The sequence below is a fragment of the Pinus tabuliformis genome, chromosome 4_2 (genome assembly GCF_031772625.1).
Source record: "Pinus tabuliformis cultivar Carrire ecotype Pingquan chromosome 4_2, CPIR1, whole genome shotgun sequence".
Classification (NCBI taxonomy): domain Eukaryota; kingdom Viridiplantae; phylum Streptophyta; class Pinopsida; order Pinales; family Pinaceae; genus Pinus; species Pinus tabuliformis.
The window spans coordinates 3,158,675-3,230,763 of NC_142304.1; the positions used below are offsets into that span (position 1 = coordinate 3,158,675).

The window sequence follows — 72,089 nt, forward strand, 5'->3', positions numbered from 1 at the left end:
GGGGACCATTTATAAAAAATCCTCCCATAACTTAGCACTTAAGCTTTTTCTTTTTAAATCCTTGGGAATAAATTTGTAAATAATATAAGGTATCAAGCCAAATCCCTTTACGACTAGAAATTCTCGCTTTATCACATATCGCCAGATCATGTGTGTCAAAAGTTTGATTAACAACAGGTATTTTTGAATTGCAATAAGAAGGGATCACCGTAATAAACTTATGGTGTCATTAAAACTTTCCATTTAAAACTAAGTCTTAAAGTATTTCTTGTAGAACAAAGTACCTATCACAATCACATATCAGCATTCACAAATAGTACAAAAAACAAACCTTTGGAATATGTGAATTGTGATATTACGACATAACAAGCCGAACACTCATCACATTGTAGCACTTACACAAAAGGAAATCTTGTGAACTAAGAAAATTTGTGAAATGGGATATGACCCAGACCGACTAAAGTATGTGATAAATGTAATAAACTTTGGTTAAGTCCGGCGCATAGTAAAACATCCCTTGATGCAATAAGTATTTATTCAAGCAAAATCTGATTTAAACAATAAAAGGTACTTCTCTCACATCGCATCTTGCAAAATTATAAACTCCAAAATAACGCATAATCGAAAACGTGATATTGTAATTTTTGATATTGCGATAATCTTTATCGCAATCACAACCGAAATTTCGCACTTTAAACTCATCAACTTAAAGTTTTTTCATTACACGTTTGTGATGCGATGACTTAAATGGTTATTAAAGGCCATGATAAAAGATTTTAGTGCATATTTAATGAGTATTAATGGAATTTATGTTTAAAAAGGCTCGACATAATTTTATATCTTTCATTTGCATTTTCGAATAAAAGCTTCTTCCTTGTCACCTTTCAGAATTAACTGTATCATTGATTTTTCACTGTCATTTTTACTCTATGTTTATTTGATAATCTTCATTGCTCCATTTTAGGGAACCTCCAATGAAAACAACGTTGGAAAAGATGTCAAAGAAGGGAAAATCTACTGCATTTGAGAAATCAGATATGATACCACTTTTCTCTGATACCACCTGCAACAAAGATGGAGAAACGACAACATGGGAATCTATGTATAACCTACTGGAAGAAGAGAAACCAACGCCACTGGTAACGAAGGCAACAACTGATGCCCAAAAATCATCTGATGCTTCTTACTTTGAAGTAGAATGTTCATTTTTACATAAAATATCAGAAAGACCTAAGATTTTTCCATACACATATATGGTAAAATGGGTAATTGATGATGTAGATGTCTCAGAAAAAACTTTCAGGAACTGAGCACATGAGGTCAAGGGGTCTTTCACACCAGACAATCTGCGCCAGATGTACCAGCTAATAAAGCCTCAAAAATCTATAACAAAGATTTCCTTGAGCATTTCGCCAAAGAGAACGAGGACCCCTTGGACGTTACACAAACCTAGAGGTCAGGCGGAGGCAAATTCAAATAGGACAAATCTGGTATGTACCCGATTGCATCCCTCTCTACCCCACATAATTTTGCAACTGCGATGATGTGTAGATTATTTGGTAAAGTTGATAGTACCAACTTTTCTATAGAATGGCTTCCATTAATTGTTGCAGTAGTTAACGCAACAATTATGAACTGGAGTCGAATTTTATTAGACAATTTAGCAATGGATATTAGGGAATATAGACAAAAGAGAAGTGTTTCCTCAAGAATTTTCCTCTTTTTTATATGAGTGCTTATGTTATGGACGTCATTTGTTTTTTCTTAATTTCCAAACATCGGTTGGAAGTGGACTATACAGAACCCTCTCCCCATCCATGTATACCATAAAATATTGTGGGAACCCCAATTCCATCCCCATTTTTACAAAATCTTCCAAGGTATTATGTTCCCTATTCATAGAACAATTTTTTTGATAAAATAGCCCCCAGGTTTTCTGAAGAAGCCAAGGTATACATCTTGCTAGTTGCGATATGATTAGGTGAAAAAATGTTCACTTATATCAGAGCTTTTGGGAGCATTGTTTCTCCACATGTCCTCCCGTATTGTTCCAGACAAGCTATTGGCTAGAGAGATAGCCTACTAGATAACAGGGGAGGGTTGTTTAACCAAAGGCCTAAGGGAATAGAAGAAATCCATTTTCCCAGCCTTCCCATTACAATGTGGCGCTTTCGCATTACATAACTATGGGCATGCAGTAAAAGAAGCATATATTAGTATGTTTTTGAAATTGGCCATAGTTCCAGGGAGACAGTATGACCCGAATCAAGTTGTTAAATACTTTACCACTATGGTTAAAGTCAAATAGTTTCCTCATGAATAGGATTCCTTTGATGACCTCTTTCAAGGAGCTGAAACATTTGCACAGGTCCTACATTCAACATCATTATAGTTAATCCCATATGATATTAATGCTTTTCATGTGTATAGGAATAAAAAATTGTTGAAGGTCCCATTAGACCTATTAAAAATTGAACCAATAAGAGAACCAACTCCTAGCGTAATACTGGAGGGAATTTCAAAGGATGATGAAGAAACACATGAGAAGTCGACTCACGAGTCGGAACAGTTAGAATAAAAATCTGAGAATGAAAAAGGGAGCCCTAATAAAGATTCTGAGAAAGATACAGGAGAAAATAATAATGAAACGACCGAACAGGCCTCGGCCAAGAAGTAGACAGAGGTTGGTTCCACTTCAGCTCAATCAAGGAAGGTTCTAGTCATTGACCTTGACAAGGAATGGGAGAAATTCAATAAGAAGCTCCAAATTCCAAAGAATGTGGCTTGGCCCATTTTAGATTGTGGAACAAATCGGCCCATCAACGTTTCTATTGCAAGATTTATCAGGAAAGAGAGATTCTCTGCCTATCAATGGGAAGATTCTGAAGAAACATTTTTCATAGAAGATAACCTCTTCTATCCCTTGTACACCATTGCCTTTTCTTTTCCTAGGAAAATAAAAGTTAAATAGTATTTACTTTTGGCATTTCAATAAAAATTTATTTTATATTTTTATTTTTCTCTTGTATAAGTAGATATTGTCAAGAAGATAATTATGACATTTGAGACATAAGCCAAGTTCTATTTCTCTTAAATTTGCTTGGTTTCCACCAAAATCATTTATCCTTTGTGAAACCCCAACTTTATAAAGAGACCTTGGTTCTATTATCAGTCAAGAAATGTATCTTTAACAAAGCAAAGACTCTATGCAGATAAGCACTTTTAACTTTATAATTGTCATCCAGAAACTCTTAAGGAGTCAATGATTCTACCCATCCAGTAAATTGTTCTCTTTTTAGAGTAATTCTAAAATATACTAAAACTTAAAATATAAGAGGTCTCATTACGAGCCAACTTACCATGTTCATAGGGAAATAATAGACTAACATTACTAATATTGCATATCAAAACAGGGTAGTGGATTGAGATTATTTTAATAAAAAGACAAGGGGTCTCATCACGAGACGGCTTGTTCAGTTGAATTACAACCAGTGAATGGCATTGTCACTTTTTGGCCACCAAACCAAGACAATGACTTTTAAGTAGAAAAAAAGAAAATTTCTAGAAGAAAAATAAATTGTTTAAAAAAGAAAGAGAAGAGAATAAGTATATGAGTCTGAATTTATATCTAAAAATTGCACTCTTATCTAGATGAGATACTGAATCATTGATGGTTAAAAGGTAACCCTGTCGAGGCTATGGATGCCCGTTGTCAGCAGAGACTCTACCTGTGACAAATGAGTACATCTAAAAGCTAATTTGCAAGAGCCCCCCGCTTTATCTTTAAACCAAGTAAAGACTGATATAGGCAAAGGAATTTTCATTTTGAAGAGGATGTCAAATGGATGGTAATTAGGTGAGTTTTGTTTTCTTATTCAAAGAAATGTTGCTTATCTTAAATTTCATGTAATTCTTATTTTCTGAACTATCTTTATTTTGGAAGTTTTAGAAATTTCAAAAAACTATCAGACATAACTGGTTCTTACAGTGAATCACCAATTGTTGTATTGTTCAACAACCCCCCCCTCCATTTATTGATTTAATAGTTAATATTCTATTGATAAATGGGGACCCTTTATAAAAAATCCTCCCAAAACGTAGCACTTAAGAGCTTTCTTTTTTAACCCTTAGGAATAAATTTCTAAATAATATAAGGTATCAAGCCAAATCCCTTTACGACTAATAATTTTTGCTTTATCACATATTGCCAAATCATGTGTGTCAAAAGGTCAATTAACAACCAGGATTTGTGAATTGCGATAAGGAGGGATCATCGTGATAAACTTACGGTATCATTAAAACTTTCCATTTAAAACTAAGGCTTACAGTATTTCTTGTAGAACAAAGTACCTATCGCAATCACATATCTGCATTCACAAAGAGTACAACAAACAAATATTTGGAATATGTGAATTGTGATATTGCGACATAACAAGCCGAATGCTCATCACATTGCAACGCTTACACAGAGGGAAATCTTGTGAACTAAGAAAATTTGCGATATGACCCAGACCCGACAAAAGTATGTGATTAATGTTATAAACTTTGGTTAAGTCCAGTGCATAGTAAAACATCCCTTTATGCAATAAATATTCATTCAAGCAAAATGCACTTTAAACGATAAAAGTTACTTCACTCACATCACATCTCGCAAGATTCTAAACAACTCCGAAATAACGCATAATCGAAAATGTGATATTGCGATTTGCGATATTGCAATAATATTTATTGCAATCGCATAATCAGCATTTCACACTTTAAACTCATCAACTTAAAGTTTTTTCATTACACGTTTGCGATGCAATGATTTAAATGGTTATTAAAGGCCACAATAAAAGATATTAGTGCATATTTAATGAGTTTTAATGGCATTTATGTTTAAAATGGCTCGACATGATTTGATATCTTTCATTTGCACTGTTGGAAATAATACTGAGAGGGGGGGGTGAATCAGTATTAGCAACAATAACTTTTCATTTCCATATTCAGATTTATATATGCTTCTTCAGTGAAGGGAACTCGCGTGTACACGCAACTGTATTTAAGGAAACTAGCGTATATCCAACAAACTTATGCTTCAGTTAATTTAGTACTTCATTAACCGTATAAACAATAACCAGGTGCAGTAAAAACAGAATAGACCATCACACATAAGCAGCACACATGAACACCAATATTTAAGGTGGAAACCCAATGCAGGACAAAAACAACCTGCTTTTGTCTTCTTTTAATATAAGAAAAACTTGTTTCTTGTACTGGTGCAAATTCATACCAGTACGCAAGCACCCACCTGCAGAAGGCTACAACCTTCTCTCATTCTCCAGATGCTACAGGAAGGGAGATACAACCCCCTAACTCTTGTACTAGCCGATATGTTTACTAGTACGTAGGCATCGACCTATTGAAGGCTCCAACCTTCACTCGTTTTCGAGCTACTACTGGAAGGAAGCTCCACCCCCCTAGCTCTTGTACTAGCCGATATGTTTACCAGTACATAGGCGCCGACCTACAGAAGGCTACGACCTTCACTCATTTTCCAGCTACTACTGGAAGGGAGCTCCAACCCCAAGAATCTTGTATTGGCCGATATGTTTACCAGTACGTAGGCGCTGGCCTACAGAAGGCTACGACCTTCACTCTTCCTCCAAGGACCACGTTTCATAAATTTTCAGACTGGATACTCCTGGAACACAACACCATAATCTGAAGGCCACGTTTCATCCAATTTTCATACCAGACCCATCAACAACATTAAAGCTCAAAATCAATCACCACTGAACATTCAGAATACTGTCATCAAAACATAGTCACCAGAACACAGAGCAGAACCTAGAAATCTGCAGCAACAACCAGATCAAACTACAACTTCTAATGTCATACTTCATACTGTATACGAGACTCTGATGAGTCAAACCAGTGTGTACACACGCTTTTACCAAGGGGAACCCGCGTACAGATCTGCAAATATTTACTCATAACTTTGCAGCTATGCCAAACATCAGTCATACCCAGATCATAACATTTATGCAATAAAATATGCGTCAGTAATTCAGATCTATTCTATCCATGATCAAACCACATAATGATAATGCATTCCAAGCCTTAAGATCCTGATCCATCATCCATCATCAACCGCATAGATGCATCCTTAGTTCAGATCAAGAAAAGCATCATAAACCCATAACCTACATACTAGATCTCACACTTCATCAGATATTGAATACTTGCACACTTGACCTAATGATCTTCTCCTCCTTATATACTCTTAGGCCTTTCTCATTACCATGGACCAAAACCACTTAGGACCAACACCTTGGACCAAATACCTAGGGTCAATACCTCGGACCAGATACCTTGGACCAATACCATGGACCAAAATACCATGGACTAAATACCTTGGACCAAAACTTAGTTTTCCAACATGTACATGCTTTCCCTCTTGTGAAAGTGCGTGTGTACGTTATACGCTTCTTTTGTTCTGTTAACCTGCATGTATACGCTTCTTTGTCATGGTGAACCTGTGTATACCTTTCTTTCTTCATTCTTTGTAGTCTGATCATTAATTCTTTGCTATTGACCTACTGCATTGAGATCTTTCATCTGAGTAAGTTGCCATCAAGGACAACACCTGAATCATAATACCAACAATATTCCACTTTGGACTTGATGGCAACAACAACACCAAGTCACTCTACCCATTTGGTATCAAGGGCAAAGGGTGGGCCAAGATATTTTCTCCCTTTGACATCCATTATGTTGTTCATGCTCCCCCTGAGTACATGCTGAAATCTCTAATTGAGCTCCCCCTTTGTACATGCTAAGATGTACCAATCCATCCATGCTCCCCCTGAGCACATGCAGAGTCTGCAAAAAATATTTTTCAAAAGAATAACATGACTCTATAACTCAACTAAGTGAGTATGACCTTCCTATCACCAATAACTCATACATACATCAATCTCCCAAGCAAGTGGGGATACACCATTTTTGACACATCCACCCAACCAAGTGGGGATATACTAAATGTTTATACATGATTGAAATAAAAATTATTACATCATCCTTCCCTTGCAAAGTGGGGTTACAAATTAGGTCTTTGCATGACCTTTACATCATATACATGACTTTTATAACAAAGACTAGCAATCTAAACAAGACCGTGATAATCATCAGCAACTATCATACACCATATATGATTTGCACCATAAGCATCTGTCAACATCACCCAAACCTATAACCTGCAATACCATTCTCTTAGCCAACCAACAATAATATGCCACTTAAGTGATCATCCATGAATCTGATCTAAATACCAACAATGTGACCCCAAGTATCATAGCAAGATGTATCGTTAAACGACATAAGCATCATCACCAAATAATTTTAACCATAATGCCAACAATTCATTATTCGACGCATATGCTCCCCGTGAACCTGTTCCATCTGTTCACTGTCAGATCTGATCATGCATATATCAGCAAGAAGTATCAAGGCATCATCATCAATCAGATATACATCAAGTTAAAAGCACTTCCAAATAACATCTTATGAGCACCAACACATTTCCACACATCATTAGCAGATTGTAACCATCATCAAATAGAGCAAATAATTGACTGAACCATATCAGACCTCTTTTCCTGAGTTTGTTCCACTGCTTTTCCTCAAACCAACATATACGCGACTGTGCAGCTTCGAACTCACGTATATACACGACTTGTCTTCATGAAACTTGCGTATGAGATTTATAACACTAAAGTTTCACACTTTTAACTCCCTCTGAGTATGTTATGTTTGTATACTCTGCTACGCCACATCTTTTTTACTATACTTCCTTTTTCTTCCATGTTTTCGATGTTTTCTCCCTTTGGTATGGTGGTCGAAATTTTCTCATGCATTCCTTTGCTATATGTCCAAACTTGTTACAAGCATAACATCTTACATGTTTTATATTCCTTCTATAACAGTCAATGGCTTTGTGACAAAACATATTGCAAGCAAAAAAATATCCCTTAAAGTACCTGGAACGTGATGATCTTTCTATGTGATGGTCTTGAACCATTCTACTTCTGCATCTGGCTGCAACATGTCCAAAATTATGACATATAAAACATTCAACATTATTCATCGGAGGAAATAACCGTCTATCACTTCCACAGTTAGGAGTAAAAGATTTTCTTTGAAGACTTTCTTTCCTTGGTTGTTGATGGGGTTGACCTCTCATCTCCTTGTTGAGTATTTCAGATTTTGCATTAGAGTTCCTTGCCTCACCTTGTGAGCTAGATTCACCTTCAACATATTCATAAAAACCAAGACCAATTTTAATAGCAGGAGACCTTTGACTACTATGAATATAATCCTAAATCTTAGTACTGTCTTGAAATCGTAACAATTTATCCTTTTCTTCTGATTTACCTTTCAAGATATTTACCTCAAGCTGATGTTGTTCTTCCTTTTCCAGATATTTCTTCTTCAAGATTTCTTCAAAATTTCTTCCTTCTTCCACTTGTTTCCTTAGTTTGAGAATCTCATTTTCTTGTTCTTCATTCTGCTTATTTTTTAATGATATCACTTCATCCTGTAGCATTTGACGTACTTTGAAGGTACATTCCAGCTGAGCTTTTAATCTGGTAACTTCTTCTTTGAGGGCACTCTCCCTTTTGTTAAATAGATCTTGTTGATCTATGATTTTATCTTAATATGCTTCATTTGCTTTGGAATCTGAATCCTTGCTTCCATCTAACAACCAATTGTCTCTCTTGTTGTCACTGTTCCTTTGAGTTGTGTTCTTCTTCTGAGGTGCTTTCTTCTTTAGCTTCCTTCCCATTGTTTCTACGGATCTCCTTCAAGCGATCAAGCTTCTTCCAAAGGACCTGCTCTGATACCAATTGTTGGAAATAATACTAAGAGAGGGGGGGGTGAATCAGTATTAGCAAGTCGATAACTTTTCATTTCCATATTCAGATTTATATACGCTACTTTGGTGAAGGGAACTCGCATGTACACGCAACTGTATTTAAGGAAACCAACGTATATCCAACAAACTTATGTTTCAATTAATTCATCATATGTTGATCTTTAATCAGCATCAGTACTTCATTAACCATATAAATAGTAACCAGGTGCAGTAAAAATAGAAAAGACCATCACACATAAGCAACACACATGAACACCAATATTTAAGGTGGAAACCCAATGCGGGACAAAAACCACCTGCTGCTGTCTTCTTTTAATATAATAAAAACTTGTTTCTTATACTGGTGCAGACTCATACCAGTACGCAGGCACCCACCTGCAGAAGGCTACAACCTTCTCTCATTCTCCAGTTGCTACTAGAAGGGAGCTACAACCCCGTAGCTCTTGTACTAGCCGATATGTTTACTAGTACGTAGGCGACGACCTACTGAAGGCTCCAACCTTCGCTCATTTTCCAGCTACTACTGGAAGGAGCTCCAACCCCCTGGCTCTTGTACTGGTCGATATGTTTACCAGTACGTAGGCGCCGACCTATAGAAGGCTACGACCTTCACTCATTTTCTAGCTGCTACTGGAAGGGAGCTCCAACCCCATGGCTCTTGTACTGTTTGATATGTTTACCAGTACGTAGGTGTCGGCCTACAATAGGCTATGACCTTCACTCTTCCTCCAAGGACCACGTTTCATAAATTTTCAGACTGGATACTCCTGGAACACAACACCATAATCTGAAGGCCATGTTTCATCCAATTTTCATACTAGACCCATCAACAACATTGAAGCTCAAAATCAATCACCACTGAACATTTAGAATACTTTCATCAAAACACAATCACCAGAACACAAACCAGAACCTAGAACTCTGCAGCAACAACCAGATCCAACTGCAACTTCAAATGTCATACTTCATACTGTATACGAGACTCTGATGAGCCGAACCAGTGTGTATTCGTGCTTTTACCAAGGCGAACCCACGTACAGATCTGCAAATATTTACTCATAACTTTGCAACTATGCCAAACACCAGCCATACCCAGATCATAACATTTTTACAATAAAATATGCGTCAGTAATTCAGATCTAGTGTATCCATTATCAAACCAGATAATGATAATACATTCCAAGCCTTAAGATCCTGATCCATCATCCATCATCAACCGCATAGGTGCATCCTTAGATCAGATCAAGCATTGCATCACAAACCCATAACCTGCATACTGGATCTCACACTTCATCAGATATTGAATACTTGCACACTTGGCCTAATGATCTTCTCCTCCTTATATACTCTTAGGCCTTTCTCAACACCTTGGACCAAAACCACTTAGGACCAATACCTTGGACCAAATACCTAGGGTCAATACCTCGGACCAGATACCTTGGACCAATACCATGGATCAAAATACCAAGGACTAAATACCTTGGACCAAAACTTAGTTTTCCAACATGTACGCGCTTTCCCTCTTGTGAAAGTGTGTGTGTACGTTATACGCTTCTTTTGTTCTGTTAACCTACATGTATAACTTCTTTGTCATGGTGAACCTGCGTATACATTTCTTTGTTCATTCTTTGTAGTTTGATCATTAATTATTTGCTATTGACCTGCTGCACTATGATCTATCATCTGAGTAAGTTGCCATCAAGGACAACACCTGAATCATAATGCCAATATTTCGAATAAAAGTTTCTTCCTTGTCACCTTTCATAATTAACTATATAATTGAATTTTTATTGTCATTTTCACTCTATGTTTATCCAATAATCTCCATTGCTCCATTTCAGCGAACTTCTGAAGAAAACAATGTTGGAAAAGATGGTGAAGAAGGGAAATGCTACTACATCTGAGAAATCAAATATGACACCATTTTCCTCCAATACCGCTAGTAACAAATATGGAGAAACCACATCATGGGAAGCTATGTATAACATACTGGAAGAAGAGAAACCCAAGCCACTGGTAACAAAGGCAACAGTTGATGCTCAAGAATCATCTAACGCTTCTTACATTGAAGCAGCATGTTAATTTTTACATAGAATAGCAGCAACACCTAAGATTTTTCCATACACAGATAGGGTAAAATGGGTGATTGATGATGTAGATGTCTCAGACAGAACTTTCAGGAATCGATCACATGAGGTCATGGGGTCTTTCACACCAGATAATCTGCACCAGATGTACCAGCTACCAGAGCCTCAAAAGCTCTATAACCAAGATTTCCTTGAGCATTTCACCAAAGAGAACAAGGACCCGTTGGATGTTACGCAGACCTAGAGGTTAAGCGGAGGCAGATTCAAATGAGAAAAATCCAGTATGTTCCCGATTGCATCCCTCTCTGCCCCACATAATTTCACAGCTGCGATGACGTGTAGATTATTTGGTAAAGTTGATAGTACCAAATTTTCTATAGAATGGATTCCATTAATTGTTGCAGTAGTTAGCACAACAATTATGAACTGGAGTCAAATTTTATCAAACAATTTAGTAATGGTTATTAGGGAATATAGATGAAAGAGAAGTGTTTCCTCAAGAATTTTCCTCCTTTTTATATGAGTGCTTATCTAATGGACGTCATTTGTTTTTTTCTCAATTTCCAAACATGGGTTGGAAGTGGACCATACAGAACCCTCTCCCATCCATGTATACCATAAAATATTGTGGGATTGCCAATTCCATCCCCATTTTTACAAAAGCTACTAAGGTATTATGCTGCCCATTCATAAAACCATTTTTGATAGAACAACCCCTATTTTTTTTCAAGAAGCCAAGGTAGACATCTTATCAGTTGCAAGATGGTTCGGCGAAGAAACGTTCACTTATATTAGAGTTTTTGGGAGCATTGTTTCTCCACATGTCCTCCCATATTATGTTCCAGACAAGCTATTGGCCAGAGAGATAGCTTACTAGACATCAGGGGAGGGTGGTTTAACCAAAGGCCTGAGGGAACAGAAGAAAGCCATTTGGCCAACCTTCCCATTACAATGTGGCGCTTTCACACTACATGACTATGGTCACGTATTAAAAGAAGTAGAGATTATTATGTCTCTGAAATTGGCCATAGTTTCAAGGAGACAATATGACCCGAATCAAGTTGCTAAAAACTTTACCACTATGGTTAAAGTCAAACAGTTTACTCATGAAGAGGATGCCTTTGATGACCTCTTTCAAGAAGCTGAAACATTCGCACAGGTCCTACATTCAACATCATTAGTGTTAATCCCAGATGATATTAATTATTTTCATGTGTATAGGAATAAAAGATTGTTGAAGGTCTCATTGGGCCTATTAAAAATTGAACCAATAAGATAACTGACTCCTAACATAAGCCTGGAGGGAAGTTCAAAGGAAAATTCTGATGAAGAAATGCAAGAGAAGTTGACTCACGAGTCGGAATAGTCAAAACAACAATCTCAGAATGGAAAAGGTAGCCCTAATAAATATTTTGAGAAAGATACAGGAGGAAATATCGAGGAAACGGTCGAACAGGGCCCAACCAAGAAGCAAACATATGTCAGTTCCACTTCAGCTCAATCAAGGAAGGTTCAAGTCATTGACCTTGAAAAGGAATGGGAGAATTCAATAATAAGCTCCAAACATGCACAAATCTTGAAGAAATATCTAAATTGCAAACCCCCAAACAAACTTAGCATAAAGCAAATCCAGAGACAACAAAGCAAGGGGTTACAGAAACTCAAGATATTGAGATTATTCCTGCTTTTCCTACTTCCAAAATTGTCTTGAAAATTGAATAGATACCTCCATTAGATATATTCTACAGTCCTACTCATAAGGTTGTAGTCAAAAGGCAATGAAAGAAGAGGAAATTAGACACCACCGTTGTTGCAACTCTAGAGAACGAATCCAAGGATGTTGTGTGGAAGAACAGTCCTGTTGACCCATCATAAAATCTTATGAAGCTGTCACAGTTTGTAGGAGCTTATGCCACAACGACCATTGATAAAGCAACGAATGTCTGACTGCTACTAAAAGAAAAAGAACAGAAAATTCTTTTTCTCGAACAACAATTAAAACAAGAAAAAACTAGTTGGTTCGAAACGCGTCGACAAATGATCAATTATGTGATTTCGCCAAAATTTTTTCTAAACAAACATTATGGATCACAGAAGTCTAAATTCCTTGAAGAAAAAACTAATCAACAAGTAGAACAACGGGTAGCTTAGCTTCAAAGGGAATTTGAGAAAATGAGGTTACAACACTAAGCCAACTTATAAAAAAAAGAATCGCAGATTCGTCAAATGCAAGCCATTGTGGATAGATTTAAAGATAACCCTCAAGCTGACGAGTTCATTAAAGAAACAATCAAGCTAAATTCCCTATTAATACAACAAGAAGAAATGTTTTGCTAGAAAATATCACAGATTAATCCTTACTGTGAGACAAGTGATAAATTGACAAACCAAGTGATTGATATGAGGTTTGAATATGGAGAAATACATAAAAATATTCTGAATTTATTACCTGGCAGGAGTCTAATGAGGGAAGAAAAGTTTTCCTACCAAAAACAGAAGAATCCCACAGACATTATGTTTACATATTGGGATACATGATTAAAATAGGCAGAAAGGGCGACGATACCTCCCTGCGGTAAGATAACACCTAGTATTATACCTGCACGAACTGTTTCAATTGCTAATGAATGTAGTACAGGCAACCCAGATGCAGCAACAAGCAGCATAATAGAAGTCGTTAATGAAAACCTCCACAGTGCCAACCTTGTCAAATAGTACATACCAGGGTTTCTCCCAAATATCAAAAAATTGGAACAATAGTGGAAACAAACAGCGCAAACCAAGGAAGAATCAATTAAATAGCTGAAAAAAATGGATAGGGAGACATACTGGCAGTATCTAGTAAAACCACATAGTCATTGGATGACTCTGCGATGTTTAACTACCTCTACACAAAAGATGGTGCCAACCTTGTCAGATGCCATATTAGTTGGATAGTTAAAATCCACAATCAGCTAGCTGCCTCAACTCAAGCCAATGATCGACATTTGCAATCTCAAAGATCAAGTTAGCCGACTAAGTTAGTTCAAGTTGAAAAGAACTTGTCATTAATTTAATTCTATTTTTAGTTTTATTTTTTTCCACTTTGAGGAAGGTTGTTTGAAACCTCCTCGGTTATTTTTGTAATAGGCTATTTTTGAGGCATGTAATTTAGTATTTAAACCCCTCTCATGCATTTAGAGAAGGGCCCAAAATTTTATCAAAAACACTTTTCACGACATTACACTTTTGTATTTTTGGAAAGGTTTTGATGAAATTAATGGAACATGATCTATTTTGCTTTGATAATTGAGCATGCTCTACTGAAATTACACTTTTGCACTCTTAGAGTGTATTTGATTGAATGAAATTGGATCAATATTGCTGAGCCCATGAGCAGAACCTTTTATATATGGTACTTCTATCGTATGATTATGTTTTATTTATGCATTTGCATTAATCTTTATCTTGATTGTCTTATGTATGAAAATTTGAGTTATATTTCTGCATTATTGTACTTTTGTATGATGTTTTAGCTCTGATTCTATTTTGAATACATGAACACTTACTACATGCAATATAGTTTTCTCAATTGTTTTTTCTAACTATTTATCCAAAATAGTTATGATTAAACGATTTCATTTGTTTTGGCAGTTGAGTGATCTTTATTACCAATTGCTTTGAGACATCTTTGCAGATCACATACTTTAGTTTATTCCCGGGTATATTTATAGTCAGATAATGTTAGATTAATATATATGCATGTGTTTGTTATTTAGATTAGATTATACTTAGTTGAATCATTCTCTGATATATCTTATATCATCCCAACAACATTATCAAATCAATCCTCTCTGGGAAACAGGTCCCATCATCCCCAGTCGGAGCCACTATACCAAACATAAAAGGAGTTGCTTTTAAAGTCCAGACCAAGTGGTTATGCCCCATGTTGTTGCAACGAATTTCAAGGCTTCAACAGGAGAAAAGATCTAGGGGATAAAAAAATATGCTCAAAAATCGAAATGCTCAAAATTGCCTGAAAATTGTACCAAATCATAGATCTCATTGTTCTGATTCTAATGATGCTTGAATCACCTAAATCCGACAACTTATGTGAAAGTCATCACATTTTGAAGTTTTTGGCAAATAACTAAAAAGTCAACTTACATAGTTAACTGGGGTGTTGACTGGGCATGTCATACAATGACATGGCACTGATATCAATAGGCTAACTCGGCAGGTACGGTGGTTAGATGGGCTAATCTCGTGTTTGCACATGGCAGGTCATATAGGGCAATTTGGCGAAATTTCATTGGTTGGTGAGTTTTGTGGTTGACGAATTGGGAGGTGCCACATGGCCCAATGGGAGGGCACCTCATGGCCCTTAGGATTCATGCCAAAAGTTGGTTGGGTCGACCGACAGACCTCGCTGGATTGAAACCCACGACCTCACCATTACAAACCAACCACTGAATAATTATGCCATCAATGTTTCTTGTTTACTATAGTTGATGGTTATATTTGAATTTGAATGGTTTGGCGGTTGGGGGGAGAGGGTGGGGCACGTGGCCCTAGCCTTGAGTCACGTTGCGACCACTTGTATGAGAGCCAAGTGGAGAGGACAGGCTGTGCGGCCCCTGCCCCATGCTTAGCCCAAGGTTATATCACTACACATGTGATTGTCGGAAGAGCATCAGAGGGCCGATGTGTGGTGCCTAGCCCATGGTTTTCGCAACTGCCATATGACTGAAGGAACGGAGCCAAAAGGCGTGTGGCCTTTGGCCCACACCCCTGGCTATATTATTGCCATATGATCGAAGCTGAGGGTGGAGTTTGGGTGCGGGTGCCCAGTTAACAGTTTAACATTTGGCACCATTTGTGGCAGAATCAACGTCGTCCCTACGCGAAATTGTTGCTTGGAAGATATGCCAAAGGATGAAAATGTTGTCAATTTGGTGAATTTACAGGGCAGATAGCAGAGAAATGGAGGAGGTCTAAATTAGCAAATTTTCAGCCTTTTTGAGCCCAAGTAGAACCTACAAAGGGGTTTTTTGGCGTTTTGGACACAATGGCGGCATTATTTTCGTGATTTGAGCATTGTATGTTGATGTAATTGACATTTTGAGCATATAATATAAATGACCAACATTGGAAAGTGGACCCGCAGACGTAGCCTAGGGGGGGTGGACTTCGTCATCAAATTGTTGTTTGTGTGCTGCTGCATATTGTTTATTTTTCTCTGGTTATATCTACAAAGCTTAACTAAAATTATTAAGTTTATGTGTTTTTGCAAATTTGATCCATTGTCCACAAGACATAAACTAGCTTGTAAACGTTTTCAAGAAACCTTCAATTTTAAATTTCAAATCATGGGAGGCCTTGCCAATGGGTTGTACATTATATAAGGGAACATGGCGAAAAACACAATTCCCCCCTTCCTCATTCTTAACAAAACTATATATTTTTTACATTGACCTTGTCATATTTGAGGTTGAAAAACTTTATGAACTTAAACTTAGTCATAGTAGCTAATGCATAGTATGGTGATTTAGGAGCCAACATACATATTGAATGGAAGAATGAACTTTCCAACTATGGAATGCAAGTTTTATGGCCAATTATTCACTAATTTCTAAGCTATATTTGATCTATTTTATGGTGATATAGGAGCCAACCCATATTTTAGATGGAAGAATGGAAAATTGGAAAATTTTTATTTTTTTATTTCTTTTTAATGGTGATATAAGATTCAGCGCAACGCACGTATTGGAGGAAAAATGGAAAAATGAATTTTCCAATTGATGTAGGAGCCAACTCACATATTAGATGGAAAAATAGAAAAATGAAAATTATCTAATTGATGTAGGAGGCAACTCAGATATTGGATGGAAAAATAAAAAAGTGAATTGTCCAATTGATGTAGGAGCCAACTCACATATTAGATGGAAAAACGAATATTCAAGTGTGGATTGTGTAAGGCCTTTACATTTTTTGGAACAATTTTGATTCCCCACAAGTGACTCATACCCTTAACCACTCTCCTCGTGTCTTGAATTTCTGACCTAATAAAAACTGAACCCCACAAAAAAACAGCCTTATAAATTTCTTAAATACCAATGCAACCATATAAATTATAAGGTTGGTAAATACTAATATGGATCAATTCATGATAAGCATCAAAACACTTACCCCAAGATACATCTTGCATTGCTCAAATTAAAAAAAATCATAAAATTTAACTACTATAGATGGATGTTAACTCCACATCTATGAAGGGCTGAGAGAGATCAAATCTCTTTTCACTCTAAAAAATGTTTACACATCAAGAGAATGAAGTTAAGATGTATCTAGACTATATATATATATATATATATATATATACTATTAAAAACCATGGGTTGTCAAAACTGTATCCCAACAATAAATTGACTATTTTATATCAATTTTATTTTAATTATTTATTTTATTTTATTTTAATGTAATTTCATCCAATCAAAACGTTTTCAAATGTTTGGCTCAATTATTATCATTATTATTATTTATAAAAAAAATTAATATATGACTTAAACAATATTCTTGATCATGGATATTTACCCACACTTTACCATGGAAATTCTTAGCCTCCAGATAATTTTTGTTACGATACCATGGGTCAATATCTTGAGTTACCAATAGCACATACCCAATATGACACCGAGTCAATATCTTGAGTTAGCAATAGCACATACCCAATATGACACCGCTGATATGACATTTTTTTAATTAATTAATTTAGAATAAATTAATTAAAGAATCTTAACTTTTGATTTGTGAATATTATTATGAATGTTCCAACATATTTTGTATGGTAGTGATGTTGTAATGTAATGTTTAATATTTTGATTAAGTCAAATTACATAAAAATAAAAATAAATTAAATCTAAAAAATAAATTAAATAAAAATATTAATGTAATGTAAACTAAACTTTTTTAATTCCGTAAAAATAAAGTAAAATAAAAAATAACCCTGTAAAATAATAATGATAATAATAAAAATAAAGTAAAATAAAAAATAACCCTATAAAATAATAATGATAATAATAATAATAATGGTATATGATATTGATCTATGGTATTGAAAAAGCATGATATTGATCCATGGTATTCATATGGAATGTAACTTATTTAACCGAAAAAATTAAATCAACCAAATCTATTTTAACTTCGAATCTACCACGAGTGAAAGATCAAATTTCTTTATAACCAACCATGCTCCTTAACCCAGATTTGATATAAATGCTAGACCGTCAAGTATTATATGATATCGCTCCATTTGTTTTTTTTTATTCGCCGCAGTTGCATTATTTACAGAGTGAATTTTCTCCTTGGCATGAAATGACCGAGATTTCATATAAATGCTAGACCCTTATGTCTTATATGCTATTGTTACATTTGGTTTTTTTTTTTATTTGGCTCAGTTGGGTTATTCAGAGAGTGAATTTTAATACATTACCAAAGTCATTTCCCACAACGCATAATTTGAAGTCTAGTGCTGCCACCTGACTCATCATGAAGAAAGAAGGGAAGAGCAGTGCGTTATTGCGGTTTAAAATAGGGGAAGGGGTTGAGGTTTCAAGTGATGAAGAAGGCTTCAAGGGAGCCTGGTTTCCTGCAACTTTTGTCAAGAAGGCGGGAAGTCGTAATCGATTCGTGATTCAATACAGGGAATTCACCGAGGAAGGCAAACCGAATACAAAACTGCGAGAGATTGTAGAGGTCCCTCATATTAGACCTCAGCCACCGGATCTGAATGGGCAAAGTTTCTGCATTAACGAAGTTGTTGATGCATATGTTCGAGATTGGTGGTGGAAGGGAGTTGTGAAAGCCATCCGCCCTCGCAGTTAAAAATATGTTGTTTACTTCCAGAATACCAATGAGCAGCGGGAGTATAATCTCAAACATCTTCGCGTTCATCAGGTTTGGACAGATGGCAATTGGGTTAGGGCTTCAGACACAGAGGTATGGAATTTCAACAAATGTTCAGTTTTTGAATAGTTTTCATTTCAACTGGGTTTTTTGGATTTTGATGGCTCTGTATTAGATTTAGTAACTTGTAAGGATCTGGACTGATTGTTTGGGTAGTTTTACGGTATGTCTGATTTATAGATATATAATTCTGCAGCCTGCCTGTCCGTGTGTCTATCTAAAGCTATTCCCATTTTGTTCCCACTGTTGAGTTTAGTGATCCCAGGGGTGATTTTGTGGTTCTCCATGTTGCGCCAAGCAAGCCGTAGCGTAGCAGGGGTGTTATCAGTAGTGAATGAAAACTACTGGGTTGATGGATTTCCTACTCATCCTCACGTGCACAAATTCAATAGTAGCGAGGTGAGCGTAGCTTTGTGTACAGGGGTGTGCTTTGAATTGAGCGTAGCGAAACATCGTATCAGGCCCCCCTGGTGGCCTCTGCCCCTAGTCTTTCACCCTTTTGCCTGCTTGAGACCGCTGTTCTTGATCTGACTGCATACTGTCATCATTCGGCTTCGTGCTTTCATTCGGCCTTATGCCCTCATTTGGAAGTTCTCGCATTTTCCCACCTGTCTGCTGAGCCTGACTTGAATTTTATTTCTGCTAACCCAGGGTCCCCCTATTTTCAATCTTGGACTGAGCTCTGTGTCTCTTAAAATTAATTGAGTTCCTAAATAAAGACCAAAAAGTGGTTACAAATTGTTATTACCATAGCACGAGAATTAGAATTTTTTCTCTTACTTCTGAGCGTTGTCTGTCAAATTGGCTTGGACAGGGTTTTCTAGTGATTTTTTGGGGGTAAATCAGGATGTTGGTTCAGACGTGATTTCTGACTTTGCTATGTTGCACTGTGTTTTCTAAATCAGGATGTGGGATTAAATGAATTGAATCCAAGCTCTCCACAACTTTCTTCAAAAAATCCGGTAAGTATTGGTTTGGAATCAGCGAGAAGATCTACTCGTGCCAATAAAAATCGAAGTAAAACCAGGGTTTCAAAAATTTCAGGAGAATGCAAAGTAGATGAGCAATGTGGTAACTTGCAATCTGCAGGTAGTCTTTCTGCTAGAACTGTGGTGAATATTAGTTCGGAATCAGCGAGAAGATCTACCCGTGCCAATAAAAATCAAACTGAAACCAGGTTTTCAAAACTATCAGGAGAATATAAGGCAGATGAACAAGGTGGTAACTTGCAAGCCGTAGGTAGTCTTTCTACTAAAAATCCGGTGAATACTAGTTTGGAATGAGCGAGAAGATTTACTCGTGCCTACAAAAATCAAAGTGAAACTAGGGTTTCACAACATTCAGGAGAATGTAAGGTAGATGAGCAATGTGGTAACTTGAAAGCTGCAGGTAGTAAATCTTCCAAGAGAAAGCGAGAAAGTAAGCAGCAGTACAATTATGATACCTCCTGCAAAAGGAAATGCCCAAATGAAAAGAGTTTGGAAGTTACTGGGGCTGAAAATGAAGAAAAGCTTCGTGAATCTGTAGCTGTGGATAACTTGCAAGCTGTAGGTAGTCAGCTGACCAGTAAATCTTCCAAGAGAAAGCGAGAAAGTAAGGATCAGTCCAATTATGATAACTCCTGCAAAAAGAAATGCCCAAATGAAAAGGGTTTGGAAGTTACTGGGGTTGAAGATGAAGATAAGGGTTTGGAAGTTAATGAGGCTGAAGATGAAGAAAAGCAGCGTGAATCTGTTGCTGTGGGCCCAATAGGAGACTTGCATGAAAATCCTGGATCCCCTGCTGAAGTTGAGACCATGACAGTCTCAATGCCCTATATAGAATATGTTGACCAAAATCTATATTCTCCGTATGATACCCCTGTAATAAGGGGAAAGGGAACTTTAAAACAGATACAGCTACTGGCTTATCACTCTGTACTTGAGGCACTGTATCATCAAAATAATCTTGATTGGAAATGTGAAATGCTCCTCACAAACCTTCGGGATGTGTTCCAAATAAGCAATGAAGAGCATGCAAAGGAGCTCAAATGTGTAACTTCAATCCAATAACTAAGAGTTGCAGCTGAAAATGTGTATCTTCAATCCAATAATTCAGAGTTGTTCAGAACTTCTTTCTGGTCAAGCTAAATTTCTTTTATGGTCAAGCTAGATTTCAACTTCAGAAGAAGAAAATAACTTCTCTTTAGCTCTTTACATTCTATGCGATTAATTCGCAGCAATATAGAGTTAACTATAACTTTTCACATTCTATGTGATTAATTCACAGCAGTATGATTATTACTGAAAGATTAATGGCTAATAATAAATATAGTTAACTAATTTATTTTATTGTTATATATCATTTTTTAATATAGGTAATGGGTCTTAATTTTGATTTTTTTTTTTATCATTATTGTGATACCTTTCATTATTATTGTTTTTTAACATTTTTATAATAGTAATCAAAATAGGAAAAACTGTCTTCAATAGTAATTGTAATTGTATTGATAGGCGCTCTACTACAGCGAGAGGGTGCACTGTCATGGCAGCCAACCAGTGTCTCAACACTGATTTCCAGCCAATGGGCGACTGTTTTTAGGCTCTTGGTTCCTCGTTGAGGTGACCATGTCTCCTCTAGACTGCTCTACGTGTCGTATGCAGGTTTTTTTTATTGCAGTAGCCCTCTGCGATTTTTCCATTCATCTTATTTACAGGTTCTAGTGGCCTAGTGCATGCGCTTCCACCTGTCTTCTCCTGGAGCCAGTGTGCATGTGACTCCATCTGTCTCTTCCTGAAGCCCTCAGTTTCATGCAAGGCTATACAGACCACGCTGGCAGTCATATCTATATATATCATTGCCTTCTTCCTGTTTTGGTTTTGGTCTCCTCTTTAGCGTGAGGGGTCTGTTATATTTCCCTTCTGCGCATAGTATGTTAGTGGAGGTTTTCTATCCTTTGATCAGATGTTTGGGGAGATTTGAGGAGTCTTCTCCTGGATATAACTAGCATTTGACTGGTTTTTCTCTCTCTATCTCTGTTTTTAATGGGTTGCAGCTGTGATGTTGCCGATTTGGTGCTACTTTGTTGGCTATGGCGGTGCACTTCTCTTCGCGGTTCAGTATAGAAGGTTAGTTAATCAATCCTATAAATTCTTATTTATTGTTTTGAGATTATTTTTACTCTCCGATATGGTGTGAATAAGTTTATTCGATATGGGATGGAATGTTTAAACTCCTTTATGTTATAACTGTATCTACTTTCTTTTGGTATATGAACTTAACATCTTGAATTACAGCTTTTCGGTTTTTCCATTTACATCCCTGGATGTTAGGTTGGTCAATTTCTGTATGTCAGTCACTTTCATATCTAGCTCTTTTTTCTGGACTATATTATATCGCTGGATTACATAGTTCTGTCTAAGCCTTGTTCTGAGTTCAGTGTCAAAACATGGTGGTGTTGGTGTCGTCATTGTCACTGCTGTTGTATTATTTTCCCAGACTCGTCATAGTTTCCCTGTGTAGGTTCTTTGTCTCTTTCACGTTTCCTGGGACATATCTCTCTTGGGATCGGTTCTTTGAATTTTGAATTCTCTGGAGATTTCTCACCTAACGCCGTATAGATAGAGTAATTCATATCATCAATGGTTGCTGTCATTTGGCTTTCCCGAAGCTCCTCTTTTTGACGTTGAGTCTCTTCCATTTATGATGGATGTCAGTCCCAAATCCATCCTTTTAGTTTTTCTTCATATTGGTCAAGGCATATCACGTGTTTATGACATTCTTTGTCCTTTTCTGTAAACCGTCATTCTTGATATATCTTCTTGGGATTTCTGTTATATCCATCGAGATTGGATTCTCTGTTCCTGCGGGAGTTTTTGGACTGTCCTTAATGACCCACGTCTATCTCTTTAGTCCTTTTTAACTTCTCTATCCTATCCTCAGTATTCTAGTTGTTTCCCGCTTTGTATATGGATGCGTTTTTTGACGCATCTTTTGCATCGGCCATGGTACAGGCAACCATGGATGCTGAGAAAAAAGGTGGTAGGTCATCATTGAAAGTTCCCTGGAAATCTACGTTGTCATACCATCTTTTTCCTCACTCATACTTTCCCAATCCTGACTATCAAAATGCTGATTTTTGCTATCTGTCACGCAATGGGAATCAACGTCCTGCCAAAACTTCCGCGCCCTCCTTTTGCAGTGCATTTGGATAGTTCATATTTATTGGATAGGATTGTAAGTCTATAGAAAAGAGCTTTGGTTGACCGTTGGCACTTACCATCTATGGAGGATGGTCAGTTCCGGATCTGGATTGGGAATAAATGGAACGCTTTATTGGGCTATATCCCAACTATTGTTAGATTAATGAACAACGGGTACAACGTCCATTTTTTAACAGAGCGTGATCTCGAGAAGATATTCTCCATTCCCTGGGTTCGAGATAAAAGCCCTTGCATAAATGGTACATAAGTTTTAACCCGTTAAGATCCACGCCACAAAACAACTACATTTGGGTAAAGCTTCCTAGCCTTACCATAGAATTATGGTTCAAAGAAACACTTGCCATGATCGGGAATGCTATAGGTAACTTTATATACGTTGATCCAAAATGTCTTGGAACTAAAGATAAATGCGTGGCTTGGATATTAATTGATATTGAATATGGGGGGGCTTTCCTGAACATATCGAATTATTTTGGGATGGTCTTGCTATACATCAACGCCTTGACTATTGGGGGGTTCCTTTCAGATGTGCCATTTGCCACAAAATTGGACATCTAAAGGTATTTTGTCCACGTCGTCAGGTTGGCAAGAAAAAAGGTAAGGAACATTACAGACTATCATCTGGGTCTAACACTGTTTTAAATAATTTTGAGCCCTCTGGTGTCTTGGAGACTGACAAAATACCTTATGCGGATCTGATTCATCCTCTGACATCTCGAGATATATCTCTGTAGAAATCATCATGTAGTCCTGTCAGAAAGTTAGTCTTTGGAAAACATTAGACAAGATCTCAATTCCCCTGTGGAGATCAATCATTCCTCTCCTCATAATACATTATTCCCTGACTCATTATATGTCTCTCCATCTGATAGACATGCCATTATGGCTCATAATTTTGTGGATGTTCTTCCTTCCAAAAATGGGCCTACATGGGATAATGGGAGATCGAATGAGGCATTCCTTGCCAAGAGATTGGATCGTTTTATCATTCATGAAAGCTTGATTGAACGTCTGGGATTTCCTTATGTTTCAGACATTGCCAGTTTCATATCTGATCATCGCCCTATCAATTAAATGGAATATGGGGGGTCATAGGCGGGGTTATCCATTTAAATTCAATAGGGTCTCGCTAGAGGATGAGCAATTTAATTTGATCGTTAAAGATTTTTGGACATCTCACTCATTTCCTGATTCTTCCAGGATGACAGAATCATTTATTGACCGTTTGAAAGGCCTAAGATCCTGTGTCAAACAATGGCAACGGAATAGGGTGATTTCCAACAGAAAAGAGCTCAAGAAGATTAATGAAGAAATGGGAGTTTTATCTGACCAACTTATTTCACTTAATTTTTCTGCTGACTTGCGGGCTAAGATTAGGGACCTTGAGAAAAAAAGCAACACCTATTGGCTATTGAGGAGGCTACTTGGCGGCTCAAGAGTCGAGCCATTTGGCTCACAGAAGGGGATAGAAATACTAAATTTTTTCATAGACATGCGAACAAGAGGAGAAATATCAATTCCATATGGGAGATTCAAGATGAGAAGGGTGACTTAGTTTTCTCTTAGGAAGACATATCTAAAGACGCTGTTAAATATTTTCAAAAGGCTTATAGCAGTAATGGAGGATGTGAATTTCCAGATATATTATGGGGCATTGACCCATATCCCACTATGTTTAATATGGAGTAGAATGATCTTCTCTTTGCCCCGGTCATTGAGGAGGAACTCTTGGTCATTATGAAATCTTTTCAAAAAGATAAAAGCTCGGGTCTTAACGGTTGGACTATTGATTTTTTCATCCATTTCTTCGATATTATGAAATCTGATCTATTGAATATGGTGGAGGAATCCAGGACAAAGGGCTCTATTCCTCATTCAATTACATCTACATATATTGCCTTAATTCCTAAAAAGAAGCTAACTCTCTCTTTCAGGGATTATAGACCCATCTCTCTTTGTAATACCATATACAAAATAATTTCTAAAATCATTGCAGTTTGGATGAGGGATATGCTCTCTGTGTACATTTCTCCTGACCAAAATGGCTTTCTGAAGGATAGGAACATTATTGAGGTTGTTGCCATCACTCAGGAAGGTTTGCGCTCTATGCACATGAGGAAAATGGAGGCTTCCTTTTTAAAAATTGATCTCAAGAAAGCTTACGATTGCATAGATTGAGGCTTCCTCAAATGCCTTCTCATCAAAATTGGAATAAATATTAATTGCTTGAATTGGATCATGGCTTGTGTTACTGATGTCAAATATGCTGTTTTGGTGAATGGTATTCCTACATCTTTTTTTCAGGCAGCCAGGGGTCTGCGGCAGGGATGTTCATTGTCCCCACTCCTTTTTATTTTAGTAATGGATTCACTCAGTCTACATATTAGGAGGGCCATCAGTGATAAGGTTTATAAGCCGATGGTAATCTATAGAAACTTCTCTTTCTCACATAATCTATTCGAAGATGATATCTTATTGGCGGCCATGTTATGCAGAGTTTCCTGGGACTGTCTGCACTCTATCATGATCAAATTTTAGAAAGCTACAGGGCTTTGTATTAATGAGGATAAGTCATCTTTTTACATGAAGGATAAAAACTCTGAGATGGCTATGTATCTCTTCGATCTTTTTCATATTCAGGTATCTCCCCTTTAGGCAGGTTTGAAATACCTTGGCTTTCATCTCAAGCTTGTCGGTTACTCCCCAATAGATTGGACTTGGAATCATGAAAGTTTCATCAAGCGTATTGAGGGCTGGGAATACAAATGCCTCTCTAGCAGGCAGATATATAATATCTCAATCAGTCCTGGTTCAGTTATTAGTTTATTGGGCGCATCTCTTTTATATCCCTGCTAAGATCATCCAGAGATTGAATCGGAGTATGGCTAATTTCATTTGGGGTGCTAATAAGCATCATAGCAAATTTCATTTGTCTAAGATTGTAAACCTTACTCGGCCAAAGGCCCTTGGGGGTGGGGTATTATGAATATTAGCCTATTCAATTCTGCTCTTCTTTGCAAATCACTATGGAAAGCTATCTTCGGGTCCTGCACTTGGAGTTACATTATCAAGGCCAAGTATCTGCATCACAGAGATATTCTTTTTTGGTATAGACTGGGTTCTTTTGGTCCCCTAAAGGCTCTGCCATCTGGCATAGTTTACATAAGATTGAAGGCTTTTTTCTTAAGAATTTGGCATGGAATCTACATTCAGGCAGGAAGATCTTAATTGGTGTAGATCCATTGGTGGGTGAGCCTCCAAATTTCGACTTTCCTCATCAGCTGCTTCTGCATCTTCAGAATAAGGGTATCTTTTATTGGGATCAGGTTATTGAAAAATGGGTGGGCTCTATTCCCATTTGGAAATTAGCAGAATTGATTGGTCTATATGGAACTCTGTCTTTTCAATGGAACAAGATAATATCATACATGCAACATAGGGGATTCTTCAAATCAGCGGAGGATGATAGTCTTTTATGGAATGGTCCTAAAGGGAGATCAACTGTTAGTGTCAAAGACGCATATCTCATGTTTTAGATGGAGTCCCCTATTCATCTAGACAATATTTACCCTTCTGTTTTCTGGAAAGCTCGCTGCCCTACTAAAGTGATTATTTTTTCATGGTTGGTCTTTAATAATAAGAATTTAACGTGGGACAATTTGCAGAAAATAAATTGGCAAGGGCCAGCTATTTATCCTTTATGTAAAGCCAATGAGGAATCAAACTATCATTTATTTTTGGCCTTTCCACTTGCTATGAAGATATGGCAAATAGTGGCTGATATTTTTAGTTTGAATAGGATAACATTCTCATCTATAAGAGAGGCATTTCAGTGGTGGAGCAAAATGAGACAGGGCGGGAGGCCTATTCCCCTGATCACTATTTGGTACATTGGTAATATAGAAATAGGGCCCTGTTTCAAGATAGGAAGGTGATTATTGCTCTTATTATAGACTCTGTAATATCTCTACTTCATTCTTGTAAGAATCAACATATTCTCGATCCTACAAAGGAACATCGAGGTTGCTCTTTGGACCTGTCCATTATTCCCCATGCATACTTTGATGGGGCTGCCTCGAATGGTTTTTGTGCCTGTGGTGTTTTCATTATTCCATGTGTGGATTAGTGTATCAAAATCTTTTGGAATGGTGGCAAGGGATCAAACAACAAAGCGGAAGTTATGCCATTAGCTGGCCTCCTTTATTTTTGTGACTTCCTTGGTATTCCTGGACTGCGTATATTTGGTAACTCCAAGCCGATCATTGATCATGTAAAATCTGTTCACCGCATTCAGAACATCAATCTCTTGGGGTGGTTGGATAGAATTTCATTTATTTGGCATGCTCACCATGATTACTACATTCAACACATTGGAAGGTCTCACAACATGGAAGTTGATGCTCTATCAAAAGCAGGTCTTTCCACTTCAAGTCAATCTTGGCAAGTTTTTGTCATTGTTGGAGAAATTCAACATAACATCGTAGAGTTTCATCTCCCTGGTACATAGCATACACATTTCTTTTCACAATTCTGGTACATTTTGAATGCACCTTTTTGCTCTATTAATATGAATCTCTATATTAGGTATGTAGATGATCCTGTAAATATATTTTCCTCATTCCATCTTTTTACTATCATCTTCTCCGAATCCGATGTTTTTATGCAATGATCCTTAAATATTTGTAATGTCTAGAGATGGTACTCAGTGATACACTATCCTATTGGGAGCTTTTCATCCCATTACATACTTCAGGGATATTATAAGTCTTATCATTAGTTTCTTCATGATATATGGATTTCCATATACTATCTGCCACATGTTGTATATTCTCTACTCATATGAATATAATGCAGCTTTTTTTCTTATTGAATAAAAAAAAGAGTAGTGGATGGAAGTTTGTCAATAGTTTTAAATAAAAATAAAAAATGAAATGAAATATTGGCTTCATACCTTTTAATTGTGTGGGGCCCTACAAATGTTAGTTTAATTAAATAATGATAATAAAAAGTAATATAGAACCTATTATGGAGAGATATTGTAGTGTTTGTAATAAAAATATTAAAATTTATTTTATTATAAATTAAGATTGAATTAAAATAATGATTTTGTAACCATATCTAAATTTAATTAATAAGTACATAAAAATTTTAAAACTTAGAATATAACAATATTTTCAACCATAGACATTCACACCCATTTTATCATATATATTATTATCTTGTAAATAAGTTTTACTACAATACCATGGTGCGACAATACCACTGATCATAAATACCATTTCATTTCAGAATCAATTTTTTTTTATAAATATTTATTTGAAATTAGTTTTATAACATTTTTGTGTCAATGTTTTTAATTAAATCTAAAAGCAAAAAGATCTTAATTATTTTTAAGATATATTTAAAACCTGTATCACATATAAGATATAAATAGTAACTATAAATTAAAGTCCATTTTACCATATAAGTTAAAATAATAATTTTGTAACCATATTTAAATTTCATTAATAAGCACATACTAACTTAATACTTACAATATAACAAGATTTTTAACCATAGATATCCACCCCCACATTACCATGGATATTATTAAATTGTGAATAGACTTTGTTACAATACTATGGACCAAAACCATGGGCCAATACCATGGATTACCAATAACACATGTCCAAAAACCATCTCTCATTTCACAATCAAAATATTTTAAATATATATTTTTAATTTAATTTTATTACATTTTTGCATTGAACACTCTCAAACCTAGTGTGGAAGAGACATTGTAATGTTATGTTATCTAAACATTTTTGACTCGGTCAAATTACATTAAAAAATGTATTAATTAAAACATTCACTGTATAAAATTACATAACAATATGAAAAAATAAAAATAAAAAATTTAATTAAAATTATTAATAATTAATAATTAAATTAGCCTAGATACATCTTAACTCTAGATGTGTCAATTTTGTAATGCTATGTTCTCTAAACATTTTGACTTAAAAAACGTATTAATTAAAACATTTTGACGAGAAAAATATTAAAAAAAATGTTAATTAAAATTATTAATAATTAAATTAGCCTAGATACATCTTAACTCTAGATGTGTCAATTTCTGAGAGGGATCAAATCTCTTGAGGTGCAAAATTTGAAGAAAGGTTTTTTAGTGTAAAACTTGAAGAAAAGTTTGCACCTCTAGAGGTTTGATCCCTCTCGAGTTAATGGATTTAAGTTGACAACTATTCAAAATAAAACATATATAAACATAAAATATAAAATGTAAGCTAATGTCAAATAATTTCACTTGACAAATATCGACCTTGGTATCTTAATTTATAAAAGAAAATTTAAGAAAAACAAATTATGAATTGGATAAATATAAACTACAAAACTATGACCTGGATGGTAAAAAATTAACATACTAAATATAAAGTACAAGCTATAGCAGCTAAGGACGATAACACTTCTCAAAAGCTACTTTAACACAATCAAATCCAACTACTAAAAATGAATAGTTCAGTAAGTTACATTAGCGAACTAGATGATTTAATGTTAAGGTTGTTCATTCCTTCCACCCATTTATCTTAAGGGAGGTCATCTAGCTTAGAGGGTTTTTAGCAAGTAATATTTAATTTAATAGAATTTTAAAGATTCATAATTTATTAATATTTTTAAAATCAACTAAGATTAATAAAAATAAATAATTTTAAAATTTCACCATAAAAATTAATATAGTAACAAATTTATTATAGAAATTATATGTGTGGTTAATTAAAATATTTAATATTTAATATAATTATATATATTAACAATTTAATAAATGCAAATATCTATATAATAAAGAACCATAAAACACTTTAACAATAATTATTGAGTTGAGATGCTCATTCTACAACCCAATGTGAAGGCAATGTGTAGGTATGTTCATCCCTCTCAAAATAAAAATAAACTAGCAATTGCACCACATGTTGCAAAGGAAACGTCGTAAGGCAGTAGCGTAGGAAAGAGTAGCATTAAGGATATGATTGACGTGTAAACAAGCTCACTGTATTGAAAATAAAAATGAATAGAATTTGTACACTATAGGATCATACACAGATGGGTGAACAATTATGAGCAATAACATTAACAATAACGGCTTCGTCGTCGACTTATTTGGGCTTACTCCATAGATCAAGGAACATCAATCATACCTATGAATTTTTGGGTATAAATAATATATGCACTTGCATATGCAAGGTTAACATGAACACCATTATGCAAATGCAACTGGCTCTGCCATAAATTTGCAAATCAAGAATGGAAGTATATTTTCCATCCTAATAAAGGACCTTTGAAGCCTCTTTTGTTGTTTAAAGACCACATAGAATATGAGGCTGCACAGAGTTATGGATAAATGTAACCATTAGTTTTGGAAGAGTAAGGTCTCTCAATTGTGGTCTAGTTATACCCACAGCCATTTAATTGCTACCCATTAAATTGCACACAATGATGAAGGGAAGACTTGAACATGCCAAAGCCTATGTTGTGGCATTTAATAATTCACATTAGATTGAACTTAATCCATATTACATTTCTATTGAGAAAGGAGGCAAAACAAGCATCTGAACAAACATAAAAATTAGGAAGTTACAAGGGCTCCCTACAATGCACAAGGTAGATAGCGCATAATTTAAAGCAAAAAAATGTACATTTACTTTATTCGTGCTTTATAAAAATAAATGTTCACAATGTGAAATGCATGTTCCTCATCTATGGGATGAGTTAGTTCGATTGCCACTAGAATCACAACCAATTTCCCCCATAATTAGAGAACATTATTAGACTTCAATCCCAAAAATAACACACTACATCTATAAATTAAAATGTTCAAAACTGCTCAAGCTATATGGTTGAAGGGGGAAGTCAGTACATCAATCCGGATGATAAAAACCACTAGTTCTACAATGCTATACTACTACTCCAGGTTCCACAACCCTACCGACAATCACCTTTCTAGGTGGTAGGAACTTCCTCTTCATATGACTCAATATCCCCGTACTGCCATATATTCAAACTACCTTGTCTGGCATTTTGTTGGTGCTCTTCTAAATTATCAAGGGTAGATTGTCTTTCCTTGGTATCAAATTTTTTCTTCCTTTCCAATCGCGCTAGACCTTCCTATAAGAAGAAAAACAATGTAATCAATAACTGTTCAAGAAATACTCAAGGAAGCATACAAATAGAATGTCATAAAATCATCATGCCAAAGTTTGGAAACTCAACTCTGAATGACTCAACGAAACTCAGAAAAAAACTAAAAAACATATTACATTTCTCAAATTGAATATCATTTTTGTAAAGCACGCAAAACAATTTTCCAATTACAACACATGGGTAACAACATTGAATACTTTCTTTCAATAAAATATCTAAAAATTTTTATGAGAGTTCAAACAAGAGAAATTTCCTTTGAAAATATGGATTTCAAGATTGCCTCTAGGACATAGAAGCAATTCTATTGTAGAAGAGGAAAGGGGATAGAAATCACAGTATGATAAGCCTTGTGTAATGGAAAAGGATCCTAACTCTGACTTAGAATAAAAATCAACAACATGTGGGAGCAACACTTCTGAATGCCAAAATGGAAATCAACCATGAATTTTGTCAAAATTTGACAAAGTGGCTAGGTATTTTGATAATAGAAGTTGTAAGGCACAATAAATTCAATAGCCATGAGAAAGTGTTCAAACATTTCCATCCCTTCCCTGTGAGAGAGAAATTAGATAATTGGTAGAAAAATGAAAAAGCCATAACAGAGGAAGAAGGTGTAGATCATAGTGAGAGGCCCTCATAGATATTTCCTAAGGAACCCTGAGACACAACGACACTCTCAAATATCTTTAAAGCTACCATTGACCCACAATTCCTAGTCACGGAACTTCTTGCACGCATCGTAGGAGATCTATTTGGGAATAATGAATCACTCAAAGGAATTGGACTTTGCAGGAGAGAACTAAGAATTTTTCTGCTTCAAAGAGTCTATCAAGTGGAAACTGATATCCATGGAAGAAGATGCAACCCATAAGTCGATAAAAATGTAGAACCTCTTCCAGAAGGAGGGGATAAAGTGACTAAAGCCAATCAAGAAGGGAGTTCCCCAATTATCTCCAAATAAACACCATAAATGAGAAGGTTTTGTAAATTATGTTCCAATGCAATTTTGAAAATATTTTTATTCATCATAAGGTTGCATATTCATATTACAAATTAAAATGAAAATGGAAAAATTACACGTAGATATGCGAATCATATGTTTATGCATATCAGTTCACAAGGGCTACTACAACTATTAATAGTGTTTTGTAATCTGAAAATTTTGGAAAATGAATTAACATGCCAAACAGAAATGTACTCGAGTCATTGAAGTTAAGGTAGTGGGTGAATCTTTCAATAATTTCTTTATGTGCCAACTTTGAATTTGTATAAACTTAATGATAAAATAATTGTTTGTGTAGAAATTGTGGGAACATTGTCGGACATAGGAAGTGGAGATTATCATTGGACAACCTAGCCTTGAAAATTCCCCTGCACAAGAACCTCAAAATATGTATTACTAATCTTTTTCGTAATCTTGTTCACGGTGTAGGGAAAAATAAAATGATGTATTTATCTTATTCAGAATTCTCCCCCTTGGTTTTTGATGTTTTTGACTAATTATTTTTTACTAAGCTCTTATGCCAAAGCTTTGGCATTCTGATTACTATATGGAACCAACGATACAAGAATTAGTAGTGAAAGAGAGTGTGGAACCTAATTTTTTCTTTCGGGTTAAAGATTTTGTCATAGGTAGAAGAGGTTATGGATCATTGAAGTTTTTGGGGGAAACAACTTTGGAATTGTTACTAATATGTGGAACCAACAATACAAGAATTAGTAGTGAAAGGGAGTGTAGACCTTTATAATATTCCTCTACCATCAAAATATGTTGACAAGTTTACCTTAGGATATTTTACAAGACATAATGTTTCTTTGGAGGAACTTTACCCTAAAGGGTCTAGATATGTGTCAATATCCAGAAATAGATATGGTGAAGCTATCATAACTTATATCCTTGCTACAAAAATTGAATTTCTTATGCCAATCTCTTATGAAAAGCTATCCAAAATGTACCGGAGTTATTGAAGTTAAGGTAGTGGGTGAATCTTTCAGGATTTTGTTTGCATGCCTCCATTGAATTTGTATCAATTTAATGATAAAATAATTGTTTGTGTAGAAATTGCAGGAACACTATTGGACACAAGAAGTGGAGATTATCGCTGGAAAACCTATCCTTGAAAATTCCTCGGCATAGGAACCTCAAAGTATGCATTATTAATCCACTTGATCATCTTGTTCATGGTGTAGGGAAAAATAAAAAGTTGTATTTATCTTATTCAGAATTATCCCCCTTGGTTTCTAATGTTTTTGACTATTTTTTTTTTACTAAGATCTTATGCCACAGCTTTGGAATTTACACTAAAAGAGAGTGTTGAGATTGCAACAAGATGATGGAGCTTAGTGAAAAGAGTCGCCTTCACTAAGTGGGCCCGCAGGCAAATTATGGCGCAAGTTCTATTTTTGATCACAGTGTGGATGATCACAGTGTGGGTGACCACAATGTGAGTGATCATAGTGTGAGTGATCACAATGTGGGTGACCAAAGTGTGGGTGACCACAGTGTGGGTGATCAAAGTCTATTTTTAGACTGGCTGTCAAAAATAGAAAAGTCAAATATTATTGTCTCATAATAATATTTGGACTATAAACTTGATCTTATTCTCTTGGAGCACTTCGGTTTGAGCTACAGATGTGGACTATAAACTTGATCTTATTCTCTTGAAGTAAACTTTTCTTATGAGTCAGTTGAGTTGTTGCATGCATGACTTCAGTTAGAACTCAATCAGTTGAGTTTGGTGGAGTTGATGGAGTTGTGTTCAGTTTGACTTGGTTAAACTAGTTGTAGTTAGTCTAACCGCAAATAGACTAATGATGAGTTGTTAAACTAATTATTAACTCATAATACAACTATAGAATACATCAGTTAACTCAGTTGCATGTCAGTGCATGTTCAGTTCAGCAGGGACAAGTGTTAGAGGATCAGATTGCTATCAGTTGTGACTATAGTTGTGCATCAAATCTTGCACAATCAAGGGATTGAGTATGCCATTGAGTTTGCTCATGTATTTGCCCAGTTTGTAGCTTCTGCTCACGTCTTACACATTGTCAGTTATTCTTTGGAGGTGAAATACGAGTTTGGTAGACCATTCTCATTCATTCTTGAGCAGGTATTGAGCAATGGAGGCAGGCAAGCAGTGGAATAGATTTGGAGATCAGATCTTAGCTGTATTTGTGTGTAACAGGTGGAGCTGGTACTGGATTGCTTGTGATAAGCATTGTACTTTGTAATGTTACATGGTCTCAATCATTAATATACAGATAGTGTGGGGTTTTTAGAGAGATGCTTTCCCCGGGTTACATACTGTGTTAATGTGTGAATGCTCTTGATGTTTTATTGTTATTGATGCTGCTATATTGATGATCAACGTAGAGGAGCTTATGTATTGTGTATGTATTCCACAATAGTACATGATCAGGATAATCTCTGTTGAATATGTGTTAAATTATTCAAAATTTCTACATGGTATCAGAGCTGTTGATCATCAGATCTACTATTCAGGAAGTGTTTACATTCTATTTCTTCAGGCAGAGTCTGTAATCGGGCCAGGTAGCCTCTGGATTCATCCTTCCTTTGGAAGGTGAGATATCCGGTGAATGCCCATACAGTCAATCTCTGTACGAGAAATATTGTGTTCTCACGAATCTTAGATCCAAGGCGGTTGAGTTGGTTGCTGGTGGAATTCAAATTTGCAGCAGCGTTTTCTTGGTGACAACGCAACAATGTCTTTCAACAGATTGCGCTTGGAGTATGCTCTTGAGGGCAGCTCAAACTATATTGCATGGAAGGACAGGATGCAGGAAGTATTGGATGATAACGGGCTGAAGGAGTTCATAGATACGGATATCCTAAAGCCTACTGATGTTGCTGAGGTGGAAGTTTGGCAAAAGAAGACAGCAAAATGTCGAAGGATTCTGTTGGAGGGCATGAAGGATCACATTGTGTCCAGCCTCCATGGAAAGGCTACTCCATATTTGATGTGGAAATCATTAACAGAATTATTCCAAAGCAAGAGCGATCAAAGGAAGCTGGCGCTCAAAGATAAACTCAGAAACATCAAATGCGAGAAGGGTGACAGTATTCCCAAGTATCTCACGAAGTTCACTCAGTGTCGAGATGAGCTGGGAAGTGTGGGGGTTACTGTCGATGATGAGGACTTGGTGAGCTTGGCTCTTCTTGGTCTTCCGAAGAGTTGGCATTCCTATCAGGACTCTGCCAATGGTCAGGAGAAATTGCCAGGATGGGAAAGACTATGGTCAGATCTTGTGCAGGAGGAGATCAGGCGGAGTACCAGGGACGGATCTTCGTCAAAGGGAGCTAATGAAGAGAATTGTGCTTTGGCTGCCAAAGCAAAGAAAGGGAAGAGCAAGAAAGCTTCTCAGTCTGGTGCGAAAGGCAAGAAGCAGGATATGTCCAAGGTGAAGTGTTTTCACTGTCACCAGCACAGACACTATGCCACTAATTGTCCGCAGAAGAAGAAGAACAAGCAGGCTGCTGGATCTTCAGCAGGAGAGGCTCTAGCCTCACAGTTTGAGCTTGATTTTTCATTGATCGCATGCTTGGTTTCAAGTGTGATGGGATCAGTGTGGTTCTTGGACAGTGGTGCGTCTTTTCACATGACAGGAGATAGAGATTTGTTCTCTGATCTAGAGGACAAAGATCTTGGAGTGCACATCGAGATGGGCGATGCTGGTAGATACAGTGCGACCGGTATCGGTTCCATTTCCTTTGAGAGGGAGTCTGGTGAACCCTTCATATTGAAGGAAGTCATGCATGTTCCAGGATTGACGAAGAATCTCATCTCAGTGGCGATGTTAGAAGACAAGGGGTATGATGTTGTTTTCAGCGAGGGAAAGGCTTTCCTGCGCAGCAAGACAACTGGTGAGACCCGGAAGATAGGGGTTCGAGTGAGGAACCTTTATCAGTTACATGTAGATGGATGCGCAGCAATGGCGGGCAAGGCAGAAGGATTGGTGAGCTGGGATGATGGCGAGTTGTGGCACAGGAGATTGGGTCACCTTCACCATGGAGCCTTGAAGATACTGCAACAGATCACTACAGGGCTTCCTAAAGGCACACTTGCGTAGTCAGATCAGTGCAAGGGGTGTACTTTGGGGAAGTTTGTGAAAGCCACCTTTCACGAGAAGGATAGTCGCGCCACGACGATCCTTGAGAGAATTCACACAGACGTGTGTGGACCTTTCTCAGTTGCTTCGACAACAAAACACATGTATTATGTGATTTTTGTTGATGATTTCTCTCGTAAGTGCTGGATCTTCTTCATGCAGAAGAAGAGCAAGACATATTCAAAGTTCTGTGAATTCAAAGCACTGGTCGAGAAGGAGTCGGGGAAGAAGGTGAAGGCTCTTAGGAGCGATAATGGTGGTGAATACATCTCGGACGAGTTCAAGGATTTCTGCAAGGTAGAAGGGATTCGTAGAGAGCTCATAGCTCCCCATAACCCACAGCAGAACGGGGTAGCTGAGCGGAAGAACAAAACGATTGTGGGTGCTGCACGGGCAATGTTGCATGATCAGGGCCTACCCCTTCACTTGTGGGCGGAAGCATGCAATACAACATTTTATGTGCAGAACCGTTGTCCTCATAGGATACTTGGCATGAGTACACCTGAGGAGACTTATTCTGGTAAGAAGCCTGATCTTTCTCATTTGAGGATTTTTGGTGCTAACGTTTACATCCATGTGACGATGGATGCCAGGAAGAAGTTGGAGCTGACCGCAGAGGTTGGGATATTTGTGGGGTACACTGATATTCCCCACAACTATCATGTGTATTTTCCAGACAGTGGTAAAACTGTTGTGCGACGGGATATAAAATTTCAGGAGGAGAAAGCCATGAAGTGTTCGCTTGAGAGGGAGCTACACTTGCATGCAGATGAGGAGCTATTGGTTCCTAAGGATGAGCTTCGGGACGTGGATCAGCCACAGGACGAGGTTCATGGAATGGAAGAGACCACTCGTGCAGCACCAACCATCAGAGGGTGAAAGCGCTTGACAGAAGCTGAGCGACTGTCTCAAGATGCAGAGAAAGTTGTAGGACCACCTACAGCCCAACGCAGATAGAGACAGTCACCTGATCGGTACACTGGATACATGGCTCTGATGAGCAAGTGTGTTGTGACTGAGCCATCCTCTTTCGAGGAAGCTGTGGAGGATCCTGCATGGGTAGATGCCATGGTGGAAGAGTATGATTCTATTGTCAGAAACAATGCATGGGAGATTGTTCCTAGACCGGAATGGAAATCAGTGGTGGGTTCGAGATGGATCTACAAGGTCAAGCAGGCAGCTGACGGGAGTGTGGAGAAGTACAAGGCAATATTTGTTGCCCGAGGCTTTTCACAGATAGAGGGGATCGATTATGAGGAGACCTTTGCACCTGTCGCAAGGTATTCTTCCATACGGACGATTCTTGCTCTCTCAGCGCAGATGGGATGGCACATTCATCAGATGGATGTGAATACTGCGTTCCTCAATGGAGTCATTGAGGAGGAGGTGTACATTGAGCAGCCCGAAGGCTTTGAGGTCTTCAGCAGCGAGTCGCATGTGTGCAGGCTCAAGAGAGCGTTGTATGGGTTGAAGCAAGCACCACATGCTTGGTACACACGGATAGACAGCTATTTCATAGGACTTGGATTCTCCAAGAGCGAGGCGGGTCCTAACCTATACCAGATTGTGGTGGAGGGTAAGTTGCTTATCATTGTACTGTATGTTGATGATTTGATTCTAACGGGTGATGAGCTGTTGATATTGTCATGCAAGAAGGATCTTGCTACAAAGTTTGAGATGAAGGATTTGGGCCTCCTTCACTATTTCCTAGGATTGGAAATATGGCAGCGCAGTGGTGGACTGTTTGTTTCTCAGGGCAAGTATGCTCGGGAGATACTGGAGAAGTTCAACATGCATGGCTGCAAGCCTGTTGATACTCCTCTTCCTGGAGGTTGGAGGAAGGAGGATGCCACTTCGGGAGAAGAAGTGGATGCCACTGTTTATCGACAGTTGGTGGGGTCGCTGATGTATTTGGTCAATACACGACTTGATATATGCTATGCAGTTAACCAAGTTTCACAAGCTATGGTTAAGCCTACCAAGCTCTTCTGGAAGGCGGGCAAGCATGTATTACGCTACTTGAGAGGCACTTTGGGATATGGTTTGTGGTACAGACAGGAGGATGAGGTGAAGCTATGTGGCTTCACGGATGCAGATTGGGTAGGGAGCCCAACGGACAGAAAGAGCACATCAGGAGGGGTCTTCAGTATTGGATCGACAACAGTTTCTTGGTACAACAGGAAGCAGAGATCCATGGCACTCAGTTTAGCGGAGGCCGAGTATATGGCAACAAGTTTGGCTGCATGCGAGGCTATATGGATGAGGAAGATCCTGGTTGGTTTGTTCAGTTCTCATTTGGATCCTACTGTGATTTACTGTGATAACCATAGTTGCATTAAACTCTCGGCTAATCCTGTATTTCATGATAGATCTAAGCATATTGACATCAGGTACCATCATATCAGAGATTGTGTGCAGCGGAGGATAATGTTGCTTTCATACATTCCAACGGAGGATCAGGATGATGATATTCTGACAAAGGCTCTCACTAGGAGCAAATTCGAGTACCACGAGGCAGGATAGGGTTGCTGATAATCTATATCTTGTCGAGAGGGAGTGTTGAGATTGCAACAAGATGATGGAGCTTAGTGAAAAGAGTTGCCTTCACTAAGTGGGCCCGCAGGCAAATTATGGCGCAAGTTCTATTTTTGATCACAGTGTGGATGATCACAGTGTGGGTGACCACAATGTGAGTGATCACAGTGTGAGTGATCACAATGTGGGTGACCAAAGTGTGGGTGACCACTGTGTGGGTGATCAAAGTCTATTTTTAAACTGGCTGTCAAAAATAGAAAAGTCAAATATTATTGTCTCATAATAATATTTGGACTATAAACTTGATCTTATTCTCTTGGAGCACTTCAGTTTGAGCTACAGATGTGGCCCATGCAGCTGTCAGAAGGAAGTACGCTTTTCTTATGAGTCAGTTGAGTTGTTGCATGCATGACTTCAGTTAGAACTCAATCAGTTGAGTTTGGTGGAGTTGATTGTGGAGTTGATGGAGTTGTGTTCAGTTTGACTTGGTTAAACTAGTTGTAGTTAGTCTAACTACAAATAGACTAATGATGAGTTGTTAAAATAATTATTAACTCATAATACAACTATAGAATACATCAGTTAACTCAGTTGCATGTCAGTGCATGTTCAGTTCAGCAGGGGCAAGTGTTAGAGAATCAGATTGCTATCAGTTGTGACTATAGTTGTGCATCAGATCTTGCACAATCAAGGGATTGAGTATGCCAATGAGTTTGCTCATGTATTTGCCCAGTTTGTAGCTTCTGCTCACGTCTTACACATTGTGAGTGATTCTTTGGAGGTGAAATACGAGTTTGGTAGACCATTCTCATTCATTCTTGAGCAGGTATTGAGCAGTGGAGGCAGTCAAGCAGTGGAATAGATTTGGAGATCAGATCTTAGCTGTATTTGTGTGTAACAGGTGGAGCTGGTACTGGATTGCTTGTGATAAGCATTTTACTTTGTAATGTTACATGGTCTCAATCATTAATATACAGATAGTGTGGGGTTTTTAGAGAGATGCTTTACCCGGGTTACATACTGTGTTAATGTGTGAATGCTCTTGATGTTTTATTGTTATTGATGCTGCTATATTGATGATCAACGTAGAGGAGCTTATGTATTGTGTATGTATTCCACAATAGTACATGATCAGGATAATCTCTGTTGAATATGTGTTAAATTATTCAAAATTTCTACAGAGAGTGTGAAACCTGATTATTGTTGTTAGATTAAATATTTTGTGGTAGGTAGAAGAGGTTATGGATAAGTGATTTTTTTTAGGAAACAACTTTAGCATTCTGACTACTATATGGAACCAATCATATAAGAGTTAGTAGTGAAAGAGAGTGAAAACCTTTATAACAATCCTCTACCATCAAAATCCTTTGATAAGTTTACCTCAGAATCTTTTACAAGACATAATGTTTCTCTGGAAGAATTTTACCCTAAAGGGTTTGGATATGTGTCAATATCCAAAAATAGAAATGGTGAAGCTGACATAACTTATTGCATGCTACAAAATTTGAAGCTCTTATGCCAAGGCTTTGGCATTCTAACTACTATATGGAACCAACGATACAAGAATTAACTGTGAAGGAGAGTGTGGAACCTGATTATTGTTTTCAGGTTAAAGATTTTGCCGTAGGTAGAAGAGGTTACATATTAGTGAAGTTTTCAAATTCTCCTTGGGAACTCCTACACAATTGCTGATCATGGACACATCCAATGAGTGCCTGCAATATGTTCATGGGTTATAATAAAGATAAACACATTGAATGGTTGCACAAATCCAAATTTAGTTGACAATTAAAGATGTGGGGTCTAATGGTGGAAGAACTTTCAATCATCTAACATTGGATTTGACGGTGCAAAGGAGTGCATAGTGGAAACTGGGGAAGTTATTCCTAGAGGGAATGCCTTACGCCGTAATTAAAAATATCATAAGAGTTAACTAAACTATAACATTATTTAAAATACTAATAATAATAATTGATAAAAAATATTAATATATAAGTTAGACATATATACATTTAAAAAAACATGTAACAAGATTGTTAACTATGGAGGTTCACTTGGAATAATACTTACAATAGTATACAGGTAAGATTAGTTTGTTGGTTGTTGAGTTTTCTTGAGACATTTTCTTAACAAGCAATTTCTTGGTTTAGAAATTGTTGGATCTCATGATGCACTATTTATGTGGCATGTTTTTGGGTTTTGAAATTGAATATACAAATAGTTATGTGAGTAATTTGTGCACCATGTCTTGTCCTCTAATTTCTTATTTGGTATTAGAGCAGGTTCGGCCCTAACTCTCTCACAAGAGGAGCTATGATCATGGAATTTTGAACAATAATAATCCTTTGTACATAGATAAGAATATTGTTTGTGTGTGTCACGGTGTGAGTCTTTTGTGTGAACCGTGATTCATTTGATTGCTTGTGCGTTGAGGACTGTTAAGGATCTGGTGTTGGGTATACGACCAAAGTCCCACATTGACTAGAGGTGGGGAGGATCATGGATATATAAGGATGGACAAATATCTCCATTGGTATGAGGCCTTTTGGGTAAGTCCAAAAGCAAATCCATGAGGGCTTAGGCCCAAAGTGGACAATATCATACCATTGTGGAGATATGTGGTGTCCAGAGTTCTTACAAGTGGTATCAGAGCCATGCCCCAAAGTTAGCCAAGTGGATGAATCCTCAGAATACCGAACGAAGGTGGTGGGCCCCGGTAATATCACGATGGGATCCGTGGATGAGCTCGGTTAGACAGGCGGTGTGCTCCGGATTCTTCATGGACGTGTCCTGGCCCCAACACGGTGAAGAGGAGTTGACCTGGGATAGAGCAAGCTCTCGAGGCAGGTGGTGCTTCCATGTAAGGCGTGTGCTTCCAACGCATTGGAGCAGAGAATCCTAGTTGGTAGAGAGTGGACGGATGGATAATCGTTTGAGGGGAGGCTCGATGGTCCTTTGTTCGAGGGGAGGATTGTTGGGTATACGACCAAAGTCCCACATTGACTAGAGGTGGGGAGGATCATGGATATATAAGGATGGACAAATATCTCCATTGGTATGAGGCCTTTTGGGTAAGTCCAAAAGCAAATCCATGAGGGCTTAGGCCCAAAGTGGACAATATCATACCATTGAGGAGATATGTGGTGTCCAGAGTTCTTACATATTGTGCATGGATGCAAAAGAGGAGGTGAAAATCAAAGTTCTACTTGCGGTATTGCGTGGGTTGAGAGCCTACATCTGCTAAAGACACCACCACACCGAGCATTTTAGATTGCAACTTCATTGTTAGGCGTAGTGAACACAAGTCACACCTATACTTATTGATAGATTCAGATTGATGTAGTGCTTCTTTCTCTACAAAGACATCATTCATAAAAATTATCTATGTCTGGGAGTGACAGTGGAGAACTTTGTTTCCCATATGGTTCCAAAGGAAAGTAAGAAGACGAGAGTAGCACCATGTGTAATGGAGAATGAGAATGTTGTGAACGTTAGCATGGTCATTTCATTTCCAACTAGTTCAATTTCCAGGTTTAAGGAGGGAGTTATTGTAAGAAAGGTCTCCAAGAAGTTCACGTTTGTTACTTGATGGTTCACCTATAAAGATTTCTTGTGACAAAGCAGTGATGATGCAATCAACACTCACAAAGAAGCTTTTACATAGGATGGTTCATTGCTTGGATACTTTTTTTCGATAGTTACAATGAGCTATGTAATTTGGCAGAATAAAGTATGCCAACATTGTTGATGATGCAAGTTCATCATTTTTTATAATAATAAAATTTATAGAAATAAAATTAATTAAAAAAACATATTTTCCATGATAATAAGATTTACAACAAAAATAAAACCTAATTTTTGATACAATCATAATTATAATGGAAATACAACACGAATCAACCTGAACTTTTGAGAAATTTATTTTCTTTTAATGACTGAATATGAAAATTAAAATGAATATATATATATATATATATATATATATATATATATATATATATATATATATATATATATATATATATATATATATAGATATAATTTAGTTGAAAATTACAAATTTTCATGATTTTCGTATGTAATTTTTTCTAAAGATTTATTTACTTATATTTTCCCTGTTTAATCTTTAAATATTGACCATTTTAACATTTACACTTCAAGATTGTTATCTCATTTTTCAAACCATGAATTTGATAGGTGACTTAAATTTTTTCCCACACACACACACAGATATATATATCTATATATCAGATAAATTTAATGAACTAATCTAGGCTAGTTATGTTTCAAAATACATTATAAATTATGGTAAGCCAAGCTACTTGAAAACTTTTCAAGAAATTAATAAAACTTTTGAAATTATGTAAATAGTGACTACACATAATTGGACCAAACTATTGGTTAGTTTGACATTAAGAATGAACATGGCTAATAATTTTAAAATAATATGAAACATATACATCTATAACATTATATTTAAATGTTGGATAAAAATAAATATAAGATGTGAATTTAAAAAGAAAATGGTCATTAAAATAAACTTATTTGATGAATAAAATTTATAACCTAATCAAAATAACTTTAAAAAGAAAAAAATATGGAAAAACCATCATAAATGCATTAAACAATATAGTATCATAAATCAATTCACAAATATGTATAGTTTCTCTTCATTTTCATGTATCTTCTCGAGAGGCTTATTATAAAAATCTATGTAACTTCTCCTTATTTCTCCTTAGCTGTGTAATAAAACACTACCAAGATCAATAAAATGAATAGTTTTAAACAATATTGTCCATCAACTTGCTTAAGCAAAGTGACTTTTGTTCAAAGCTTTTTTCCCACACTAGCTAACTTTTATTTTCATCTAGAAAAAATCCATTTATATTTTATTTTTCAAAGATCCTTCCCAATGATGAACAGTTAAAAAAAATCAAATTTCAATGTTTTAACACTAATTTTTATAGAGGGCCAACTTTTTCTTATCCTTTCTTTTCCATGCTGAACTGTTTAAAAAGAAAATGGACAAAATGTGTTTGACGAATCAAATTTATAACCTAATCAAAATAACCCTAAAAGAAAAAAATGTGGAAAAAACCATCATAAATCCATTCACAAATATATATAGTTTCTCTTCATTTCTATTTTACGGAGGTATATTATAAAAATCTATATAACTTCTCTTTATTTCTCCTTATATGTGTAATAAAATAGTACCAGGCTCAATAAAATGAACAATGTTAGGGAGTATTTTCCATCAACTTGCTTAAGCAAAGTGAATTTTATTCGAACCTTTATTTCCCACATTAGCAAATGCAAAACCCAATGAGCAAACAATATATAATTGAATTTTTCAAATGTTCATGGGTGCTCCTGTGTAGGATTCTATTATTGTTTCTGGTCATGGACATGACCAATGAGTGCCTACAATATTTTTATGGGTTATAATAAAGATCAACAACTTAAAGGGTTGTAAAAATCAAGATTTAGTTGACAGCTAAAGAAATGAGAGCTAATGGTAGAAGAACTTTTAATCGTCTAACATTGTTTTAAGGTTAAACCTGAGATGAGTTCAACCTCCCCCCTGTGAGTGAGTGAAACAAATGCCCGACCAAGAGAAATTTGGCTCAGCTATTAAAGGGAGGGAAATAAATCCAGGCAGGATTGGCAGAGGAACAGAAAATACTACTGCTTGCCTACTGCCCTTTACCAGGAGCAGAGAGAGATTTTCTTATGGGGTGAGGCAGGTATCCAGGATTGGAAAAGCTTACCTTACGAACTCTACATATTGCCTTCTTACCGCCTTTCCTGAACAACACCGCTTTCCTTTACTGGGGAAGAATAGAATCTAAATGTTCTAACCGGTAAGGCAAGGTTGCTTAACCAGTATGGTTCCTGAACCAGTAAGGTATTCATCAATAAGGTCTTGACCGGCGCCCTTCAGACCATGCCGGGCAGAGGGGTCAGGCACCTACCACTCTGGGGCAGTGATTAGAAAGAATTCCTCCTATTCATCTTTCCCGGACAAGGTGGAAGAACAAGGGTTTTCTTTCAGTATCAATTACCAGTTCAAGTACCATGAAGTGGGCTTTTAGTTATATATGATGTTATACCAATCCTTGAAATCTCAACCAACAGGAGAGATTTCAAGGGCTTGTATCTAACGATGAAAAATAGTGCAGAATGGCAACTGGGTGAGTTATTCCCAGAGGGAACGCCTTACAATGTAAACATTCTCTAAAAGCGACGTGACATGGAAGTATGTTCGTCCCACTTAAAATAAAAATAAAATATTCTCTAAATAGAAAAACAATGTTGGTTATAATAAAAAGGAAAAAAATATGCTATCCATATTTAATTAGTTGCCTATATGACCTAATATTATCTCATGTAAAGTAAGATATGTGAGTAAGATATTTAAACCTTATACTTTTCAAAAATATTTTAACACGTAATATCAACTTCATATATATCTATGTATAGGAAAAAATGTTAAAAAAATATATTTTGATGTTATATAGAATAAAATATCCAGTGTGAGTTATGAGTAAAATATTTTAATATGAATTAATATTGACATATATTTAGAAATATATTAATAATAAAAAAACCAGTTTAATGTGCTTTGATAAAATGGCTCAATGCACATGTTATGTAATCTCTATAACATTCAAAAATACAATAATTTTAAACAATTAAAAATTACACATTGTTTTTTGCACTCTAAAATAAGTTGGCACCTAAAGTAATTTGATCCCTCTCTGCTCATGTTATATCAGTGCTTAAGATGGATCTATGTTAGTAGTAAATAATATATATCAAAATGTCCTCCACAATTTATAAGCGAAATTAAAAAATTATAAATAAATAAATAAATCAAAAGTAAACATTATGAATGGAACTGCAAGCTTTGTAATCCCCTTGGCTCCCTCTGCCACCAGTTTCCCCTTCCTGCACCTGCTCCCGCAAACTGACAGTTACGGTCTCCGTTCCTAGGCTCAACATGGAGGATATGGACTTGGAACCGATTGATTATTCACCGGACTCAATCCCGGAATAATCAATTTTCTGCCGACCTAACCCTAAGCTGACAATCGTTTCCTCCGCAGCTCCGTCGTACTCGAACCCGATGCCGGTTGTCTCCCTCCCCGGGCTATCTGCTTCCACCCTCCACATCGCTACCCTCTCCATTGTTTCCCTAGCCATTGACTGCCCTCCGCTCTCTCCTAGAACCCTAAATCTCTTGGCTGCCTGCTCATCCCTATCCTTTGATCCCTCACTCCCTGTGGATCACCTCTTCCCGCCAACCCTCCCTCCTCCCCAATCCTTGAAATTCCTGCAATACCAACGACTCAAGCCTTCGGTCACGACACTCCCATCAGCGCCGCGACGGACACTCTACGGCCCCTCCATCAGGATGTTTTGAAACCCCTGTAATCAGGGTAAGGATCGAGGCTCAAAAAAGTCAACAAGAAACCCTGAGTCCTTCAGATCCACTGCAGGACCACCCAACAATGCCAAGAACAGGGAAAAGGAAAGCTAAGTGTGTCAAGTCCTTAGGGAAGGACTTCACCATCAAATTTGGGGAAGGACTCACCATGGGAGAAGTAGCAGACATGATAGGAAAACTTCTGGTGGGTAGGGTTCATGTAAGAACCTATTCGGCGGAACGTATGGGGTTATGGGTGAAAGAAATTTGGGGGAAAATCTTCATACAACCACCCGAGGTATAGATCCTAACATGAGGATGATTCGCGCTCCACTTCGCTCTGGAAGAATATACAAACATGATGCTCACCCGATATTGGCACATTGAAATGGCCCTAGTCCTACTAAAATGATGAAGCCCTCTCTTTGATCTAGAAAGAGAATAGATCAGAGCTGGACCCCTTTGGGCACGTTTACCAAGCTGTCCCCTTCAATACTGGTCAGAAGAGGTATTCATGCGAATTGGAAAGACTCTGGGCACATTTCTGGATTATGATAAATCTATCATTCAGTCCAAAAATCGCATGCTAGCCCACATCCTAGTGCACTTGGATACTTGGGAGGGTTTGGAGGAGAAGATTACTCTAAAATGGTGAAATTTTACAAGGATTCAAATCCTAGATTACGAGGGTGTGCCATTCAAAATTTTCTACTGTCACATAGTCGGGAAACTCTACAAAGAATGCCCCCTGGTGCAAAAAAACCTTGAAACACCATTGGAAAAAGAGGGCGGGATTGGCAAGACCAGCTCAGTCACCCTCGAGAAGACTATGCCAGCAACATTCTCTTCACTTGGGAAGACGATCTCAGTTCAACAGGCTCAACAACCTCTTGGCAGCTCCTTGTGACCTCCATCATCGTCATTGACTCAAGCTAGGGCATCAGCTGAAGTTGCACGTACCTCGGGTATTCCTCTTCTACCTCTCCTTGTTTTTTCTTCTACTTTTGCATGCATTGAACTCCATTTGCATAATGCATCAGTATTATATCAAACTGCCACCCTCCCTCCCATACCCTGCCCCCTGATCTCCCTTCAGTCTGTATTTTCTACTACCTCCCCGTCTTTCCCCTGGAGGCACTCTCTAGTCCGCCCCCTACATCATCTTCCCCTCCCCACTCATACAATTTGCACCCCCGCTCCCTCTCATCTGAATCCCCCTCACAACACTCTGGCATTGGCCTATCCATTCCCTCGTTACCCCTCAAACCACCCCGTGGCCGCAAATCCTTCCTCTCGCATGCTATCCTTCGGGCAGGGGCCAAGGTGGCCTCTGGCAGGAAAACTTCTTTGGACCGGGTTCTTCGAGCAGTGAACACCCATGACATTTACCCCCATGTAGTGGCTATCCTTTAATTGCAGGGGCATGGCTAGTTCGCTGAAAAAACTAGCCCTCTGAAGGCTTTTAAAATCCAACCCTGTTGACATCATTTTCCTTCAAGAAACCCTTGGTGAAGCGAATCACATAACCCATATCCTGGGAAATCTAAAACTAGGTTGGACCTTCCTCTCCCTCGATGCATTCAAGAGATTTGGTGGTTTGGCTCTGGGATTTAACCCTAGTTTCATCAATCTAAAATCTGCTTGGGGAGGGCAGGGTTTCATTGTGATAGATATCTTCTCTGCTGACCTGGGTATGGATCTTCGAGTCATCGACATATATGGGCCTTTCTAGGGGTGGGAGGCCTTCTGGAATCAACTCCTAAACCTCTCCATCACTTCGCCAAAAAACATCATTATTGGTAGAGATCTAAAATTTTCCATCGGCTTTAGCGAGTCTTGGGGTTCATCCGCTGATGAGCCTCATAAATGGGTAATTATATGGGCTCATTTACCTCCTAACCTAGTCAAATAAACCATTCTCTTAGCTTATTGTATGATTTTCCGATTATATTTATGCTTATAGAGTGAGTTGAGTTAGTTATGATGCCATGTGGTCTAATATGTGTTTAATGCAGATTATTGATGAATTCTGTGGTCAAAGTCAAGGATCTAGTGGACAAATGGAAACAATAACTCGAAGTGGAAAAAGGAGAGGACTTATAGGAGTGAATACCCCTCATTTATTACTCCTCACTTCGAATTCCCCTTCATTCAACTCGGAGTACAAGCAGCCAAGTCATGCACTAGAAGGCAACGAAGCAAGTGAAGGATAACTGATGATTATCTCGAGTTTTGGGAGCCAAGCCTCCCTGGTTTTAAGGAAGATGTTGATAGCTTCATTTTTATAAGTAGAGAGGCCTAGGGCCTCACTAGGGTCATATTTTTGTTGGAATTTTTCTTATGTAAACTCTACTCAACTTCGAGCTTATTTTTTGTGATAGTTTTATCTAATCTTGCTATTGTTTTGGAAATAAAGATTGAATCCTTTTTGAGTTCACACTGAGTTACCTCAGAGGACTGAAGTTCTTGGGTTAGGGCCAAATCCAAGCAGCCAAACTCCTATTTACTTGTATTTGTATGCTTCATTTTAGTTTGTAGATTAGGTTGCTATTAGATGCATTTCTTTTATGGTTAAGAAGAGGTTGCTTTTGACAATTTAGTAGGTTGTTTCCATTTGTGCTTTCTATAGCAGGTTAAGCAGTGATAAAGAAAAGATCCAAAAGGCTAGAAACAATTCCTTGGCCTCTCTCCCTCCCTTTGGGACCATGATCTGTTGCAAAGACCCTCTTGCTGCCCCAAAAACATAGGTTTTCCTCATTCATAGGACTTCTAGTGTTTGCAGTTTTTTTAGTTGGTTAATAGTCTAGTTTTCTTTGCTTTAAAACTTCTCCATCATGCTCATTTATTTATTTACAACAATATTCTTTCATTCTTTCCTTTCTTGCAGCATTTCTCAGCATTTCCTTTCATAGATCATAGTTTAGACTATTTTGATGCAAAACTCTGTTTTCCTAGATGCACTCATTTCACTGCTTGCTTGATTTCCTTGGTTGACTGCCAGTTTTTATGCAGCAGATCTCTTCTAGTAGTAGGCCAGCCTATCAGCCATCCCATCCTCCATCTGATCCATGCCCTACAGGTCACCCAAGTCTTCCGTCAATTCTGCCTTAGTTTCCTACATTTTCCATAGAACTTCTTCCTCTCTCCTTAAGAAAATCCAATCATCTTTCTCTCTCCTAATGATTCTTGGTAGACCCTAGGTGCCCTAACACTTCATTCCAACCTTCATCCACCTTTTCCACCCACTCTCACACCTTCAAAATAGTGAAAACTGCTCTCAGCCTCCTCCTGTAGGCCTCCTGTAGAACGCTATTTTTCCTCCTGTAGATTTCCTGTGTCCTCTTGTAGATTTTCCTGTAGGATTTATTTTAAAGTTCGAGTTTGGGAAAAGCCTCCAGAAGGCCACTTGACACCTCCTAGGACCCAACCACACCATCCTACATCCTTTGATGTCCCAAAACCACCCTTCAACACCACCTATTCGCTGCCACATTCACAAATAATAAATTACATGAATGTCAAATTCACATAAAAATACATAAAAATCCAAAAAGATTTTTTTTGCTCATTTACTTCCAAAAATAGCTTAGTTAGATGTTGTTTACTTCTTTTAATAGATAATGGCATTCTTTTCATGGTTTTCATAGTGCTTTCTGCAAAAGTAGGGTTAGTTGGTTAATTAGGGTTTACTTGGTTTGCTTTACATTTTAGTCTTTCTCCTTTCTGCTATTAGAATAGCATCCATATTTCTTTCCTTTCATCACATATAGAGCTTCTTCTAGAATCCATAGAAGTTGGCTTGAGCTCCTAGTGATCTTGTGTCGGCTGACCAAGTGACAACCTGCAGTAAGAACTTGTATTTGTGCATACAACACCGTCGCTTCCAAGTTTGTTACGAACTACCGAGTTGATAATAATAAAGTAGGCAGCCCAGGAGTTGCAGCATTATCGCTGCAATACTGGTGCTCACCACTTTTTGGCGCCATTGCCGGGGAAGCGTCAAAGTATTCTGTGATTACTGCTTTCTTCTATTTTCTATTGCAACATTCTGCTAATAGTTTATTTCGGCAAAAGTAGAATAGTCATTTCCTTTCTTTCAGTTCTGCATTTCCTTGCTTTCCTATTTAATTCTGCAATTTCCATTTCAGCAAAAGTAGATTATTCATTTCCTTTCTTTCAGTTCTGCATTTCTTTTGCTTTCCTTTTCAATTCTACAATTTCATTTCAACAATTTCATTTCAGTTAGTTGCAATTTGTTTTGTTCAATCAATTTCAGTTTTGTAGGTACTATCAATGTGGGGAAAAAGAAACAAAAACCAACCAAAAATATTTCCTTTCATGCCTCATAGGAATAGAGATAATTCAGGAAAATTTTTTCCCAACACCCCCACTGCTTCACACAGCCAACCTTCTCTCTTCTTCAGTGGCTGCAGTCAAGAAGAACCTTTAGGTGAACAACTAGACATATTTGAAGAACCTATAGGGGAAGAAGAAGAAGAAAACATTCCTTTCGAGCCAATGGTTGAACACATAAATGATAGGGGGAATGGAGAGAGAATAGAGGGTACCTTTCCTATTCGGGAGACCAATGGGGACACCAAAATGAAGAGTATAAGCCCTTCCACCCTACCTCACTTCCATGGTCTGACTATAGAAGATACCAACACCTTTTTGTTTGAGTTTGCTGTTATCTGTTGAACCTATGACTATGCAGAAGATGAGAAAAAGTTGAAACTGTTCCCTTCCACTCTCAAGGATTCTGCATTGCACTGGTTCATGGGATTACCTGGCAATAGCATCACAACTTGGGCTCAAATGCAACAAGCATTTAACAACAAGTATCGAGACTATTGTAGGTCAAAAGATACTAAAGAGGAATTTTTCCGAATGACTATAGAATCGATGAGTCCTTGGAAGACTATGAGGAGAGGTTCCAGCTCAGTTATAAACGGGTTGGGTGTACACTTGACCCTGAATCTCGGAAGTTGGTCCTGCTCAGGGGAATTTGGGAAGATCTTTTAGACACCCTCCATCTATTGGTTAGGGGAGGCATCTACCGACTATCCTATGAGGACATAAAGACTGTTTTTAGAAACCATTCTAGAGCAGCCGGAAAGAAAGGTAGGGGGAGTCAACCCATAACCAATACCTCTTCCTCTAACTCATCCATTAAAGGAGAAATTGGAAACATGATGTAAGACTTCAAGATTGAGATGTTGCAGAATCTTTCCATGCAAATGGATACCTTGCATATCAGAAGGAAACAAGAGGAACCAGAGAGGGCTTTGGCCATTTTTTGCCCTAGGTGCACCAGGAGGCATCCTAGGAATGAATGCCCATTGAACTCTATAGATGTTTGTTCAGTCTGTGAAGAAAATCATTCTACAGACAAGTGTCCTTCCTTACCTGGTCTTAAAGCTATATATCAAGGGGCTGAGGGAGTCACTGAACAAATCTATTACATAAACCAAAGGAGGCCACATGGACCTAGACTATATCAGCAGGGGATTCAAGGGACATCCCAGACATACTACAACCCCAACCAAGTCACTTCCATACCTTCTTGGGGTCCCGCTGCTCATCCTTCATGGTCCACACCTCCTCCTTGGTCCTTCACATCTCAATGTCATGCCCAACCAGCCAACCATTCATTCCAATCCTATGCTCAGCCACCACCTCAGTGGAATGCACCTCATCAGGGGTGGAGGCCCCAATACAACTCTCTTCCCACTCTTTTGTCTCCACCACCTGCCCAACCACAACCATTACCTCCTACTCCACCAAAGCAACCCCAAATGCCTGCACAACCGAATCTGAACCCAAACAATAGACAGGCTCAACAAGTGTATAATGGGGAACCAGGATGCCCAACTTATGCTGTGGAGATTTAGGAAATTAACTTACGATCTAGGAAAGTTCTCCCAGACAGTCAGCCTCCACCTAGGGAGGTTGAGGAAGATAAAGAGGAAAGTGAACCTAAAGTAATTCCACCCTTTCTTGAGAGACTATCTGTGACAGTTTAGCCTACCCCAAAAGAAACTGAACTCCTGGGGGAATTGAAACATTTATGTGTGAAGATACCACTTCTCCAAGCCTTCAAATATGTGCCTATATACAATAGGTTGATCAAAGAGAAGTGCTTTAGGCATCCAGGAAGGCGCAAGAGAGATGCCCCAACCATCAATGTCATAGGGCAGTTGTCCGATCTGATGTTGGGGCAGGTAATCTGTCCAAAATATCTAGACCCTGGAAACCCAGTAGTTGATGTCCACATCAATAGCACCATGATCCCACACACCTTGATTGATCTAGGAGCTACCATTAATGTGATGACAAAGGACACAATGCTCAAACTCAACCTCCAGGGTTCCTTGATTAAAAGCACAATCATGCTACAATTAGCAGACCGCTCCATCGTGAGCCCTGAGGGGATTGTGTAAGATGTGATGGTCTCCATTGATTCTTGGGAGTACGTTGCTGATTTCTTAGTTCTCCAGCCAAAGACAAAGCTCACTGGGTATCCTCTCATTCTGGGAAGACCCTAGTTGACTACTACTGATGCTTGCTTCAACTGTCGAGCTGGGAACATGACCATAAAGAATGGGCATATGTCCAAGTAGTTATTCCTATATCCTCCTGCCCAACTCTTGTTAGAACATGATCTACCTCTTTGGTTGGAGGAGGAAGAAGACGACGAAGTTTATTCTACACCACTTTGTACATTAGGAATCGCCATGGGGTTGAAACAACAAGATGAGGATGATATGATTGAAAATATGATTCAGAATCCACCTCCCAGTGTATCGCCCTTAGAGGACATAGTAAGAGAAACCCAAAACAACCCCTCAACTGATCTCTTTGTGGCCGACTCCACTTCTTTCCGTGTTAATAATATAGAGTTCGGTCTAGAAAGAACCTTGAAAATCAATCCATCCCTATCCACTTTCTAGGAGAAGGAGCTGTGTAGCCTGTTGAGAAAGAACTTAGATGCCTTCACCTGGAGTTATAAGGAGATGAAGGGAGTGCACCCTTCAGTATGTACTCATCATATATACATCAAGGAGGGTTGCAAGCCAGTCAGGTAGCTTCAAAGGAGGATGAACCCAACACTTAAAGATATTGTTAAGGAAGAACTACATAAATTGCTTGATGTAGGATTCATCTATCCCATCTCTGACAATGAATGGGTGTCTCCTTTGGTGCTAATGCCAAAGAAAAATGGTAAGTGGAGAATCTGTGTCGAGTATCAGGAATTGAACAAAGGCACTAAAAAGGACCATTTTCCTTTACCTTTCATAGATCAAGTGTTATACAGTTTGGCAGGGAAAAAGTTTTTCTCTTTCCTAGATGGTTTTAGTAGGTACAATCAGATTCAGATCATCCTAGAAGACCAAGATAAGACCACTTTCACTTATCCTTGGGGTACCTTTGCATATCGGGTCCTTCCTTTTGGTTTGTGTAACGCGCCAACCACTTTCCAAAGAGCGGTACTGAGTATATTTTCTGAATTAGTTCATGATGTAGTAGAGATATACATGGATGAATTTAATCCTTATGGCTCTGAATTTCAGGAAGCCTTATCTAATCTAGGAAAATTTCTAGACAAATGTATTGAGATGAACCCGTCCCTCAGTCTGGAAAAATGTGAATTTTTTATAACACAAGAGACCGTGCTAGGTCATGCAATATCTCAACAAGGACTGCAGGTGGACCCCAACAAAATCGCCATCATCCAAAGGGTCCCACCTCCTCAAAAAGTGAGATATGTCAGAAGTTTCCTAGGCTTAGCTGGGTATTACCAAAGATTCATTAAAGATTTCAGCAAGCTAGCCTCTCCTTTGTTTGGCCTTTTAGGTAAAGATGTAGAGTTTATATGGTCAGAAAACTGTCAAGAAGCCCTAGATACCTTGAAGAGAAAACTCGTGACTGCCCCAATTTTGAGAGGCCCAAACTGGGCCCTACCTTTCCACATTCACATAGATGCCTTGAAAAAAGAAATAGGAGCAACCTTGAGACAAACTGATGAAAATTTGCCTTATGCCATATACTTTATAAGCAAAAACTTGTCAAATGCGGAGTTAAACTATACAGTGACCGAGAAGGAGCTCCTAGTTGTCGTGCATTCCTTAAACAAATTCAGACATTATATCACAAGATATCAAACCTTTGTGCGCACTAATCATGCTGCAATTAGATATTTAATGAACAAACCGAATGTAAATTCTCACATTATTAGATGGTTTATTTTAATGCAACAATTTGATTTGACCATTGTTGATAAGCTTGGTAAAGAAAATGTTTTTGCTGACTTTTTGTCTAGAGTAAAGTTGCCTACAGGTGGAGAAGGAATGGTGGATGACCAAATGCCAGATGAACACCTATTTTTTTATCTCAGTACTCTCTTCATGGTTTGCTGATATAGCAAAACTACTTGGTTTCAACACAGTTTCCGCCACACTTGTACTCAAAAGAGAAGAGCAAGATCGTAAGGAAAAGAACCCCTTTCATCTGGATTGGGGGAAATATCTTCAAAGTTGGCCTAGATCAGATCTTGAGAAGATGTGTCAGAGAGGAGAAAGTCTTTGACATCGTCTTGACCTGTGATGATGGGCCCTGTGGAGGTCATTTTGCAGCAAAAAGAACCACCTTCAAGATACTGCAAGCATGCTACTATTGGCTCACTCTTCATCAGGATGTGAGGAGATATACCAGCCAGTATGATCGGTGTCAGAGGATGGGGAAACCTACTCCAAAGGATGAGATGCCCATGCAACCTGAAGTGACCTTTGAGCCATTTGAGAAGTGGGGCATGGACTTTGTGGGGCCTATAAGCCCTCCTTCAAAGCAGAAGCAATACATCATTGTGTGCACCGATTACTTGACAAAGTGGGCAGAGACAAAAGCAATCAAAGCAACGACAGAGGAAAAAGTAGCTGAATTTTTGAGAGATAACATCTTATACAAGTTTGGGTATCCAAGAGAATTGGTCACAAATCAAGGTAGTCAGTTTACTTCCAATATGATTGAAGATTTGCTCACACATCATAGAATCAAGCACATGACTTCAACCCCTTACCATCCACAAGCCAATGGGCAGGTGGAGGTCAATAACAGAGCACTGGAAGGGATCCTGACAAAGGTAGTGAGCAGCAGCAGAAAAGACTAGGCAGACAGATTAGATGAGGCCACTTGGGCCTACAACACAACATGGAAGACCACTATAGGGTTCACACCATATGAGCTAGTCTATGGGAAGAATGCTTTGCTGTCAATAGAATTTGAATTCAGTACCCTGAGGATGGTAGCTCAGCTGGACCTAGACCTCATCCATGCACAGAAAGAAAGATTACTCCAGCTCAATGGATTGGATGAACACAGAATGTAGGCCCTTCTCCACACAGAGGTAGTTCAGCTTCAGAGAAAGATATGGCATGACAAAAACATCAAGGAGAAGCAATTCAAAGAGGGAGATTGGGCACTACTCTATGATTCAAGATACAAATATTTCAAGGGAAAGCTAAGGAAAATATGGCTGGGACCCTACACTGTGGAGAAATGCAATGACAATGGTTCAGTTCTAATAAGAACCATTGATGATGAAGCCATCCCCATGCTTGTCAATGGACATCAGTTGAAAGTCTACAAGAAACCCCTCTCTAAGCGAGAGTTCAATGAAGATTTGAATAAGACAGTGATGGTAGTGGAGCACGTCTTAGCCTCCACTTCACCCACTCACTGAAGACAAAAGAAAAATAAAAAATAAATAAGGACTCAAGTGAAAACCTCCATGAGGCGCTTGAGTCCCATCACTGGGTTGAAAACCTCTTCTGAGGTGGCCCAGTGATGTCAAAAAAAAAAGAAAAAAAAAAGAGAGATAAAAATAGATCCCTAGGTGAAAACCTCCCTCAGAGGCACCTAGGGCAGACAATTAGGGTGAAAACCTCCCTGAGGCACCCTTGTTGTTTTCAAAAAAAAATAAAAAATGAATTTCCAGTTGCATTGCAGGTTTGCAGGAGGACTACAGGGAGCAACAAAAGGTGCCAAGGGAGTCCTGAAACCAATACCATCACCTATCCTACCTTCCCACACCTTTCTCCATCATTCTTGGCATTCTTTTCACCTCACTGTGCTTTTTTTTCATAAAATGTGTTTTCTACAAGAGGCTCCTATAGGAACTACAGAGAGCCAGAAATGGATATAAAAGGTAGCTTGAGGGACAGGGAAGCTTCATAAAAAGATATATAAATCCTCCTATAGTCTTCAAACCTCCTTGCCATCATTTCCAAGCCTGCATCACATCCCAAGCATCATTCTTCTTCCTGCCCAAGAAAAACACAGAAAAAAACAGTTTTTTAGGAAAAAGGAAAAAAAAAACAAAAAATAAGAAAGGAAACAACACCATCCACCTCACTTGAAGACTAACTATTACCTCTCCATCTCTATCTACATCTATGGCATCATCCTCACAGCTCCAAGCACAGAAAGAAGCTGAAGTTTCAAAGGGAGAAGCAGCTACAGGAGCTCCTATAGGAATTCCTGTGGCAGCTAGTCCCATTAAAATCCAGCATCAGTAGCAAGAGGGTGCAAATATGAAGGTTGAAGAAGACACCTGAAGATTAGATCCAGCAAAAGAAGAACCTACACAAAGCACAACCACACATCAGCAAGCAGACAACATGCATCAAAAGAAATAAAGGCATGCAGAGAGAGAGAGAGCCACAACACCTCACAACAAATGCATTCAGATCTCAAGTAAGTAACTAACCCGCTCCTTTGTTTGCATTTGTGTAATTAGAAAGCATGCAACAATAATGAGATGGTTGAGGTTGAACGAGGGAAAGGTGGCTAGTTAACTTGGCCACCTTCATCTAGTTGACTCCACTCATTTGAAGATGTCACCCACATGTGTGCATAGTCAACTCAAGAAATATGTCAAGGACAGGTAGTCGAGGAAGTGTGAACTCTGATGCAATCATGAGGGATGATTACGAGGAAAGGGCCATGATGAAAACGAAAATGGGGACCAACGGTCCGAATACGGCCAATTTACACTTGGCCAGCTCACCCTCCATCACCGGAAATATCCATAAAAAGCAATAAGTACTCCTCCCGAGCACTCTCACCACCTTTTCCTTCATTCTCTCCTCGAAACTCCGCTCGTGCAATATCTTCGTGCCCCCATAGACTCGTAACAATTGTTCTCCATTGATCTCTCCCATATTACTGCACTCGACATTTTCTACAGGAGCACTTACAGGTTCTATAGGAGAACCTACAGGGATTCTACAAGAGGGACAATAGTCTTCTACAAGAGGGCCAATGAGTTGTTTTTAAGGGATAAAACACGGGTTTTAGCACAATTCTCGGGTTGAGGAGGTAGATTATATGCATACCCCCATTGAATATCAAAATATGCAAGAAGTGGTTTAATTTTTAGGAGGAAATAAAGCCTTTAGGTGGAGGAAATACATAAAAGAATTTCTGCTTATTTCTTAAAAAAACACAGTCTCACTATCTCTCTGTTTTTCTTCAAAAATTGTTGTCTCCATCTCCACATTTGGTTTCCCAAAGAAGCATAAACAAAATGACAGGAGGTTTTATGAGGAAGGAGCCCATCAACTCCTCCAGGCTCCATGCACATCCCCAAGTAGTGAACATATTCATAAGAGCAAATTGGATGAACTTTTTTGAGAAATTCCGAGGGTTTGATGAGGAAATTGCTCAAGAATTTGCCCACTCTTTGGTCCTTCACACCAGAACACATGCCACTATCACCTTTAGAGGCCTTTCCATGGAGATAACCCCTGAATTTATCAGTAGGGTCACTACCTTTCCTCTTGGGTTGCCTTGGAGTAAGGATGAAAAACCAATTGGCCAGGCTGCCAAGAAAAACTTCTTCTAAAACATTGAAACCCCTGTAGAAGATAAAAATGGCATTAGAAGGGCTAGCATACCATATCCTTTGGATGAGGTTAGCTACCAAATAATCAACTATATTTCCTATGAGGGGAGGTACAACATTGTCTATGGTTACCACTTTAGAATCCTTCATGAATTAAGGTATGACATGGACACTCTAGCCCCTCAGAAGCTCAGAATCCCCTACTTCCTCTTGTAGTCCCTCATTGACTCCAGTACTAAAGTAAAAGTAGGAAATCCAGAGCAACTAGCTCACCATGGGTTAATCAAAATTTTAGTGAAGAAGCCCTTCATACATTTACACTCCCTATAGCATGGGAAATCTTTTGAAACATGACAGCTGAGGATGACATAAAGACCCTAACCTATGATATCAGTCCTACTGGCACTGAGGAGGAAGAGCAGCAAGGGGGAGAAGGTGAAGCAACTGGTGACTTAGCAGAACAAGAAGGGAAGAAGGAAGAAACTAAGATAGAGGAGGAGAAAGCTGAAGAAACAGAGCAGGAGGAAACAGAGCAAATAGAGACAGAAAAAGAGGCAGAAAAGATAGAACAAGAAAAAGTGTCCCCTGAGACTCTAGAAAGAGAGGCAGTAGCTGCTCTCACTGCCCTCAGTACCCCCATCAAGCCAAAATAGAAGAGGAAAAGGTAGGCCTCCATGTATTTCAGGGCTAGGAAGAGCACAAGAATCAAAACAGGAAAACCCCAGCCTTCTTCAAAAGTGCCAATTATAATTGAAGATTCACCCTCTGCCCAAGGAAAGGAATTCCGTTCTAAGGCACCTATCACATATGAAAGGGGGACTCCTATATGTCCCACATGGAAAGAAAAGGTAGAACTACAAGACCCAAAAACAGTCGTACAGGAGGCATAGATAGTTCTACAGGAGACCCAAAAGCTTGAGAAAATGGTAGAAGGAAAACCACAGGGAGAGGAGGAAGAGACAGAGCTACAAGAACCTGATCCCCAGCCTAGTCTTGGTTCTTACTACAATCTTCTTGAGGGAAGAAGAATAATTCCACAAAAAATTTCAATTCCACTATTCTTTGAATTAGAGAAAGAGAGAATAAGAACACACAGGTGGATGCAAATAGCCAAATCCAAGGGAGTTGAGGATATTGGCCATATGGAGAGAAAACTTAGAGAAATGGGCAGAGAGTTGAGTGCTATCAGACATAGAGAAGGAATTACAAGAAGCCAACTTGAAATAGAAAATGAATTGCTAAGAAGGCAGCTGCAAGAGAAAGAGACCCAACTGGCATGCATGGACAGCTGGTCCATGGAGGCATTGCAATGTAGAACATCAAAAAAATCCTATGGCCTGTATCTCAAGGACCAATGGTTGCAATTTCAGATAAATACTTTGGCACAAAGAGGCACAATGCCTTTTCAAGATTACAGGCAGTTTATGGACCTGTGTGACTAAAGCACATCAGAAGATAAGGCAAAGATGGCATAATTGTACCTGCATAACATGGTCCTCACAGACATGAATGTGTGGGACCCCAGTTCCAGGCTAGGGGACCTGCAACTAATGTCCATGGCCTCATGGATGAACCATGAAGAGTTAAGGGTAGCAGAAATAAGAAGGTTGATGATAAAGGAGCAGAATGAGCCATTAATAATTAGAGCTAAGCCATCAGACCCCATGGCACTCATCAGCACACATAAACTGCTTGCCAATAATCCTCAGATTGCCCCTAGATATATAAGTGATCGGGCACAAGCCATTGCACATTTTGAGGATATGGAAAGGTTACTTGGGGATGACTATGTGCATGCATGTATGAGGAGATGGAACACCTTACCACACAGTCTGCAAATCAGGGAATATCATTCCCCAATGAGGATGAAGGAGGCATTAAGGAGAGTGCTAATGTACAAGCGATTCATGCAGAGGCTGAAGGTCAATTGGTGATCTAAAATCACACCTAGGTGACCTTAGGAAATTAATGAAGGTATTACAGACTCATGTGTTGGTGTGCGTGTCTATGTTATCTTGTGTAATGGATCGATAAGATTGCCAAATACATAGAAACTTGAAATAGTAAGAGATCATAGTAAGCAAACATAAACACAACATAATTTAATAAGGATTTCACCCAATCCTCCTGAGCTACATCTCCTGGTCTAGCCTTCAGTGGTGGCCTTCTTATTATGTTTTTAAAGTAGATTCTTACAATAAGGAGCTCAACCTAAGTCTCACTTGACAGAGGATGATCAGTAGGATGGCACTTGGAATTCCCAAGTCCTTAGAGTTCACAGACTCCCCTTACCAAATTTCGACCTCAATTGGTCTCTGTCTACTCGATGCTACCCTTCTCTGATGGTTAGCTCGGCTTCTCTGCCCTCTGCAACTTTGCCTCTCTTTTTATGTCTCTTGTCCTTTGACTTCTTCACTACTTCTCTGCCTCACTGTCCCCCTGCTTCCTATCAGCTTGTGGTTTTAAAGCCAGTTCGTTCCTCCCATTGTTTTTTTCTGCTTCCGCTTCTCTAGATTGCCTACCTCTGTCCACTAGGACTCCTCTGCCCTATGTCATCATCGTTGTGTAACGCTTCACAGAGAGGTGGCCACATGTCTCTTTGCGAACTGAGTTTCAGTTCTTCATGAACGATCGATTTTTCCATTATTTCCGAGATGCTTGTGAAACAGATCCTTCTGTCGATTCATTGGTCAATTCAGACTTCAAATCTTATGTGCCGTAGTTTATTTCTCCCTCAAGTCTGGTCATCCATCGGGTTGAACCTCCGCCGTTGATCTGGAGCCCCCAGATCCTACGGTCTTCACTCCTATCGCACAGTTGAGTTGCTCGACCGTTACTCCACGATGTAAGCGATTTTTCTCTCTCCCCGCTGGACACACGTCACTCGATGTATGGAATCGCTGGGTCCTCGGCCAAATCTGCTTATCGCCTGAAATTCCTTTGATATTCCGCCAGTTTTGAGCGCGGGACCTGCCTTGTTGGTTTTAGCGCTTTTCCACGGTTTTCTAGTTTGCCTTGTGACTGAGCACTCGGGGTCTTTCCTTCTCGAGGGGTTTTTGCACCATGCATGGTCTCCATGGGCCAATGGTTAGCGCGCTTTGACTGAAGGTCCTCGTTGCTCCGTGATGGCTGCAAATTGCCATTATTTAGAGGTTATTTCCGATAGCTATAAGATTTATTGAAGTCTATCATTCATTCTTACCAATCATGGAATTTTTTGAGGATCCAATTTGGATCAATTGGATTGGCCTCAAATTTAGCCCCCCACTGCTGCTAGGCATGCTGGAAGGTAGAAGAGAAGAAGAAGAGCATGAGTAGTGGGAAGAGATAGACAATAAGGTAGGGTTCTATGACAAGGAAGAGGAGACCACATCAGAAGCATGGGATGCTAGGGAGGCCACCAGGGCCATAAAAGATGAGGAGATGGACTAAGTTGCTTAGAGGATGAGCAACACTTTCAGTAGGGGGGTGATGATGAGCCTCATAAGTGGGTAATTATATGGGCTCATTTTACCTCCTAACCTAGTCAAATCAACCACTCACTTAGCTTATTGTATGATTTTCTGATTATATTTATGCTTATAGAGTGAGTTGAGTTAGTTATGATGCCATGTGGTCTAATATGTGTTTAATGCAGATTATTGATGAATTTTGTGGTCAAAGTCAAGGATCCAGTGGACAAATGGTAGCAATAACTCAAAGTGGAAAAAGGAGAGGACTTATAGGAGGGAATCCCCCTCATTTATTACTCCTCACTTCGAATTCCCCTTCATTCAACTCGGAGTACAAGCAGCCAAGTCATGCACTAGAAGGCAGTCGAGCAAGTGAAGGATGACTGATGATTATCTCGAGTTTTTGGAGCTAAGCCTCCCTGATTTTAAGGAAGTTGTTGATGGATTCATTTGTATAAGTAGAGTGGGCCTCACTAAGGTCAAATTTTTGTTGGATTTTTGTTGGAATTTTTCTTATGTAAACTCTGCTAAACTTCCAGCTTATTTTTTGTGACAATTTCATCTAATCTTGCTATTGTTTTGGAAATAAAGATGGAATCCTTTTTGAGTTAGCACTAAGTTACCTCAGAGGGCTGAAGCTCTTGGGTTAGGGCCCAATCCAAGTAGCCAAGCTCCTATTTACTTGTATTTGTATGTTTCATTTCAGTTTGTAGATTAGGTTGCTGTTAGATGCATTTATTTTATGGTTAAGAATAGGTTGCTTTTGACAATTTAGTAGGTTGTGTCCATTTGTGCTTTCTATAGCAGGTTCAACAGTGATAAAGAAAAGATTCAAAAGGCTAGAAATAGTGCCTTGGCCTCCCTCCCTCCCTTTGAGACCATGATCTGAGGCAAAGACCCTCTTGCTGCCCCAAAAACACAGGTTTTCCTCATTCATAGGACTTCTAGTGTTTGTAGTTTTTTTAGTTGGTTAATAGTCTAGTTTGCTTTGCTTTAGAACTTCTCCATCATGCTCATTTCTTTATTTACAATAGTATTCTTTCATTCTTTCCTTTCTTGTAGCATTTCTCAGCATTTCCTTTCATAGATCATAGTTTAGACTATTTTGATGCAAAACTCTGTTTTCCTATATGCACTCATTTCATTGCTTGCTTGACTGTCAGTTTTTTATGCAACACATCTCTTCTAGCAGTGGGCTAGCCTATTAGCCATTCCATCCTCCATCTGATCATGCCCTACATCACCCAGTCTCCCCTCAATTCTACCTTAGTTTCCTATATTTTCCATAGAATTTCTTCCTCTCTCCTTGAGCAAATCCAATCATATTTCTCTCTCCTAATGATTCTTGGTAGACTCTAGGTACCCTAACACTTCATTTCAACCTTCATCCACCTTTTCCACCCACTCTCACACCTTCAAAAAAGTGAAAACTGCTCTCGGCCTCCTCTTGTAGGCTTTATTTAGAAGGACAAGTTTGGGAAAAGCCTCCATAAGGCCACCTACGACCTCCTAGGACCCAACCACACCATCCTACATCCTCTCAAGTCCCAAAACCACCCTTCAAGACCACCTATTCACTGCCACATTCACAAACAATAAATTACATGCATGTCAAATTCACATAAAAATACATAAAAATCCAAAAAGATGTTTTTTGCCCATTAACTTCCAGAAATAGCTTCTTAGATGTTGTTTACTTCTTTGAATAGATAATGGAACTCTTTTCATGGTTTTCATAGTGATTTCTGCAAAAATAGGGTTAGTTGGTTAATTGGGGTTTACTTGGTTTGCTTTACATTTCAGTCTTTCTCCTTTCTGCAATTGGAATAGCATCTATCTTTCTTTCCTTTTATCACATATAGAGCTTCTTCTGGAATCCATAGAAGTTGGTTTGAGCTCTTAGTGATCTTGCGCCAGCTGACCAAGTGACAACCTACAGTAAGAACTAGTACTTGTGCATACAACATCGTCGCTTCCAAGTTTGTTATGAACTACCAGGTTCATAAGAGTAAAGTAGGCAACCTAGGAGTCGCAACATTATTGCTGCAATACTGGTGCTCACCATTTGAAGAGATTGACCTGCTCTTTGATACCATGGAAAAATTTTTGGAACAGGCCCTACTGATTGATATCCCCATGACTAGACCATTGCCCACTTGGAGGAACATGAAAGTCGGGGATGCGGCCTTAGCCAGAAGGCTGGACAAATTTTTAATCAAGACCCCGTTGCTACAGTGATTATCCTTCTACAGGCAATGGGTCGGCTTAGGTGGTATCTCAGATCACTCCCCTATCTACTTAGAAATCACTGGACCCCCTAAAAATCCGAAGGCACTTTTGAATTTCAACTCAACCTAGCTTTAGGACCCCTCCTACTCTAAACTAATCTCCAATTTTTGGCTGGCAAACCCTCCCACAAGGGGTCACACCTGGGCTGAAGGATTCTGCTATAATCTCTATGAGCTCAAGAGATTAACTATCCAGTGGGCAAAGGAAAAAACCCTAAAGGATGACAACACCCTCGCCATAGTCGAGTCCTCTTTGGCTGTCCTATTGGATGATCGGAACAGGGGTTTCATTTCTGCAGAATCCAAGATCCACCTTATTGAATTAGAAAACCAGAGAGCCAAAATCCTAAAGGAAAGAGAGGAGTCATGGCGCCTTAAGAGCAGAGCGCTCTGGCTAAAAGCTAGAGACGAGAACATGAGCTTCTTTCAGAATTATGCCAAGGGGAGGAAGGTCTCAAACACCATCTGGAATATGCCCACTCAAGACGGTGGCACAGCTAATACTTTCAGTCATCTCTCTTAACTGGGAATCTCTCACTTCCATCATCTATACAAAGAACCCCCAGCTACAAATATTGTAGATATAATTTGATTGGTAGGGCATTTCCCAAGGTTTGTAGATCTGGATACAACAGAATAGCTAACTGCACCTATCTCTGCAGAAGAACTTGAAGGGACTCTGAAATGGTTTAAAAAAGACAAAATCCCTGAACGAGATGGATGGACTATTGAATTATAGATTTTTATGAGCTTATAGGGAATGATCTCCTCAATGTAGTCGAAGAATGTAGGATCACAGGAAAAATGAGGCCATCAATTCTACTTTCATTGCCTTGATCCCTAAATCTGACTCCCCTTCATCTTTCATTGATTTTCACCAAATCTCTCTCTGCAATACCCTATACAAAATCATTGCCAAGATTATTGCAAATAGGCTTTGCCCCATCCTCTCTCACCATATCTCCCCTAAGAAATTTTCTTTACTACAGGACCACCAGATCCATGAGGCCATAGGAACAACACAGGAGGCTATTCACTCTATCAAAGTAAAAAATTTGAAAATCATTATCCTAAAGATCGACCTTGCAAAGGCATTTGACCGAGTTAACTGGCTCTATTTAAAGATGATTCTAATTCATCTAGGCTTCCCATTGGCATTCACGAATTGGATCATCTGCTGCATCAACTCGACATCCTTTAGCGTACTCATAAATGGATCTTCCTCTCAATCCTTCCATGCAGAATAGGGACATCGATAAGGATGCCCTCTCTCTCTCCTTCTGTTACTGATTGTGATGGAGGGCCTCAACAGGCCCATTACATCTGCAAAAAGGGATGGTAGACTTAAAGGACTAAAAATGAGTGACCTCTGCTACCTCACTCACCTCCTATTTGTTGATGGTGTTCTTATCTTTCTTGATGGCAGCATTCAGGACTCTACCACTTTCCATGAAATCTTAGCTCTCTTTGCACAAGCCACTGGCATGATCGCCAATCAAAGCAATTCAACTATCTCTTTGTCACACACCTCCCCATAGGAAGACAATGTTTCCCATCTTTTCTTCCATTATCAACTGCACAATCTAGAAAATGGCCTAAAATACCTGGGGTTCTGGATCAAACCTCATGGCTACTAGATTGCTGACTGGATTTGGTTGGTGATCAAAATTGAGAAAATACTAAAAAATTGGAATCATAGATTTCTCTCCAGAGTTGGGCACCTCGTCCTCATCAAATCTGTACTGGAAGCTACATCTGTGTACTAGATGTCACTTGCCTCTATCCCTCAGGGAATCCTTGCTTGTATCCAGTAGATATGCTGTAGATATCTCTCGAACAGACAAAAAGAAGGAAAAAATTTTGCATGGGTTAGCTGGAAGAAAATCGCCTTACCAAAAAAATGGGGAGGCTGGGGTTTAAAGGATTTGGCTGTATTTGCACAAGCTCTAGCAGCAAATATGAGCTAGACACTACTCACTGCACAAAATCTCAGGACCACGGTTACATACTACAAATATATTTGGCTGCAGCAAGTCTTGGATTGGGCTCTCTTACCAGCTTGGCCGCGTACTGGCATCTCTATAGTCTGGAAGACAATCCTTCAATCTATGCCTTTCATCGGATCTGGCCTGGCTTGGAGAATAAATGATGGCAATCTAGTGCACACAGGTATGGATCCATGGATTGGGGGAGGAACCAGATATCAGCTCTCACCTAACCTGATACAACTCCTACATTAAAGGGACATCAAAGTGATTGCACAGATATATGACTGAGATCACAACTTTGTTTTTGAACAAGGATGGATTTTTGCTCACAATGTTGGTATCCCTGTACAATGGCATCAGATCTGGGAAGGATACTTAAATGCTCTGACTGAGGCACATGTTTGTATAAAAGAAGGTCCAGATGAACTTATTTGGACTCCTACTGAGCTTGGTAAATACACTTTGAAAATTGGTTACCTCTCTCTCCTCTCAAATCGCAAACTAGAGATAGCTTAGGAATGGTGGTGCTATCTATGGAAGCTGAAAAAACCTCCATGGGCCCGATTATTCATGTAGAGTGTCCTCAGAAATAGAACTCCCATGGGAGATTCCTTCATACACAGATTTATATACGGCCCGCATTGGTGTGCCTTGTGCAAACGAGACTCTGGAAAAAATGAGCATCTATTTCTGCTCTATCCTACCATCGTCCAGTTGTGGCAAACTATTACACAACTCCTATCCATTCAAGAAAGATGGCAGGGACCCTCTTTCCCTCAAGCCTAGAACTCTTGGTTCGTTGTGCACCATGGCTCTTAAAAACAATGTCTAACCCTCATCATCTGCTGGACTATATGGCTCACTCAGAATAATATCATTTTTAATGAAGCTGTTGCACATTGGCCCCTCATCATTGCAAAGTCCGTGGTAGCCTATCATGACATCTCAGAAGTTACTGTAAGAAAGGTCTCCAAGAAGTTCACGTTTGTTACTTGATGGTTCACCTATAAAGATTTCTTGTGACAGAGCAGTGATGATGCAATCAACACTCACAAAGAAGCTTTTCCATAGGATGGTTCATTGCTTGGATACTTTTTTTCGATAGTTACAATGAGCTATGTAATTTGGCAGAATAAAGTATGCTAACATTGTTGATGATGCAAGTTCATCATTTTTTATAATAATAAAATTTACAGAAATAAAATTAATTAAAAAAACATATTTTCCATGATAATAAGATTTACAACAAAAATAAAACCTAATTTTTGATACAATCATAATTATAATGGAAATACAACACGAATCAACCTGAACTTTTGAGAAATTTATTTTCTTTTAATGACTGAATATGAAAATTAAAATGAATATATATATATATATATATATATATATATATATATATATATATATATATATATATATATATATATATATATATATATTTAGTTGAAAAGTACAAATTTTCATGATTTTCGTATGTAATTTTTCCTAAAGATTTATTTACTTATATTTTCCCTGTTTAATCTTTAAATATTTACCATTTTAAAATTTACACTTCAAGATTGTTATCTCATTTTTAAAACCATGAATTTGATAGGTGACTTAATTTTTTTCCCACACACACACACAGATATATATATATATATATATATATATATATATATATATATATATATATATATATATATATATATATATATATATATATATATATCTATATATCAGATAAATTTAATGAACTAATCTAGGCTAGTTATGTTTCAAAATACATTATAAATTATGGTAAACCAATCTACTTGAAAACATTTCAAGAAATTAATAAAACTTTTGAAATTATGTAAATAGTGACTACACATAATTGGACCAAACTATTGGTTAGTTTGACATTAAGAATGAACATGGCTAATAATTTTAAAATAATATGAAACATATACATCTATAACATTATATTTAAACGTTGGATAAAAATAAATATAAGATGTGAATTTAAAAAGAAAATGGTCATTAAAATAAACTTATTTGATAAATAAAATTTATAACCTAATCAAAATAACTTTAAAAAGAAAAAAATATGGAAAAACCACCATAAATGCATTAAACAATATAGCATCATAAATCAATTCACAAATATGTATAGTTTCTCTTCATTTTCATTTATCTTCTCGAGAGGCTTATTATAAAAATCTATGTAACTTCTCCTTATTTCTCCTTAGCCGTGTAATAAAACACTACCAAGATCAATAAAATGAATAGTTTTAAGCAATATTGTCCATCAACTTGCTTAAGCAAAGTGACTTTTGTTCAAAGCTTTTTTCCCACACTAACTAACTTTTATTTTCATCTAGAAAAAATCCATTTATATTTTATTTTTCAAAGATCCTTCCCAATGATGAACAATTAAAAAAAATCAAATTTCAATGTTTTAACACTAATTTTTATAGAGGGCCAACTTTTTCTTATCCTTTCTTTTCCATGCTGAACTGTTTAAAAAGAAAATGGACAAAATGTGTTTGACGAATCAAATTTATAACCTAATCAAAATAACCCTAAAAGAAAAAAATGTGGAAAAAACCATCATAAATCCATTCACAAATATATATAGTTTCTCTTCATTTCTATTTTACGGAGGTATATTATAAAAATCTATATAACTTCTCTTTATTTCTTTATTTCTCCTTATATGTGTAATAAAATAGTACCAGGCTCAATAAAATGAACAATGTTAGGGAGTATTTTCCATCAACTTGCTTAAGCAAAGTGAATTTTATTTGAACCTTTATTTCTCACATTAGCAAATGCAAAACCCAATGAACAAACAATATATAATTGAAGTTTTCAAATGTTCCTGGGTGCTCCTGTGTAGGATTCTATTATTGTTTCTGGTAATGGACATGACCAATGAGTGCCTATAGTATTTTTATGGGTTATAATAAAGATCAACAACTTAAAGGGTTGTAAAAATCAAGATTTAGTTGACAGCTAAAGAAATGAGAGCTAATGGTAGAAGAACTTTTAATCGTCTAACATTGTTTTAAGGTTAAACCTGAGATGAGTTCAACCTCCCCCCCTGTGAGTGAGTGAAACAAATGCCCGACCAAGAGCAATTTGGCTCAGCTATTAAAGGGAGGGAAATAAATCCAGGCAGGATTGGCAGAGGAACAGAAAATACTACTGCTTGCCTACTGCCCTTTACCAGGAGCAGAGAGAGATTTTCTTATGGGGTGAGGCAAGTATCCAGGATTGGAAAAGCTTACCTTACGAACTCTACATATTGCCTTCTTACCGCCTTTCCTGAACAACACCGCTTTCCTTTACTGGGGAAGAATAGAATCTAAATGTTCTAACCGGTAAGGCAAGGTTACTTAACCAGTATGGTTCCTGAACCAGTAAGGTATTCATCAATAAGGTCTTGAACGGTGCCCTTCGGACCATGTCGGGCAGAGGGGTCAGGCACCTACCACTCTGGGGCAGTGACTAGAAAGAATTCCTCCTATTCATCTTTCCCGGACAAGGTGGAAGAACAAGGGTTTTCTTTCAGTATCAATTAGCAGTTCAAGTACCATGAAGTGGGCTTTCAGTTATATATGATGCTATACCAATCCTTGAAATCTCGACCAACAGGAGAGATTTCAAGGGCTTGTATCTAACGATGAAAAACAATGCAGAATGGCAACTGGGTGAGTTATTCACAGAGGGAATGCCTTACAATCTAAACATTCTCTAAAAGCGACGTGACATGGAAGTATGTTCGTCCCACTTAAAATAAAATTAAAATATTCTCTAAATAGAAAAACAATGTTGGTTATAATAAAAAGGAAAAAAATATGCTATCCATATTTAATTAGTTGCCTATATGACCTAATATTATCTCATGTAAAGTAAGATATGTGAGTAAGATATTTAAACCTTATACTTTTCAAAAATATTTTAACACGTAATATCAACTTCATATATATCTATGTATAGGAAAAAAATGTTAAAAAAATATATTTTGATGTTATATAGAATAAAATATCCAGTGTGAGTTATGAGTAAAATATTTTAATATGAATTAATATTGACATATATTTAGAAATATATTAATAATAAAAAACCAGTTTAATGTGCTTTGATAAAATGGCTCAATGCACATGTTATGTAATCTCTATAACATTCAAAAATACAATAATTTTAAACAATTAAAAACTACACATTGTTTTTTGCACTCTAAAATAAGTTGGCACCTAAAGTAATTTGATCCCTCTCTGCTCATGTTATATCAGTGCTTAAGATAAAGGCAAAGAAGGATACCAAAAAATCACGGTACAGAAAAAATAATTGAGGTGGCCTGGCTGACCTACTTATGTCAAAATGCAAATTTATTTGATTCAAATTACTTGTTTTGATTTTTAAAACAAGTATCAGAAACACAAGCCCCCAATATAAAATTAACTTGAGGGGGAAAGAATAGTAATTTTCGGAGATATATGATAACTTTTTTTCTCAAAAAAAGTGCAATGAACTAATAACATAGGGGGCAATTGGTCATATGTTTATGGCTATATTATGACAGGTTATGCAAGGTAGTTTTTAAATATGTGCTATCTAAGAAACATACTTTTGTTCCCTACACAGTGTGAGATTATTAGAAAAATGTAGAAATAAACAGGTATTCAATTTGGGTTAGTTGTTCAAAGATTTAATATATATCAAAATTTAGAAATTGAAACCTTAGAAATCAACTTTGAAAACAAGAAGTGATCATAGAAACCCTCAAAGAAACTTGGATGAGCAGTCAATAAAGTCTGTTACTTTGATCTAATTTTGAATTCGTTCATTCGTTTCCAACTTACTAATCACTTGAGGCAAGAAGAGGGAAAATTAGGAATCTGAAAAATCACAGTCATAAAGTCATCTTAGATTGCCTTTACATGCTTAATAAGACAAATTTTGGACATATGAGATAATATTCTAATATGCTAGATTATTTGAAATTTTGGACAAGAGGAATGACTCTATACATAAAGGAAAAATATTGTTGAGGAGTTGATAAATATAAGATGATGACTTCACATTCCATGGAAAAGGTGGAACCTTTCCTTTGTCTTCATGTCTACAATGTTGCATTTTCCTTTAAGCTAAAGGTAAGAGTTTCTCACAGGTAACATGACTACCTTCACATTCCATGGTGAAGGTAGGATATTTCCTTCATCTTCATGTCTACAAGGTTGCATTTAACTTTAAGGTGAAGGAGTTGCTAAAAGATAAGATGAACACCTTCACATTCAATGGTAATGGTAGGATATTTCCTTTTCCTTCATGTTTACAAGGCTGCACTTGCCTTTAAGGTGAAGGAAGGACACAATAATTATGTATTTAGTTTCAATAATTCAATTACACTATAGGTTGTTCACAAAATACTTTATTAAACCAGAGGTTAGTATGAACCAATATGATTTTTCATAAAGTTTTTCATTTAAGCTCATCTTATTTCATCAATGCATATAAAGAATAAAGCTAACCACATGTCTGATTTCATCCTCTTTCTTATTCGGATACAAAGAATAAAGATAAATAATTCTGATTTGTTTTGTTCTATATAATTTTTCCTCATCAAATTCAGTGCATTGAGTTAAATTCTCATTTAAAAGTACCTCTATCCCCCTCTCCTTCTCACTTGTTTTGTTTTGGGATTGTATTGGTATGGTAAATGTGATTTCCTTATTTTCTCCAGAAGTTAAATATTGAGTGTCCATTTTTGTATGAGCCACTCTTCAATGAGTTGGAGGGAAGATGTTCTCCCTACAAAATGTCATAATAAAGGAGTTTTAGTATTTGTAATTTTGTATTTGAATTATATAGTGTTACACAAAGGTAAACCTTAAGGCCAAGTTTGTGGAAGTTCACAGTTTATAATTTTCTGCAAAGGAAGGCTTACAAATTTCACAATAGAAGGTTTGAAAATCTAGTAATAGAAGCCTTCGGTGTCCCTAGAGTAAAATGATTTGTGGATATAATTCAATGTGTGCAAGTACCACAAAGAAAC

At 37.7% G+C, this 72,089-nt stretch overlaps 1 protein-coding gene across 1 annotated transcript; it reads left to right on the plus strand.

The window, feature by feature from the left end:
* Positions 1 to 18,531: 18,531 nt before the first annotated feature.
* LOC149168100 (protein AGENET DOMAIN (AGD)-CONTAINING P1-like) lies at positions 18,532 to 18,867 on the plus strand. The gene has a single exon (XM_089428102.1). It carries the CDS (start codon positions 18,532 to 18,534, stop codon positions 18,865 to 18,867), a length of 336 nt encoding a protein of 111 aa, XP_089284228.1.
* The last annotated feature ends 53,222 nt before the right edge of the window (positions 18,868 to 72,089 follow it).

Coding starts and splice junctions, on each gene's coding strand:
- LOC149168100 (XM_089428102.1), top strand. CDS start 18,532: ATGAAGAAAGAAGGGAAGAGCAGTGCGTTATTGCGGTTTAAAATAGGG.